The sequence below is a fragment of the Malus domestica genome, chromosome 05, assembly GCF_042453785.1.
Source record: "Malus domestica chromosome 05, GDT2T_hap1".
In the NCBI taxonomy this organism is placed as follows: domain Eukaryota; kingdom Viridiplantae; phylum Streptophyta; class Magnoliopsida; order Rosales; family Rosaceae; genus Malus; species Malus domestica.
Genome location: NC_091665.1, coordinates 13698275 through 13770363, shown reverse-complemented (window position 1 = coordinate 13770363; position 72089 = coordinate 13698275). Strand labels below are relative to the sequence as shown.

The following is a 72089-nucleotide window of genomic DNA, read 5'->3' as shown; positions in this document are numbered from 1 at the left end:
GATTGCCAAATCACTTGAAAACTGACTCAAAACATAAAAACAAAGTTTAAAACACTAAACTAGACTCAAAGAATGCAAAACTAAACTATAAAACACCAAAACAAAGCAAAAGACTCAAAACAGCAAATAAACACTCAAAACTGCCTTAAAAACACTTTCTGGGCAGTTTTGACCACAAACACAAATTTGGACGAAAATAGGTTTAAACTTGACTCACAACACTTAAAAACACAAACTAAATTGATTTCTAACTAATCTAACACTTCAAAATAAATGGGGATTTGGTTTTGACGAAAATTGAAAACAAAAACAAAACTTGTAAATTGAACAGATTCTAAAACGAATTTGATAAAAGTGAATGGATGGAAAGCTAGCTAAGGGGTTCTTCTCCACACATGTCACACTTGCATACAAAACGATTTCCAATTGCTTCTCAATAAACCATGAGTTCCCAACACCCCAAGTTAATTAGATACGCTTAAATTAACTTTCAGATTCCCCTTAAGTCAATGAATTGGATGGAAAAAGCGCATCACAACCAAATTATTCCTCAAAAGTTCCCTACATGAAAGCGCATAATAGAGATACAATTAAAATCATTACGTTCAATGGAAATCATAAGTATTGACGAGGCATTCGTAACTATGAAAGCGCATGATACTTATGCCAAGAATTTACTTAACACGATTGTGATCAACAACCTTTACTACTTGTGAATATAAGTTCATAACGATTAGGTGAAAATCCCTTACATCCTAGCATTAGATTTATGCATAAAAATTAAGCGTGCACTCTCAACCAACACACACAAATCAGTTTAATTCGAATAGATAAGCAAATTGAATCCACAACTTATGAAACGCAATTAGAAGTAATCAAATCATATAGCAAGCATAAACATGGTTTCGAATCCCCCCCTAGCCAAGGGGGGTTTAGTTCCTCATACTCGCAAAGCAAAGATACATAAATTTAGACATTAAAATCCAAAGAAAGAAAACACCTAGATGATCCAACTTGGACAGCAGGTGCATCCACGAGTCTTCCTTCCTCCTTGCTGCGGCACTTGGTCTAAAGTCAGGTTCTAGGGGTTATTTGTATGGATGAATGGGTAGGGACTGGTATGGAAGGGTTTAGGATTGATGGGGGGTGCGGCAAGGGGTTGTTTTTGGCAGAAATTTGGGAGAATGGTGGTGGAAGGCTGCGGCAAAGGTAGGGGATGAATTTCTGGCGTGAATTGTTGTGTATGAGAGGTGGTAATTCGGCTAGGGCTGAGATATGAGTATATATACGCACCTAAAACCCTAGGGTAATCAGATATGGACTTGGATAACCCAAATCCACAAGGAAAAAGGCTTAGGAAATCAGAATCCACAAGGAAATAGGCTAAAGGGTGCGGCAGGTTTGGATAAGGCAGGATAAGGCTTCTAGATAGCCTTGCAAGGCAAGGAAATAGGTTCTAGAAAGGGATAGGTGCGGCATGGATTGAGGGAATAAGGATAGGGCTTCTAGAAACCCAAAACCAAGAGGAAATAGGCCCTAACCCACGACAAGGATAAGGAAATGCTCTCCAACCTTTCTTTGTGTCTTCAAACGCTTAGGAACCTTCTAATTTTGCTGAAACTTAAGGCCATTTAGGTTTAGGAAAGATCAACCCAAAATAGCAACTTCTAGGCTTAACTTTCCTACTTCAAGTAGGAAACCTTGTTTGATTAGGAATCTTCATTCTTCTAGGAATCCATCTTCAACTAGGAATCCCTCGTTGATTAGGAATCCTTCTTCAATTAGGACTCCTTCGTTGATTAGGAATCCTTCTTGGACTAGGAATCCTCAAATCTTCAAATCTTAAATTTCGTCCAAACCTTTTGTTCCAAGCATGTGCTACTCACTTCAAGCTCACTTTTGCTCCAAAAAGCTCCAATTTGCATCATTTTGTATAATATGCCCTTAAAACCTGAAAGCACATGAAAATAGCTTAAAAGACTACTTTAACTAAGAAAACATCACGAAAATGCATAAGAACTAGCTAACTAAGGCGCATAAATATGCTCCTATCATTTCTTCCCTTGTTTTAGTTTTAATGTTTATTTCAGTTTGCTTTTCAATTGCTATGAACATGTGTAACTAAGTTTTTCTTAGTTAGAGGTGAATTCAAAGCCATGGACATATGTTTAATATGAACTGAATCCTTCCAGTTATTGTTTTGTAAAACATGAATGTGATTTACTTATCTATTTGACTGATAACTTATTCTTGTGTATTGATTAAGGATGCATACTTAGTTTACATGCATGAATCTGGTGCTAAATTATAAGGGACTTTCACCTAATCGTGAGGAACTTATAATTTCAACTAGTGGAGATGGTTAGTCACAATCATGTTAAGTAGATTCTTGGCAAGAGTATCATGCAGTTCATAGTTATAATTGCCTTGTCAATGCTTATGATTTCCATGGAACTTAATGATCTTTGAATGTATCTCTATCATGTTGTTCATATAAGGAACTTGAGAAGAATAATTTGGTTGTGATGCGTTGTCCATTCAATTCAATGAATTTAGGGAAATCTGAGAGTTAATTTGTGCATTCACGATTAATTTGGGGCATTGTCGTTCATGGTTTAAAGAAACAATACTGGAAATCGATTTATGTTGCATATGTTTATGTGTGGAGAAGGATCCTCTAACTAGCCTTTCACCCTTGAATTCATCTAAATTTCGTTTTAAGTTACTTTGCTTTGCAATTTGTTTAGTTTTACTTCAATTTTGTCAAAAACAATCCCCTCTTTCTATTTAGTGTTTTTAGGTCAGAATCTGTCCAATTTAGGTTCTTTAGAGTGTTTTGAGTCCATATAGGTTAGAATTAGTCCATAAACATTATTTGAGTCTCAATTTATTCTTAAATTCGTCCAATTTACTCCCTAGAGTCTGTTTTGAATCTAATTGTTAGTATTGTGCTGTTTTGAGTCTTTTAAGTGTGTTTTGAATTAGTTAAGTCACAATCTGTTTTCTTTTATTCTTTTGAGTCAAATCAAGTTCTAATTTCGTCCACATCACTTGCTAGGTCTAGAATTGAGTCAGTTTCATCTAGTTTTGATGATTTGAGTGTTTTAGATTAGTTTAGAGTCTACAGAGTCTAGTCTTGTGTTTTTAAGTCTAGTTTAGTGTTTTAGAGTTTAATTTAGGTATATTTGCAGGCCTAGTTAATCGCCGGTTTAGAACAATCCCTACTTGCTTAATACTACAATTACATATTCAATAGGGTTTAATTTGCATGTTGGATTATTTCACATCAAATTTTGGCGCCGTTGCCGGGGATTAGCAAACTTGCTAATCCCTTGTTTATTTTCATGTCTTTTGTATTTTCTTTTAAGTTTATCCGTGAGTTTGTGTGTGTGTTTGTACATCTTTGCCGTACCTTTGACCTAGTTACTGATTGTGTTTGTTTCTTCATTTCAGGTACTAGTTTATGACTCGTAGTTCTCAACATATTAGTGCAAACATCTTGGAGTTTGACGATGATTTTGAAAGCACTTTGAGAAGAAAGAGGAAGCAACCAGAACCTAATCCACCTAGTTCAAGCTCAGAGGCCGAATCTGAGTTTGAAGAACAAGAAGAAGAAGAAGTCATGGTAGCGGATAATCGTACAATAAAAGAACTTTCAGCCTCAGGGTTGGACAATGCCATACCCCTTTGCATTCAATATCCCGTGGCGGCCCAAGGAAAGACCGATGAGTTCGAATTAAAGTCAAGCTTGTTGCACCATATTCCCAAGTACCATAGGCTGTCCATGGAAAATCTAAACAAGCACTTGAAGGAGTTTGAAGTGGTGTGCTCAAGCATGACACCCATCAATGTCAATGGGAGTATTCTGAAGATAAAAGCCTTTCCATTCTCTCTTATGGATAGGGCTAAAAATTGGCTATACGAATTAGCACCCGGAACGGTCACTTCTTGGGAGAGTATGAAAAGAGCGTTCTTGGAGAAATTCTTCCCAACTTCAAGGGTTATTCTTTTGAGGAAGAAAATTAGTGGTATTCAACAAAACCAAGGCGAATCATTCCCAGCGTATTATAACCGTTTTAAAGGTCTAGTTGCATCTCGCCCTCAACATCAAATGAAGGAGGAGCTGTTACTTCAATATTTCTACGAGGGACTCCTCCCAATTAAAAGACAAATGCTTGATGCCTCAGTGGGCGGTGCTTTGGTGGATAAAACACCGGTGGCTGCCAAGATCCTAATTGCCAACTGAGTGTTGAATGCACAACAATATGAAGGTGTTGGGAAAAGAGACACCCCACGGCAACAAGTGAATGAGGTAAGTGCAATTTCAAAACTTCAATCTCAAATGGCTAATCTTACTGTTCTTTTATCGCAGGTTGTGGAATGATCCAAAATGCAAGGAATTAGACCTAGTGTTTGCGGCGTGTGTTCTATGCAAGGACATCTCAATGACTAATGCCCTTAATGGATTGAGAATGGAGGGTGGGAATCTGCCAATGCCTTGGGTTTTGGGAGCCAAAATCAGCCACTCAACGATCCATACTCCAACACTTACAATCCGGTCTGGAAAGATCACCCAAACTTCAAGTGGAGGGAGCCTCAACAACCCCAACAACAAAGCGAATTTAGGTAGCAACCTCCGGGCTTTTATCAAATGCCATTCGCACCAAATCAATTCCAAACACAATCTGCCTAAAACACTTCAGGTACTTCTTTGGATAATGACACACTTATTAAGTTACTCACCAATTTGTCTTAGGGGCAAGAAAATCAAACCAAAGCAATGCAAAACCAAGACAAAAGGGTGGATCAATCCGAATGGAGGATTTGAAATCGCCAAAGCAATCACATTGAGGAGTGGCAAGGAAGTAGGGGCAGGTGCACAACCATCCAAATCAAGTAAAAAAGAGGATGAAAAATTGTTGATTGAGGAAGAGGAACAACCGAAACCCACGGTAAGGGTGGAGCAACCGTTGCCTCAACCATCTTCCACTACCAAACCATCCAATTCGACCAAGGTAAGTCCTAATTCGAATTTTCAAGTTCTATTCCTCTGAATGCTCCTTTTCCTAGCAGATTCATGCATTTTAAGAATGAAGAGGATGAAAAAGACATTCTGGAGACGTTTAGGAAGGTGCACATCAATATCCCAGTCCTTGATGCTATAAAGCAAATCCCGAAGTACGCTAAGTTCTTGAAGAAGCTTTGTACAACAAGGAAACAGATTTGGGAGAAAGAGGTGGTACACGTAAGTGAGAATGCATCTGCGTTGTTGCAAAGAAAGCTACCACCTAATGTAAAGATCCAGGTAGTTTCACTATCCCTTGTGTTATTGGCAATACGAGGTTTGATCATGCTATGCTGATTTAGGTGCATCAATTAATGTCATGCCATATTCTGTTTATGCATCTATGAATTTAGGAGAGCTTAAAAATGATGGTGTTATTATTCAATTATCCGATCAATCTAATGCATATCCGAAAGGAGTTTTGGAGGATGTTTTGGTGCAGGTAGACCATTTGATTTTTCCTGCAGATTTCTATATGCTTGACATGGAAGACTTGGCACACTCTCCATCATCACCACTCTTATTTGGATGACCTTTCATGAAAACAGCTCAAACCAAGATTGATGTGGCTAAGGGAGCAGTAACTATGGCATTTGGTGGTGACATGATTAATTTTAAAGTTTTTGAATCTTTTGAGAATCATAAGGATGTTCGTTCTTGTTTTGCCATTGATATAATTAAAAATATAGGGCGGGAACGTTTAGCACCTATCAAGAAGGATGCATTTCAAACCACCAACGAAGAGGGAATTGGAGTGGATGACAAGGAGTGCATGGCCACAATCCTCAAAACCCCAAATCTAGCCGAGAGCACCCCACATGCATTTGTTGATTATGCTGCCACTTCCTTGCAATACATTGGTAAGCCACCTATTCCAATTTCAATTCCCATTTCAACTAATAGATTGTTACCATGTATGGTGCAGGTCTTTAATCGAATCCAAGCTGGTGGGAATGATTACATAGACTTTAGGATGCTCAACGCCTCAATATGGAAGGATTACTATCCCCTTCCATTCATAGAGCCAATGTATGAGTATTTTGAGAAGCATGTCGTGGGCCCTATTTAAGCTTAACTGGAGGTATCGTCCGGCTGGAAGACGTTAAAGCAAGCACTTCTTGGGAGGCAACCTATTCTACTTTGCCCTATTTTGCCATGTTTGTCATGTTTGTTAGTTGTGTCATTTGCTTGTTTGCATGTTAGTCTATGTTTAAAACATTAAGGACAATGTTTGGTTTAAGTGTGTGGGCGGGGGGGGGGGGGGGGGTAAACAATTGTTTTTATTGAAAATTTCGTGGGTTTTATCACCTAGCACCACTAGAGTTGTTTTTCACTGTTTTTAAGTGTTTTTAGAGTGTTTTGGAGTCTTTTAGTGTGTCTTTGACAGAAAATACGAAAATTTGAAAAAAAGTAGAAAACGTTTTGAAAAACCCAAAAAAGAATCGTTTTAAAGTTGTTTTTGTGTGTTTGTGTCTTAGGGTACCTTCCAACACAATGATGAGGATTTGGTTTTTAATTGCATGACTGTTAAAGAAAGTTACAAACATGGGTGGAAGTTTGATATGCTATTTAGTTTATGCTTGGTTATAGTTGTCGTTTACAAATTCACATGTAATCACAAAAGAAGAAAAAAAAATCAGTTTTTGTAACATGCTTGAAGGAAGGAACTCAAACTAATGCTACAACCCTGAAAGACTTGAGCCTAAACTTTGTTTGGAGAGTTATTAATTGGTGATTTCTTGTTTTCTAAAGTCGTTGCATGATCTCATTATTCTTTGCTTGGTTGCTATTTAGAATGCATTTCATCACTTTAGTTCCAAATACTAGAACTCATGCCCATTTCATTCAAAGCTTAAAATTGAGTGCATAACATATAACAAGATGAAGTTGTTTAGTAGTTACCACCAGAGCCAAAAAGCCTGATGCGAAATAGATAAGCACACAAATTAAACCCTCTTTTGTCAAATTGTAGTAGAGATGTAAGTAGGGATCGTTCTAGACCGGGGATTAGGAGGGATTGCTAAACACTTGGAAACTGACTTAAAAACTCAAAAACAAAGTTTAAACCACTAAACTAGACTCAAAGAATGCAAAACTAAAGGTTAAAACACTTAAACAAACCTAAGACTCAAAACAGCAACCTAATGACTCAAAACTGCCTAAAAACCACTTTCTGGGCAGTTTTGAGAACCTAACAAGAACTTGGACGAATTTGAGTGAAAACTTGAATCAAAACACTTAAAAACACAAATCAAAACACTTTCTAACTAATCTAAGATTTCAAAACAAAGGGGGATTGGTTTTGGACGAAAATTGAAAACAAAACAGAAACTTAAAACTAAACAGATTGTAAAACGTTTTGAATAAAAGGATGGATAAAAGGCTAGTTAGGAGGTTCTTCTCCACACATGTCACACTTGCAAACAAAACGATTATCAGTTGTTCTTCCAATGAATTATGAATACTGATAGGAGCATATTTATGCGCCTTAGTTAGCTAGTTTTTATGCATTTTCGTTATGTTCTCTTCGTTAAAGTAGTCTTTTAAGCTACTTTCATGTGTTTTCAGGTTTAAAGGACATATTACATGAAATGATGCAATTTGGAGCTTTTTGGAGCAAAATTGAGCCGGAATGTTGTGTATGCTAATGGAGCACGAGGAATGGACAAGTTTGAAGGTCAAAGGAGCTTAAGAAATGAAGAAATAAAAGTGAAGAACAAAGAAGTCGGAATTGGCAACCAAAGTTTCTAAAGTTGGAAGTTCCTATTCTTGGAGGTTTCCATTTTCGTGAGTTTCTATTCTTGGCTTTGGGCTTTGAGATGACCTAAACCCTAATTCCTTGTGGATCCTAAGCCTCTGCCGCACCCTAAGCCCTTTTTCATTTAATTTCTGCCAAGTTAAAGCCTTTGCCGCACCGAAACCCTAGCCCATGGTCTAATCTGATTTCTTTAGGGTTTGATAGGAGCATATTTATGCGCCTTAGTTAGCTAGTTCTTATGCATTTTCGCTATGTTTTCTTCGTTAAAGTAGTCTTTTGAGCTACTTTCATGTGTTTTCAGGCTTAAAGGGCATATGACATAAAAGGATGCAAATTGGAGCCTTTTGGAGCAAAATGGAGCTTAGATTGGAAAGTACATGCTTGGAGCACAAGGAATGGACGAGTTTGAAGGGCAAAGGAGCTTAAGAAATGAAGAAATGAATGTGAAGAACAAAGAATTCAGAATTAGAAACCAAAGTTTCTAAAGTTGGAAGTTTCTATTCTTGGAGGTTTCCATTTTCGAGAGTTTCTATTCTTGGTTTTGGCTTTCTAGAAGCCCTATCTACAAACCCAAACCCTAGCCCACTAATTTGCCGCACCTAGGCCTTTAAAATTTCTGATTTCCTTGCCTTGCAAGGCATTCTAGAAGCCTAAACCCTAGCCCACTAAACCAGCCGAACCCTAGGCCTTTTCCCTTGCAAATTCTGATTGTTTTAACCTATTTTCTGGTGGATTTGGGTTTCTAGAAACCCTAATCTGATTGCTAGGGTTTTTAAGTGCCTATATATACTCTCTTAAACCTCTTGGCCGAACATACCACCCCCCATATCATCCATTCACTCCAGAAAACCATTCTAAACCCTTGCCGCAACCACCAATCCCATCCTCCCTAGTTCTAAGTCCTTGCCGTGCCTCCCTAGTCCTTTTAACCCTTCTACCCTCTTCCATAACCTTCCATCCACCACAGCCGTGCCTTCCCACCACCATCACCACCTTGTGCAGCCACCAAAGGAGGAGAAAGAAGGAGTGCCGTGCAGTCCAAAGGAGGAAGACACCTTGCACATGCAATCTGCCATTAGTGGAGTGTTTGGAGTTCTTTCTTTCTTTGTTTCTGTTTTCATGTTTAATTTACATTGTTGTTCAATTATGTTAGACATGTGGAACTAATTTCTTTTTAGTTAGAGGTGAATTTGAAGCCATGGACATATGTTTTATATGATTTGATTTCAGAAATTGTGAATGTGATTTACTTATCTATTTGATTGATAACTTGTTTATGTATGTGGGTTGAGGGTCGACACTTAATTTGCATGCTTAAACTTGATGCTAGGGTATAAGGGAATTTCACCTAATCGTTATTAACTTATATTCATAAGTAGTGAAAGTCGCTAGTCACGATTGTGTTAAGTAAATCCTAGGCAAGAGTAACATGCGTATCCCATAGTTATGAATGCCTCGTCAATGCTTATGATTTCCATTGAACTTAATGATCTTTGATATGTGTCTCTATCATGCGTATTCCATAGTTAGGGTCCTTGATAAGAATAATTTGGTTGTAATGCGTATTCCATTCAATTCAATGAATCTAGGGAAATCTGAGAATTAATTGGTGCAATCTAGTTAATTTGGGGCATTGTCATTCATGGTTTGTTGAAAGAGTAATTGGAGATTGAGTTGTATGCATATGTTCATGTGTGGATAAGGAACCCTCTAACTAGCTTCTCACCATTCTATTTAATCACAATCTGTTTTGCTTTACATTTGTTTTTAAAGTTTGAGTTTTAAAGTTTTAATTTCGTCAAAATCATTCCCCCATCTATTTTAAAGTGTTAGATTAGTTAGAAATCCATTTAGTTGTGTTTTTAAGTGTTTTGAGTCAAGTCATAGTCCAAATTCGTCCAAACTAGTGTTAGGTACTCAAAACTGCCCAGAAAGTGGTTTTAAGGCAGTTTTGAGCCTTTTAGTTGCTGTTTTGAGTTTTTAGTTTGTTTAGGTGTTTCAAACCCTAGTTTTGCATTAATTGAGTCTAGTTTAGTGTTCTACATTATATTTTTATGTTCTTGAGTCAGTTTTACATTGATTAGCATCCCTAGTTAATCCCCGGTTAGAACGATCCCTATTTGCTCATATACTACAATTGTCATCCATAGGGTTTAATTTGTGTGTCAAGTTAATTTTCGCATCAGGGTTTTAGGTGCCTATATATATGTGTTTTACTCCTTGCCGCAGGGATCATCTCTAGACACAATTCAGAAATTATTCCAACCTTATTTCCCCACCTTGCCGCAGCCACCATCACCCATATACCACCTTGCCGCAACCATTCTACCCTTCCAGCCACCATTCTACACCTCCATACACCATCCATACCCCTTGCCGCACCACCATACCATCCTAACTCCCTTCTAAAACCAAAATCACATCCAAAAACACCCTAAACCCTCTCTGCCGCAGCAAGGAGAAGAAGAAAGAGGAGCTTGAAGTCAGAAATTCAAAGTGGAATTGTTGGGCGTTTTAGGTGTAATCTTTCATATGTCTTCGATGTTTCAATTCAATAAATTTTGTGTTGTGAGTATGAGAAACTAAACCCCCTTAGTTGGGGGGTAATTCGAAACCATGTACATGGTTGCAATATGATTTGATTACATTCAGTTGTTATTTCATAAGTTGTGGATTTAATTCGTTCATCTATTTGATTGATAATTTATTTGTGTATGTTGATTGAGAGTGCACGCTTAGTTTTCATGCATGAATATGATGCTAGATTATGAGGGAGTTTCACCTAATAGTTACAATCTTATAATCACAAGTAGTGAAGGTCGCTTGAAAACGATCGCGTTGAATGAATTCTTAGCATAAGTTTCATGCAATTCATAGTAACAAATGCTTCGTCAATGCTTATGTTTTTCATAGAACGTAATGATTCTTGCTTGTATCTCTATTATGCAATTCATGTAGGGAACTTGTAGGGAATGTTTTGGGTTGTCGTATGCAATCATCCAACTTAATAACTTGTGGAAAAACTGAGGGTTAACTAGTGCAATTCACGGTTAATTTGGGGCGTTGAGTATTCATAATTCATTGAAAGAACAACTGAAAATCGTTTTGTTTGCAAGTGTGACATGTGTGGAGAAGAACCTCCTAACTAGCCTTTTATCCATCCTTTTCATCCAAAAACGTTTTACAATCTGTTTAGTTTTAATTTTCTGTTTTGTTTTCAATTTTCGTCCAAAACAAATCCCCCTTTATTCTGAAGTCTTAGATTAGTTAGAAAGTGTTTTGATTTGTGTTTCTAAGTGTTTTGATTCAAGTTTTCACCCAATTTCGTCCAAGTTCTTGTTAGGTTCTCAAAACTGCCCAGAAAGTGGTTTTTAGGCAGTTTTGAGTCATTAGGTTGCTGTTTTGAGTTTTAGGTTTGTTTAAGTGTTTTAACCTTTAGTTTTGCATTCTTTGAGTCTAGTTTAGTGTTTTAAACCTTGTTTTAGAGTTTTAAGTCAGTTTCCACGTGTTTAGCAATCCCTCCTAATCCCTGGTCTAGAACGATCCCTACTTACATCTTTACTACAATTTGACAAAAAGAGGGTTTAATTTGTGTGCTTATCTATTTCGCATCAAATTTTTGGCGCCGTTGCCGGGGATTAGCAATTTTGCTAATCCCTTGGATTGTTTTTGTTTCTTTTATTTCACTTTGTTTCTGACTTTGTTTAAGTTTCTGACCTAATTTTGTTTCTTGTTTCTTAGGTACTAATGTATGACTAGAAGCTCTCAACCGATTCGTGCAAACATCTTGGATTTTGACGACGATTTTGAGAGGAAGTTAAGAAGAGCTAGAAACCAGCAAGAACACCATCCACCCAATTCCGAATCTGACCTTGAAGAAAACGTACAAGAAGAGGAGGAGGAAGCCACGGCAGGGATATTTGAAGAAGTCCAAGGCATGGCCATGGACAATCGTACACTCAAGGAGCTTTCCGCCTTGGGTTTGGACAATGCCGCACCCTTGTGCATCCAATACCCCATGGCTGCCCAAGGTAAGACAGACGAGTTTGAATTAAAGTCAAGTTTGCTTCATCATATTCCTAAATACCATGGCTTGTCCATGGAAGATCCTAACAAACATTTGAAAGAATTTGAAGTAGTTTGCTCTAGTATGACTCCCATCAATGTTGACGGAAGTATCTTGAAGATGAAGGCTTTTCCATTCTCTTTGATGGATAAAGCCAAGGATTGGTTATACGAGTTAGCTCCCGGCACTGTCACTTCTTGGGAGAGTATGAAGAGAGCGTTCTTGGAGAAGTTCTTTCCAACTTCTCGCATCATCCTCCTACGCAAAAAGATAAGCGGAATTCAGCAAGAAGAAGGTGAGTCTTTTCCTACATATTATGAACGATTTAAATCACTTGTTGCTTCTTGTCCACAGCATCAGATGAAGGAGGAGTTGCTTTTGCAATACTTCTACGAGGGTCTCCTACCTCTAGAACGTCAAATGCTTGATGCTTCGGCGGGGGGAGCATTGGTGGACAAAACACCCGTGGCTGCCAAGGTCTTGATTGCTAATAGAGCGTTGAACGCTCAACAGTACGAGGGTGTAGGCCAAAGAGGACCCCCACGGCACCAAGTACATGAGGTAAGTTCAACTTCCGATCTTCATTCATAATTGGCTAATCTTACTTCTATTGTTTCACAGATGGCCGAGGGAATGAAGATGCAAGGACCTGTGGTATGTGGCGTATGTTCTATCCAAGGACATGTCTCCGAAAAATGTCCTCAACTCATCGAGAATGGCGGATGGGAGAGTGCGAATGCCATTGGGTTTCAAAGCCAAAATCAGTCAAGACACGATCCATACTCCAACACATATAATCCGGGGTGGCGAGACCACCCAAATTTCAAGTGGAGGGATCCCCAACAACCTCAAAACCAAGGAGGCTTTAGGCAACAACCCCCGGGATTCTTTCCCAAAACCTACGGCCCACCCCAAAATCAAGCCCAATCCGGCCCAAGTGCCTCAGGTACGTCTCTTGACAATGATGCACTTCTTAAGATACTAACTAAGTTGTCTAATGGGCAGGAAGATCAAGCTAAGGCTATGCAAAACCAAGATAAAAGGGTGGATCAACTTGAGAAACAAATTGGGCAGATTGCCGAGTTTGTAGGTAAGTTTCGAGATCCCGGACAACTTCCTAGTTCCACCATTCCAAATCCGAAGGGAGGTTTCGAAAGTGCAAAAGCAATCACCCTAAGAAGTGGTAAGGAAGTTGGGGCAGGTCCTACATAAAAAACAGGTCATAACGAGGATGAAATTTTGCAAATGGAAGAGGAGGAATCAAGGTTGCCCACGGCAAAGGTGGTTCCACCTTTGCCGCAAGTCCCTAAGGCCCCAAATCTGCCCAATTTGTCCCACAAAGGTAAGAATGTGTCAAATTCGGTTCATACTAATGTTTTCCCTTCAATTGTGCCTTTTCCTAGTAGGTTCATGCAAACGAAGAAAGAAGAGGCAGAAAAGGATATCCTTCAAACCTTTCGGAAAGTTCAAGTTAACATACCTTTGTTAGATGCAATCAAGCAAGTTCCAAGGTATGCTAAGTTCTTGAAAGAGTTGTGTACCACTAGGAAGAGGATGTCGACTAAGGAAGTGGTAAAGGTAGGTGAGAATGTGTCCGCCATCTTGCAACGCAAACTACCTCCCAAATGCAAAGATCCAGGTAGCTTTAGCATTCCTTGTGTCATTGGGAACACTAGATTTGAATCTGCCATGCTTGATTTAGGTGCTTCTATAAATGTTATGCCATATTCCATTTATGCATCTATGAACTTAGGAGCGTTGAAAAATGATGGGGTAATAATACAATTGGCCGATAGATCTAACGCATATCCAAAGGGAGTTTTGGAAGATGTTCTTGTGCAGGTTAATCATTTAGTTTTCCCGGCGGATTTCTATGTCCTTGAAATGGATGAATTGGACCATGCTCCTTCGCTGCCCATTCTACTTGGAAGGCCATTCACGAAGACGGCCCGGACAAAGATTGACGTGTATAGTGGAACTTTGTCCATGGAATTCGATGGGGAAGTTGTTAATTTTAATCTTTCTGATTCCATTAAATACCCTAGTGAGGACCATTCATGTTTCTCTATTGATATAATTGACTCTTTGGCGCAGGGATATCTCGACGATTTGAATGACGATGCGCTTGAAAAAGTCATTACACGAGGCATGGAAATTACAACCAAGGGGGCAGATTCTAGTTGTAACCCACGGCATACATGGACTAGGCCATGCCGTGCACCCTAATGAGGAAATAATTGAAGTTGTGGCTGCCCTTGAGTCCTCACCTAAGCTTGATGGTAAGTATACTACCCGTGAGTCCATTCCCATTTCGACTAACAAATTGCTTCCATCCATAATTCAGGTACCTATCCTTGAACTCAAGCCTTTGCCAAGCCATTTGAAGTACATTTTCTTGGGAGAAAATGAAACACTACCTGCCATTATTTCCTCCTCCCTCACAGCACAAGAGGAGGAGAAATTGCTTCGAGTTTTGAAGGAGTTCAAATCTGCCCTAGGTTGGACATTGGCCGATATTAAAGGTATAAGCCCTACAACTTGTATGCATCACATATTTCTTGAGGAGGGGGCCAAACCAACTAGAGATGCTCAACGCCGTCTTAACCCTCCGATGATGGAAGTAGTGAAAAAGGAGATCATAAAGCTTCTAGATTGTGGGGTTATCTATCCAATCTCGGATAGTAAGTGGGTTTCGCCCGTTCAATGCGTGCCAAAGAAATCCGGAGTGATGGTGGTAGCTAATGCCGAGAATGAGCTTGTCCCTCAACGTATTCAAACCGGTTGGAGGGTGTGCATTGACTATAGGAAGCTAAACACCACCACGAGGAAGGACCACTTCCCATTGCCGTTCATTGACCAAATGCTTGAGAGGTTAGCGGGTTATGCTTTTTATTGTTTTCTTGATGGTTATTCTGGTTATAATCAAATTGTCATTTCACCCGAGGACCAAGAAAAAACCATTTTTACATGCCCGTTTGGTACCTTTTGATAGGAGCATATTTATGCGCCTTAGTTAGCTAGTTCTTATGCATCTTTGTTATGTTTTCTTCGTTAAAGTAGTCTTTTAAGCTACTTTCATGTGTTTTCAGGTTTAAAGGACATATTACATGAAATGATGCAAGTTGGAGCTTTTGGAGCAAAATGTGAGCTTGAATTGAAAAGGACATGCTTGGAACACAAGGATGGGATGGAATTGAAGAGTTGAAGATTTGAGGTTTCCTACTTGAAGTAGGAAAGCTAAGCCTAAAAGTTTCCATTTTGGGTTGATCTTTCCTAAATCGGAATTGGCAACCAAAGTTTCTAAAGTTGGAAGTTTCTATTCTTGGAGGTTTCCATTTTCGTGAGTTTCTATTCTCGGTTTTGGGCTTTTGGATGACCCATCCTTAACTCTTGGACCTATGCCGTACCTAAACCCTAACCCTAGCCCATTGTTTCAGCCGCACCTAGGCCTTGTTCACATGCAAAAATCTGATTGGAAATCCCTAAGCCTATGCCGCACCTTTCCATCCAAAAAGCCCTATTTTACAAACCTTAACCCTAGCCCATTGTTCTAATCTGAATTGCTAGGGTTTTTAAGTGCCTATATATATATATTTCTACACCCTAGCCGAAGATCTTCTTCCCTCTCCATAAAAATCAGAAAACCATATCCCTTCCCCCACCTTGCCGCAGCCACCATTCATTCCAGCCACATCCATACACCTTGCCGCAACTCTCCTTCATTCCAGCCACCATTATACACCTCCATACACCACCCACACACCTTGCCGCACCCCCATACCATCCTAATTCCCTTCCTACATCAGAAAACCATCCAAACAGCCTCTAAACCAACTCTGCCGCAACAAGGAGAAGAAGAAAGAGGAGCTTTCTGTGCAGATTTCAAAGTGGACTTCTTTGGCATTTTAGGTGTAATCTTTCTTATGTCTTTGATGTTTCAATTCAATAAACTTTGTGTTGTGAGTATGAGGAACTAAACCCCCTTAGTTGGGGGGTGATTCGAAACCATGTACATGCTTGCATTTTGATTCGATTACATTCAGTTGTTATTTCATGAGTTATGGATTCAATTCGTTCATCTATTTGATTGATAACTTATTTGTGTATGTTGATTGAGAGTGCACGCTTAACTTTCATGCATGAATATGATGCTAGATTATGAGGGAGTTTCACCTAATAGTTACAATCTTATAATCACAAGTAGTGAAGATCGCTTGAAAACGATCGCGTTGAATGAACTCTTAGCATAAGTTTCATGCAATTCATAGTAACAAATGCTTCGTCAATGCTTATGTTTTTCATAGAACGTAATGATTCTTGCTTGTATCTCTATTATGCAATTCATGTAGGGAACTTGTAGGGAATGTTTTGAGTTGTCGTATGCAATCATCCAACTTGATAAATTCTGGAAAAACTGAGGGTTAATTAGTGCAATTCACGGTTAACTTGGGGCGTTGAGTATTCATAGTTTATTGGAAGAACAACTGAAAATCGTTTTGTTTGCAAGTGTGACATGTGTGGAGAAGAACCTCCTAACTAGCCTTTTATCCATCTATTTCACCAAATCGTTTTTACAATCTGTTTAGTTTCAAGTTTCTGTTTTGTGTTAAATTTTCGTCCAAAACAAATCCCCCTTTAATTTGAAGTCTTAGATTAGTTAGAAAGTGTTTTGATTTGTGTTTCTAAGTATTTTGATTCAAGTTTTCATCAAATTTCGTCCAAATTAGTGTAGGTGCTCAAAACTGCCCAGAAAGTGGTTTTTAGGCAGTTTTGAGCCTTCTAGTTGCTGTTTTGAGTTTTAGGTTTGTTTAAGTGTTTTAACCTTTACTTTTGCATTCTTTGAGTCTAGTTTAGTGTTTTAAACTTTGTTTTTGAGTTTTTAAGTCAGTTTCCAAGTGTTTAGCAATCCCTCCTAATCCCCGGTTTAGAACGATCCCTACTTACATCTTTGCTACAATTTGACAAAAAGAGGGTTTAATTTGTGTGCTTATCTATTTCGCATCAAATTTTTGGCGCCGTTGCCGGGGATTAGCAATTTTGCTAATCCCTTGGATTGTTTTCGTTTCTTTTATTTCACTTTGTTTCTGACTTAATTTAAGTTTCTGACCTAATTTTTGTTTCTTGTTTCTTAGGTACTAATGTATGACTAGAAGCTCTCAACCGATTCGTACAAACATCTTGGATTTTGACGACGATTTTGAGAGGAAGTTAAGGAGAGCTAGGAACCAGCAAGAGCATCATCCAACCAGTTCCGAATCTGACCTTGAAGAAAACGTACAACAAGAGGAGGAGGAAGCCACGGCAGGGATATTTGAAGAAGTCCAAGGCATGGCCATGGACAATCGTACACTCAAGGAGCTTTCCGCCTCGGGTTTGGATAATGCCGCGCCCTTGTGCATTCAATACCCCATGGCTGCCCAAGGTAAGACAGATGAGTTTGAATTAAAGTCAAGTTTACTTCATCATATTCCTAAATACCATGGCTTGTCCATGGAAGATCCTAACAAACATTTGAAAGAATTTGAAGTAGTTTGCTCTAGTATGACTCCCGTCAATGTTGACGGAAATATCTTGAAGATGAAGGCTTTTCCATTCTCTTTGATGGATAAAGCCAAGGATTGGTTATATGAGTTAGCTCCCGGAACTGTCACATCGTGGGAAAGTATGAAGAGAGCGTTCTTGGAGAAGTTCTTTCCAACTTCTCGCATCATCCTCCTCCGCAAAAAGATAAGCGGAATTCAGCAAGAAGAAGGTGAGTCTTTTCCTACATATTATGAACGGTTTAAATCACTTGTTGCTTCTTGTCCACAGCATCAGATGAAGGAGGAGTTACTGTTGCAATACTTCTACGAGGGTCTCCTACCTCTAGAACGTCAAATGCTTGATGCTTCGGCGGGGGGAGCATTGGTGGACAAGACACCCATGGCTGCCAAGGTCTTGATTGCTAATAGAGCGTTGAACGCTCAACAGTACGAAGGTGTAGGCCAAAGAGGACCCCCACGGCACCAAGTACATGAGGTAAGTTCGACTTCCGATCTTCATTCACAATTGGCTAATCTTACTTCTCTTGTGTCTCAGATGGCCGAGGGCATGAAGATGCAAGGAACAACTGTATGTGGCGTATGTTCCATCCAAGGACATGTCTCTGAAAAATGTCCACAGTTGATTGAGAATGGCGGATGGGAGAGTGCGAATGCCATTGGGTTTCAAGGCCAAAATCAGTCAAGGCATGATCCATACTCCAACACGTATAATCCGGGGTGGCGAGACCATCCAAACTTCAAGTGGAGGGATCCCCAGCAACCTCAGAACCAAGGAGGCTTTAGGCAACAACCCCCGGGGTTCTTTCCCAAAACCTACGGCCCACCCCAAAATCAAGCCCAATCCGGCCCAAGTGCCTCAGGTACGTCTCTTGACAATGATGCACTTCTTAAGATACTAACTAAGTTGTCTAATGGGCAGGAAGATCAAGCTAAAGCTATGCAAAACCAAGACAGAAGGGTGGATCAACTTGAGAAACAAATTGGGCAGATTGCCGAGTTTGTAGGTAAGTTTCGAGATCCCGGACAACTCCCTAGTTCCACCATTCCAAATCCAAAGGGAGGCTTTGAAACCGCAAATGCAATCATGCTAAGGAGTGGAAAAGAAGTTGGGGCAGGTCCTACACCACCAAAATCAGGTCCCAAAGAAGATGAAACGTTGAAATCTGGAGAGGAAAACCCAAAGCAACCCATGGCAAAGGTGGAGCAACCTTTGCCGCAAGCAACCATTGATCCTAAGTCCTCCAATCCGTCCACCTTAGGTAAGAAAGGTCCAAGTTCAGTTAATTCTAACATTATTCCACCCAATGTGCCCTTTCCTAGCAGATTTTTGCAATCCAAGAATGAAGAGGAGGAAAAAGATGTTCTAGAGACATTTAGGAAAGTTCAAGTTAACATACCTCTTTTGGATGCAATCAAGCAAATCCCGAAGTATGCCAAGTTCTTGAAGAAGCTTTGTACAACGAGGAAGCGGATTAGGGAGAAGGAGGTGGTACATGTAAGCGAGAATGTCTCTGCAATGTTGCAAAGGAAGCTACCACCTAAATGCAAAGATCCAGGTAGTTTCACCATTCCTTGTGTCATTGGTAATACTAGGTTCAAATCTGCCATGTTAGACTTAGGTGCATCCATAAATGTTATGCCATATTCAATTTATGCATCGATGAACCTAGGCAAGTTAAAAAATGATGGTGTAATCATACAATTGGCCGATAGATCTAATGCATATCCAAAGGGAGTTGTGGAAGATGTTTTGGTGCAGGTTAATCATTTGATCTTTCCGGCGGATTTCTATGTTCTTGAGATGGATGAATCAGATCATGCTCCTTCATTGCCCATTCTCCTTGGACGGCCTTTCATGAAAACGGCTCAAACCAAGATTGATGTAGCCAAAGGAGAAGTAACTATGGCATTTGGTGGTGATATGATTTGTTTTAAAATTTTTGAATCCATTGAGACTCCTAACGTTGTTCGTTCTTGTTGTGTTATGGATACAATAGAAAAGATAGAGACGGACTATTCAGCCCCTAACACAAAGGTTGCATCGAGAGCCATGCAAGACGAGGGAATTGGAGTAGAGCATAAGGACCCCACGGCCACTGCCCTTAAGATACCCAATGTGGCCGAGAACACCATGAGAAAAAAAGTTCATGTTGCTGCCATTTCATCACAACACCAAGGTAAGGCACCTAGTCCAAATCCAATTCCCATTAAAGTTGATAGGTGGTTTCCTTCCTTGGTGCAGGTACCCAAGCAAATCTCCGATGGTGGGCGCATGAACATGAACCTTAGGCAACACAACGCACCCATCAACAAACATCACTATCCATTTCCGTTCAAGGATGCAATGAACAAGAACTTTGTGGGGCAGGTTGTGGAGGAGATCCCACTCCATGCCGTGGGCTCCAATGGGGCATGATTGTGTTTTTCGTCCGGCTGTACGACGTTAAAGAAAGCGCTACTTGGGAGGCAACCCATGCAATTCAACAAAGGAAGACCAAGGAATTACTTCAATTCCAGATTTGCGTTCCTAAACCCTTCTCTTTGTTGTTTATTTTGAATCTGCCTATTTAGTTGTTTTACTTGCTGTTTTATGTTTCTTTTTGTTTAGTGTGGTTTTATGCTTGAAACATTGAGGACAATGTTTGATTTAAGTGTGGGGGGGTAACTAAGTGTTTTAGATGCAAATTCGTGGGATTTTATCACCCTTAACTTGGAGACTTGTTCCTTGCTGTTTTTAAGTGTTTTTGAGCAGTTTTGGTGTGTTTTAGTGTGTTTTGAAGTAAAAATCCGAAAATTACATAAAAATTTGAAAAAGTTGTTTTAAAAACCCAAAAAGAGTTGTTTTTGTGTGTTTGTTTGTGTCTTAGGGTACCTTCCAACACAATGATGAGGATTCGGTTTGTAATTACGTGGCTGTTAAAGAGAGTGATTAACATGGATGAAAGTTTGATTTACTCTTTGTTATGCTTAGTTGTGGTTATAACTTATGAATTCACATGCAATCATAAAAGAAAAAAAAAAATTAGTTTTTGTAACATGCTTGAAGGAAGAAACTCAAACTAACGCTACAACCTTGTAAGACTTGAGCCTAAACGTTTATTTGGAGAGTTAAAATCTGTGCATTCTTTGTTTTCTAAAGTCGTTGCATGATCTCATTATTCTTTGCTTGGTTGCTACTTAGAAGGCGTTTCATCATTTAGTTCCAAATGCTAGAACTCATGCCCATTTCATTCAAAGCATGTTATTGATTTGCATAACACATATTCAAGAGGAAGTTGTGTAGTGACCACCACCTTAGCCAAAAAGCCGTGTGCCCTATGTCATTGTGATTTGTAGGTTTTAACCCCATTGAGCCTTGTTAGCCTTCGTTATTTGTTAACCCATGTTTTCCTCACCTAGCCTAGTTTAGGACCATCCAAACCCTTGTTCTTAAAGCATAGTAAAGCATGATTCAAATTGAATTCCTTTTGATTTATGTTGGCAGAAAACTAGTGTGGGGGAAGTATTTCTTTTGTGATTTTGTGTGCCATAGGCACGTGTGGAAAGAAAAGAAAAAAAAAAGAAAAGAAAAAATTCGTGGAAAAAGAAGAAAATGAAGAAAAAAATATGAAAAGTGTGAAAAAGAGTTCCAAAGTATTGTTTGTTGAAGTAAGGGTCCAAAACATTGAATTCGGCCCTAAGGAGTTGTTTAAGTCTTCCCCTTGTGTTTTAAAGTTAATTTCTGCAATCTAAGTGAATTCTAAGTCTCAATTTCATTACTTTGTTTACTATCGCTTGAAGAACGTTTGTTTTCCCTATCCTTTCCTTGTTAACCAACACCCCAAGCCCCATTACAACCCTTAACTTCTATCTTGAGTGTTATGTGTTTCAATTTGTGGAGTTTGAATTTGGTATGAGCATATGGTGTCACTGGTTCTCGCATCTAAGTAGTAGCATTCCATTCATGAGATCATATCTAAACAGGCTTCTTAACTCTAGAAATTGCGTTCTTTGTGATACATATATGTGAGCATTCGTTTTCATATCTACATCAATCTTCTCACATATAACTAGTGTAGGGTGTGGAGTTAGAAAATCTGAGTGAAAATAGAGTGTATATCTTGTAAGGAATTGAGGGAATTCTCTAAGGCATGTTACTACATTCAAAGCATTGTTTTAATTGATTACTTGTGAACTAGTAAGTGGTGGCTTTAATTAAGTAAGTGCTTGTGTAAAGATGACTCAAATCTGTGGGGATAGCAATCTTTAACATGTCATGTGCATTGGAAATCCCTGAGGCAAACGTTGGAAGGTTTAGGTTTTGTTTTGGTTAGTTTGTTTCGTTTTGTTTTCTTTCTTTTGTTTGTTTTGCTCGAGGACTAGCAAAAGCTAAGTGTGGGGGAATTTGATAGGAGCATATTTATGCGCCTTAGTTAGCTAGTTCTTATGCATCTTTGTTATGTTTTCTTCGTTAAAGTAGTCTTTTAAGCTACTTTCATGTGTTTTCAGGTTTAAAGGACATATTACATGAAATGATGCAAGTTGGAGCTTTTGGAGCAAAATGTGAGCTTGAATTGAAAAGGACATGCTTGGAACACAAGGATGGGATGGAATTGAAGAGTTGAAGATTTGAGGTTTCCTACTTGAAGTAGGAAAGCTAAGCCTAAAAGTTTCCATTTTGGGTTGATCTTTCCTAAATCGGAATTGGCAACCAAAGTTTCTAAAGTTGGAAGTTTCTATTCTTGGAGGTTTCCATTTTCGTGAGTTTCTATTCTCGGTTTTGGGCTTTTGGATGACCCATCCTTAACTCTTGGACCTATGCCGTACCTAAACCCTAACCCTAGCCCATTGTTTCAGCCGCACCTAGGCCTTGTTCACATGCAAAAATCTGATTGGAAATCCCTAAGCCTATGCCGCACCTTTCCATCCAAAAAGCCCTATTTTACAAACCTTAACCCTAGCCCATTGTTCTAATCTGAATTGCTAGGGTTTTTAAGTGCCTATATATATATATTTCTACACCCTAGCCGAAGATCTTCTTCCCTCTCCATAAAAATCAGAAAACCATATCCCTTCCCCCACCTTGCCGCAGCCACCATTCATTCCAGCCACATCCATACACCTTGCCGCAACTCTCCTTCATTCCAGCCACCATTATACACCTCCATACACCACCCACACACCTTGCCGCACCCCCATACCATCCTAATTCCCTTCCTACATCAGAAAACCATCCAAACAGCCTCTAAACCAACTCTGCCGCAACAAGGAGAAGAAGAAAGAGGAGCTTTCTGTGCAGATTTCAAAGTGGACTTCTTTGGCATTTTAGGTGTAATCTTTCTTATGTCTTTGATGTTTCAATTCAATAAACTTTGTGTTGTGAGTATGAGGAACTAAACCCCCTTAGTTGGGGGGTGATTCGAAACCATGTACATGCTTGCATTTTGATTCGATTACATTCAGTTGTTATTTCATGAGTTATGGATTCAATTCGTTCATCTATTTGATTGATAACTTATTTGTGTATGTTGATTGAGAGTGCACGCTTAACTTTCATGCATGAATATGATGCTAGATTATGAGGGAGTTTCACCTAATAGTTACAATCTTATAATCACAAGTAGTGAAGATCGCTTGAAAACGATCGCGTTGAATGAACTCTTAGCATAAGTTTCATGCAATTCATAGTAACAAATGCTTCGTCAATGCTTATGTTTTTCATAGAACGTAATGATTCTTGCTTGTATCTCTATTATGCAATTCATGTAGGGAACTTGTAGGGAATGTTTTGAGTTGTCGTATGCAATCATCCAACTTGATAAATTCTGGAAAAACTGAGGGTTAATTAGTGCAATTCACGGTTAACTTGGGGCGTTGAGTATTCATAGTTTATTGGAAGAACAACTGAAAATCGTTTTGTTTGCAAGTGTGACATGTGTGGAGAAGAACCTCCTAACTAGCCTTTTATCCATCTATTTCACCAAATCGTTTTTACAATCTGTTTAGTTTCAAGTTTCTGTTTTGTGTTAAATTTTCGTCCAAAACAAATCCCCCTTTAATTTGAAGTCTTAGATTAGTTAGAAAGTGTTTTGATTTGTGTTTCTAAGTATTTTGATTCAAGTTTTCATCAAATTTCGTCCAAATTAGTGTAGGTGCTCAAAACTGCCCAGAAAGTGGTTTTTAGGCAGTTTTGAGCCTTCTAGTTGCTGTTTTGAGTTTTAGGTTTGTTTAAGTGTTTTAACCTTTACTTTTGCATTCTTTGAGTCTAGTTTAGTGTTTTAAACTTTGTTTTTGAGTTTTTAAGTCAGTTTCCAAGTGTTTAGCAATCCCTCCTAATCCCCGGTTTAGAACGATCCCTACTTACATCTTTGCTACAATTTGACAAAAAGAGGGTTTAATTTGTGTGCTTATCTATTTCGCATCACCTTTGCATATCGTCGCATGCCTTTTGGTTTATGTAATGCACCTGCTACATTTCAAAGATGCATGATGAGCATATTTTCTGATTACGTAGAAAAGATAATTGAAGTGTTTATGGATGATAGCTGCTTGATAGCTGCTTGCATAATCTAAGTTTGATCTTAAAACGTTGCGTTGAAACTAACCTTGTTCTTAATTGGGAAAAGTGTCATTTTATGGTTAAACAAGGCATCGTTTTAGGTCATATAATCTCTGAAAAGGGTATTGAGGTTGATAAGTCGAAAATAGATCTTGTACGTCACTTACCCTCTCCGACTTCGGTTAGAGAGGTTCGTTCGTTTCTTGGCCATGCAGGATTTTATCGTAGGTTTATCAAAGATTTCTCGAAGATAGCACAACCTCTTTGCCGAGTCCTACAGAAAGAAGTGGCGTTTGAATTCACCAAGGAGTGCACAGCATCATTCAACCAACTCAAGGAGTTGTTGACCACGGCACCCATCATTGTTCCACCGGATTGGAGTCTACCTTTCGAGCTCATGTGTGACGCGTCCGACTATGCGTTAGGAGCTGTTTTAGGACAAAGAAAGGACAAGAGGCCGCATGTCATTTACTACGCCTCACGGACGTTGAACGATGCACAATTGAACTACTCCACTACGGAAAAAGAACTCCTTGCCGTTGTCTTTGCTTTAGATAAATTTCGATCATATTTAATTGGAACTAAAGTAATTGTTTTCACTGATCATGCAGCTCTGAAGTACTTGCTCACCAAAAAGGAGGCCAAGCCACGGCTAATTCGATGGATATTCCTACTTCAAGAGTTCGAAATAGAGATTCGGGACAAGAAGGGAAGTGAAAACGTGGTGGCTGACCACCTAAGCCGAATGGTGCATAATGAGGAGTCTTTGCCGATTTTGGAGACATTCCCCGATGAACAATTGCTGTCCATTAAGGTTAGTGCACCTTGGTATGCCGATATTGTTAATTATTTGGTGTCAAAACGTATTCCAAGTGAGTTCACTAGGCACCAACGTGATAAACTTAGGCATGATGCACGGTTTTATGTGTGGGATGATCCGTACTTATGGAAATTTTGCCCCGATCAGATTATACGTCGTTGTGTGCACGATTCTGAATGTTATTCAATTTTGAGTTTTTGTCACACATATGCATGTGGAGGGCACTTTGGCACACAACGCACAGCCCTTAAGGTGTTACAATGTGGATTTTATTGGCCTAGTATTTTCAAAGATGCTAAAACTTTTTGCTTAACATGTGATAAATGCCAACGAATGGGTGGTATTAGTGCTAGGGACCAAATGCCGCAGGTTTCTATCCTAAATGTTGAAATTTTTTATGTTTGGGGTATTGATTTTATGGGTCATTTTCCTTCTTCGTATGGTTTTACATATATTTTGCTTGCGGTTGATTATGTGTCGAAGTGGGTGGAAGCAAAGGCCACCCGAACTAATGATTCTAAAGTGGTTGCAGATTTTATTAGAACTAACATTTTTGCAAGGTTCGGAATGCCACGAGTGATCATTAGTGACGGAGGGTCACACTTTTGCAATCGGACCATTGAAGCGTTATTGAGGAAATACAGTGTCACCCATAAGGTTTCTACACCTTACCATCCTCAAACGAATGGCCAAGCCGAGGTTTCCAACCGAGAGATCAAGCAAATACTTGAGAAGACCGTTGGGCCAACACGAAAGGATTCGAGCTCATTCCACCACCAAGATTCCTTTTGGTGTGGAGCAAAGCCCTTGGACTCTCCTAATACTTCTTTTGCTACTTTTCGGATACAACTAGCCATGGAATCCCACATTTGGCTAGCTTCCCCCTCTCTATCCCACACACACTGGGTGATTACTTGCTCTTTGAAAATGACTTTTTTTTCTCCTTTTAGATTCCACCATCTAGTCTTTGGGCACTTCCAAGTCTTTTTCTTTTTTCTCACTCTTTTGATATGTACATCCATCACCAACAAGCGATGTTGATTAGCCAAGCTCTCCCCCGGTATAACTTTGCAATCCTTACAAGTTATACGATCCCCTTTCCTTATTAGAAGAAAATCTATTTGTGTTTTTGACGACCCACTCTTGTAGGTGATCACATGTTCTTATCTCTTCTTAAAGAAGGTGTTGGCTAAGAAGAGGTCATATGCCATTGCAAAATCCAAGATAGCTTCCCCATCCTCATTTCTCTCCCCAAAACCATGGCCACCATGAAAATCTCCATAGTTGCCTTTCTCCCTGCCCACGTGTCCATTTAAATCTCCTCCTATAAATAACTTCTCCGTCTGAGCAATTCCTTGCACCAAGTCTCCAAGGTCTTCCCAAAATTTCTCCTTCGAACTCGTATCCAACCCTACTTGAGGTGCGTATGCACTAATCACATTGATGAGTTCTTGTCCTATTACAATCTTGATTGCCATGATTCTATCTCTTACCCTCTTGACATCTACAACATCTTGTGTCAAGGTCTTGTCCACAATGATGCCAACACCGTTTCTCGTTCTATTTGTGCCCGAATACCAAAGCTTAAACCCTGAGTTTTCTAGATCCTTTGCCTTAAGACCAACCCACTTAGTTTCTTGTAGGCACATAATATTTATCCTTCTCCTCACCATAACTTCCACTACTTCCATAGATTTTCCCGTTAAGGTTCCTATATTCCACGTTCCTAAACGCATTCTACTCTCTTGAACTCTACCCTTCTGTCCTAGCTTCTTCACCATCCCCCGTCTAATAGGATCAAAGTACTTCTTTTGTGTGTCTTGTGTAAAGTTGATAGGAGCATATGTTCCCAAACAACTTTGAGTGGAGTCGTTCGAAAAGAAGTTTCTATGGCCCCCTTGCTCATTTAACACTGCATCCGGGTGCCGATGGAGATACAGCGACCCTTGCTCACTTATCACTGTGCTCGGGCCACACAGCGCGCCACTTACGGGTGACGTCCTAGCTTTAGCGCGATTTCGTTCTGGATTCATTGTCATAAGGATTCGACGTAACTGTGGAGTGCCAGTTGTCGACTACCTGACGGCCTCCCCCTCCTCCTTTATCCGGGCTTGGGACCGGCAATATAAGATAAACTTACATAGGCGGAGTTCTCACAACACAACGATCACGCAATTTATTTACTTTTACTTGAATATTTAGTGATTCAACACAAAACTCGATAACGCCCAATAAAATTAGTCAGTTGCACCATTTCTCTAAAAAAATGTTAAAAAATTGTGCGCGCCAATTTACATTGATACATACATACGTACATACAAACGTTGTGTGTGTATATAATTATATATACACATATCTGATTGAAATGAAGCATAAATCAAAGCTTATTTTCTCATTGTATTGCCAGTAAGGCAGAATCCAATAAGCAAATTGCAGAGCTGACATAAAGAAAAACTTGCGGGTCCTTACAGAGCTACCATTCTCAAATTGTTCAAGCAAAACTGCAACTCTAAAGCTTCAACTGAAAGCTTAACATTAAATTGAAAATTAGCTTTCCAGAAATTGGAGACGACGGAGATGGGAGATGAGGGCTTGGATTTGTCCCTGTCGAATCCGCCTTGCGGAGAAGCCTCCATTGGCGGGGGTGCCGGATCTCTACGGCCTGTTTCTGAGCTCGCGATTCAGTGAGGTGCAGCAGCGGATTGAGAGATGGAGAAATGGAAGAAAGAGGGATTTGAGAAAAATAGAGGTGTGGATTTTTGGTTATTTAATTTTAATGGCAAAATAATGCTTATTGTTGCTCTCGCCTTCAAGCCAAGTGAAGGAATACCCAGCATTAAGTGGATTAAAATAAAATAAAATTAAAAAGCAAAGAAAATAAGAAAGTGGACCGAATGCATGCTTTTGGAAATGTCATTATTCGGCCTGGCCTGGCCCAATAATAAGATGGGTTGGTAGGGACGTTTTGGTCCTTTACCATAATGGGAACGATTTTACATTAAAAGTAAGAACATATCGTAACAGCATCGTTCGACTCAAGAAAAATAAACTAGATAGGTCTTCTTCTTCACTAAAAGTCTCCCTATGAAGCATACTCTAAAGTTGCCTTCTTCACTTTTTTTTCTTTGTTATTTCAATTTATGTTTTGGAAACTTAAAATCATGGAAATGACAATCTTTGCTCCGCCTTAACCAACTTTTGGGTGGACAAAATCCGGTCAAGTAGGGAGATTTTTAGGATCTTAGCGGCTAGCTACCCTCGCTTGCCGTAGTAAAATCTACCCATGTACTCGTCCAGATTAGTAGTTACATATTTTACATGAAAAATGAAACATTATTCGATCATATAAAATTAGTAGTTACATATTTCACATATAGAATACCACTAGAAGATGCATTTTGGAGCATTTTGGAGCAAAATGGAGCTTGGAATGCATGTCACATATTTGGAACCAAGGTTTGGACGAAATTGAAGACTTAAAGAGGCTAAGAATGTGAAGAATTAGTGTACAAAGGATCATGAATTCAGCCACAAAAGGACACACATCCTTGCCGTGCAATCCACATAGCATTCCTTTTGGATTCCCATGCATGCTTAATCATCCTTGTCCCCTAAAATATTTCTGATTTCATGCCCCAATACATTCAATTATCACACTCAATTGCTGCATACCTCTTGTTCCCTTCACCCATCTGATTTCACACAACTTTCACAACCATTCCATGTACCAATTGATGCTTCATCATCCACATTTGGGATCCAATGCCGTGTGCAACACATGTTGCTGCACCTTTGACTAATTTCTGAAACATTTCACCTCCCCTTTTCATTTTCATGCAATGAACACAATCATTCATGCTCCCTAGCTGAAATACCACTCCATTTTCATCCTTGGACCATTGCACACCACAAATTCACCCTTCTTGCTGTGCATTTCCCCTACTGCCTAATCTGATTCTCTAGGGTTTTTGGGGCCTATATATACATGTTTACAACCCTTGGCAAAGGGTTGAACCTCCCATATTCATCATTCATGCAGAAAATTCGTCCATACTCACCTTCGGCAGCAAAACACCCCAAAAACACCATTTTAGTGCCCAGAAAACATAATAGCCACTCCACCTTATTCCACCCTCTTTGCCGAGTTTTCCACCACCCTCCAACCATCAAACACTCCTCCACACTCACCCTAAACCTTTCTATATCATTCCTCATCCATTCTACACCATAAAACTACCCAAAACCTGTCCACAAACCAATCTGCCGCAAGCAAGGGAAAGGAGAATTCTTGGATGCACTTGCTGCCAAGTTGGAGCATTCTAGGTGTTTTCTTTCTTTGGATTTTAATGTCTAATTCATGTAATCTTTGTTTTGCTTTAAGTATGATTGGCTAATTTTGTTTTGGCTAAGGGTGTATTCAAAACCATGATTATATATGTGAAATAAGTTGATTACTTCCAGTTATCGTTGCATAAGTTGTGAATACAATTTGCTTAACCGTTGGATTTAGAACTTATTCTTGCATGTTGATTGAGAGTGCACACTTGATTTGCATGTTTGAATTTGGTGCTAGGATATAAATTTGTTTCACCTAATCGTTATGAATTTATATTCGCAAGTAGTGAAGGTCGCTAGTCACGATTGTGTTAAGTAGATTCCTGGCAAGAGTATCATGCTTTCCATAGTTACAAATGCCTTGTCGATGCTTATGATTTCCAAAGAACGTAATGATTCTAACTTGTGTCTTTATCATGCTGTTCATATAGAGAACTTGTTAGGAATAATTTGTTTGCGATGCATATTCATCTGATTCAATGATTCTAGGAAAATCTGAAGGTTAATTTAAGCGGACCTAATTAACTTGGAGTGTCGAGGTTCATAACTTATTCAATTGATAACTGGAAATCGATTTAGGTTACATATATTTCATGTGTGGAGAAGAACCCCTTTGCCATTCCATCATCCATTGATTCTTCATAACTTTGTATTACAATCTGTTTCTCTTATAATCTGCCATTTAAGTTTATTTTCGTCCAAATCAAATCCCCAATTATTTTGAATTCCTAGATTAATTGGAAAGTGTGTTGGTTTATGTTTTTAAGTGTTTTGGTACAAGTTAAAACCCAAATTCGTCCAATTTGATGCTTTGTGTTCAAAACTGCCCAGAAAGTGGTTTTTAGGCAGTTTTGAGTGTTTGGTTGCTGTTTTGATTCTTTTGGTTCGTTTTAGTGTTTTAGAGTTTAGTTTTGCATTCTTTGAGTCTAGTTTTGTATTTTTAAACTTTGTTTCACAGATTTGAGTCAATTTAGAGTGTTTTAGCAATCCCTCCTAATCCCCGGTTTAAGAACGATCCCTACTTATCCATACTACAATTGTCAACAAGAGGGTTAATTTGTGTGTTAACTTATTTTTCACATCAAATTTTGGCGCCGTTGCCGGGGATTAGCAACTTTGCTAATCTCTTGGATTTTTTTCTTTCGAATTATTGTATTTGTTTAAGTTTCTGTTTAAGTTGCTGATTTGTTTTGTTTTCTTTGTTTTTAGGTACTAGTGCATGACTCGAAGTTCCCGACCTGTTCGTGAGCATATTTTGGACTTTGACGACGACTTCGAGAGAACTTTGAGAAGAAGGAGGAACCAACAGCACAAGGAGGATCCCACGGCACAAGTGGGTGGAGAAGAGCAAGGTATAGCCATGGACAACCGTACGCTCAAGGAGCTTGCCGCCTCGGGTTTGAATAATGCCGCACCATTGTGTATCCAATATCCCATGGCTGCTCAAGGTAAAACCGAAGAGTTCGAGTTAAAGTCAAGTTTGCTCCACCACATTCCAAAGTTCCATGGGCTGTCCATGGAGGATCCGAACAAACATTTGAAAGAATTTGAAGTGGTGTGCTCAAGTATGACTCCGGTTACCGTTGATGGAAGTATTTTAAAGATGAAGGCTTTTCCATTCTCTTTAATGGACAAAGCCAATGATTGGTTATACGAGTTGGCTCCTGGTACAGTTACATCTTGGGAGAGTATGAAGAGGGCGTTTCTGGAGAAGTTTTTCCCAACTTCTCGCATCATTCTTCTTCGTAAAAAAATAAGTGGAATTCAACAAGATGAAGGTGAGTCTTTTCCTACATATTATGAACGATTTAAATCACTTGTTGCTTCTTGTCCACAGCATCAGATGAAGGAGGAGTTGCTTTTGCAATACTTCTACGAAGGGCTCCTACCATTAGAACGTCAAATGCTCGATGCTTCGGCGGGTGGAGCATTGGTGGACAAAACGCCCATGGCTGCAAAAATCTTGATTGTTAATCGAGCATTGAACGCTCAACAATACATGGGTGTAGGCCAAAGAGGACCCCCCGGCAACAAGTGCATGAGGTAAGTTCCACTTCCAATATTCAATCTCAGTTAGCTAATCTTACTTCTCTTGTTTCACAGATGGCCGAGGGAATGAAGATTCAAGGACCCATGGTGTGTGGCGTATGTTCTATCCAAGGACATGCATCCGAAAAGTGTCCTCAACTCATTGAGAATGGTGGATGGGAGAGCGCTAATGCCATTAGGTTTCAAAGCCAAAATCAGCCAAGACATGATCCATATTCCAACATGTATAATCCGGGGTGGAGAGACCATCCAAACTTTAAATGGAGAGAGCCACAACAAGCCCAACCACAAGGAGGCTTTAGGCAACAACCATCGGGCTTCTACAACAAACCATATGCACCCCCTCAAGTCCAACCACAATCTGCCCCAAATACTTCAGGTAATGCTTTGGATAATGATACACTTGTTAAGTTACTAACCACTTTGACTAATGGGCAGGAAAATCAAAACAAAAGAGTGGACCAACTAGAGAAACAAATGGGGCAGATTGCCGAGGTTGTTGGGCAGATTAGAGACCAAGGAAGGCTTCCTGGTTCTACCATTCCAAACCCGAAGGGAGGCTTTGAAAGTTCAAAGGCCATACCCTTGAGAAGTGGAAAAGAGATTGGGGCAGATTCTTCATAAAAAACAGTTCACAAAGAGGATGAAAAACTTCAATTTGAGGAGGAGGAAGCATGCCCACCCACGGCAAAGGTGGACACACCTATGCCGCAAGCCCCCATGGCTCCAAATCTGTCCAATTCATCCAATAAAGGTAAGAATGTGTCAAATCCAGTTTCTACTAATGTTGTGCCTTCGAATGCTCATTTTCCTAGCAGGTTTGTGCAAACAAAGAAGGAAGAAGCTGAAAAGGACATCCTTGAGACACTTAGGAAAGTTCAAGTCAACATACCCTTGTTGGATGCCATTAAGCAAGTCCCGAGATACGCTAAGTTTTTAAATGAGCTATGCACCACTAGGAAGAGGATTTCAACTAAGGAAGTGGTAAAGGTAGGTGAGAATGTCTCCACCATCTTGCAACGCAAACTACCCCCCAAATGCAAAGATCCGGGTAGCTTTACAATTCTGTGCGTCATTGGTAACACCCCTTTCAAATCTGCCATGCTAGATTTAGGAGCCTCTATAAATGTTATGCCATACTCCATTTATGTATCCATGAACTTAGGTGAGTTGAAACATGATGGTGTAATCATACAATTGGCTGATAGATCTAACGCTTATCTAAAGGGAGTGTTGGAAGACGTTTTGGTGCAGGTTGATCATTTAGTCTTCCCAGCAGATTTTTATGTGCTCGAAATGGATGAATCAGATCATGCTCCTTCATTGCCCATCCTCCTTGGAAGGCCATTCATGAAGACGGCCCAGACGAAGATTGACGTGTATAGTGGAACGTTGTCCATGGAATTTGATGGGGAAGTTGTTAATTTTAATCTTTCTGATTCCATTAAGTACCCTAGTGAGGACCATTCATGTTTCTCTATTGATATAATTGACTCTTTGGCGCAGGGATATCTTGAAGATTTGAATGACGATGCGCTTGAAAAAGTCATTACACGAGGAATGGAACTCACAACCAAGGGGGCAGATTCTAGTGTAACCCACGGCATACATGGACTAGGCCATGTCGTGCCTCCTAGTGATGAAACTTTTGAGTTGGTTGCTGCCCTTGAGTCACTACCTAAGCATGGTGGTAAGTCTCCTAACTTTAATTTCATTCCAATTTCGACTAACAAGTTGCTTCCATCCATCGTTCAGGCACCCATACTTGATCTCAAACCCCTACCAAGCCATTTGAAGTACATCTTTTTGGGGGAAAACGAGACACTACCTGCCATCATCTCCTCATCCCTCACGGCACAAGAGGAGGAGAAGCTAGTGCGTGTGTTGAAGGAATTCAAATCTACCCTAGGATGGACATTGGCCGATATTAAAGGTATAAGCCCTACGACTTGTATGCATCACATATTTCTTGAGGAGGGGGCCAAACCAACTAGAGAGGCTCAACGCCGTCTTAACCCTCCGATGATGGAAGTTATGAAAAAGGAGATAATCAAACTTCTAGATTGTGGGGTGATTTATCCCATCTCCGATAACCGTTGGGTTTCACCTATCTAATGTGTACCCAAGAAATCTGGAGTGACGGTTGTGGAGAATGCGGAGAATGAGCTTGTGCCCACCCGAATTCAAACCGGTTGGCGAGTGTGCATTGATTATAGGAAGCTAAACTCAACCACAATGAAAGATCACTTCCCATTGCCATTCCTAGATCAAATGCTCGAAAGGTTAGCCGGTCATTCCTTTTATTGCTTCCTTGATGGATACTCCGGTTATAATCAAATTGTTATTGCCCCGGATGATCAAGAAAAGACCACTTTTACTTGTCCCTTTGGAACGTTTGCATATCGACGCATGCCATTCGGTTTGTGCAATGCTCCTGCCACGTTTCAAAGGTGTATGGTTAGCATCTTTTCTGATTATGTTGAGAGAATTATTGAGATATTCATGGATGATTTTAGTGTGTTTGGTAATTCATTTGATAATTGCTTGGATAATCTCACTTTAATCTTGAAACGTTGTGTTGAAATAAACCTTGTGTTAAATTGGGAGAAATGCCATTTTATGGTTTAACAAGGTATTGTTTTGGGTCATATTATCTCTGAACGTGGAATTGAAGTTGATAAGTCTAAAATAGATCTTGTACGCTACTTACCCTCTCCCACTTCTATGAGACAGGTTCGTTCTTTCCTTGGTCATGCAGGATTCTATAGACGGTTTATCAAGGATTTTTCCAAGATTGCACAACCCCTATGCCGTCTCCTACAAAAGGATGTGTCATTTGAGTTCAACGAGGCATGTGAGAAGGCATTCAAGCATCTCAAGGACCTCCTCACCACGGCACCCATCATAACTCCCCCGGATTGGTCCATTCCCTTTGAATTGATGTGTGATGCATCGGATTATGCACTTGGCGCTGTTTTGGGTCAAAGAAAAAATAAACAACCACATGTTATTTATTATGCTTCACGCACTTTGAATGATGCTCAGTTGAATTATTCTACAACCGAAAAAGAACTTTTGGCGGTTGTATTTACTTTAGATAAATTTAGATCATATCTAATTGGTACTAAAGTTATTGTTTTCACTGACCATGCAGCCTTGAAGTACTTGTTCACCAAGAAAGAAGCTAAACCTAGACTCATTTGTTGGATGCTTCTACTTCAAGAGTTTGACATCGAAATCAAGGACAAGAAGGGGAGTGATAATGTTGTTGCCGACCACCTAAGCAGGTTGGTGCGTGAAGAAGAGGATCTTCCCATCTCCGAAACATTTCCGGATGAACAACTCTTGTCCATTCAGGTAAGTGCTCCTTGGTACGCAGATTTGGTGAATTATTTGGTGACTAAACAAGTTCCTAGCACCCTAAACAAATTCCAACGTGATAAACTTAAAAAGGATGCTAGATTTTATGTTTGGGATAACCCATACTTGTGGAAATATTGTTCAGATCAGGTTATAAGAAGATGTGTGCATGAATCAGATTTTCACTCAATTTTAAGTTTTTGTCACACATATGCATGTGGGGGTCACTTTGGCACCCAAAGGACAGCTTTTAAGGTTCTTGAATGTGGTTTTTATTGGCCTACTTTGTTTAAAGATGCTAGAACCTTTTGTTTAACATGTGATCGATGCCAAAGGACAGGTAATATTGGCAAAAAAGATCAAATGCCGCAGGTACCCATCTTTGTTGTTGAAATCTTTGATGTTTGGGGTATCGATTTTATGGGTCCTTTTCCTTCATCTTTTGGTTTCACTTACATATTACTTGTCGTTGATTATGTTTCCAAGTGGGTGGAAGCGAAAGCCACTCGAACTAACGATTCTAAAGTTGTGGCAGATTTTGTGAAAACTAATATCTTTTCTAGGTTTGGGATGCCTAGGGTGCTAATCAGTGATGGCGGGTCTCATTTTTGCAACCGTACCATTGAGGCATTACTCAAGAAGTACCATGTGACGCATAAGGTCTCCACACCTTACCACTCCCAAACTAATGGCCAAGCCGAAGTGTCGAATCGTGAGATCAAACAGATTTTGGAGAAGACCGTTGGGCCAAATAGAAAAGATTGGAGCTTATGGTTGGATGATGCATTATGGGCGTATCGAACGGCTTACAAAACCCCCATTAGTATGTCTCATTTTCTACTTGTGTATGGCAAGCCTTGCCATCTTCCCGTGGAATTAGAACATAAAGCTCATTGGGCCATCAAGACCTTCAATTTGAATGTGGACCAAGCTGGAATTCATCGAAAGCTTCAATTGAGTGAACTTGATGAGATAAGGCATGAAGCTTATGAGAATGCTAGAATTTACAAAGAGAAGACCACGGCATTCCATGATAAGATGCTTCGAGGCAAGACTTTCGAAATTGGGCAGAAAGTGTTGTTGTTCAATTCCCGTTTTCGTCTATTCCCTGGTAAGTTACGTTCCAAGTGGGTTGGCCCGTTTGTTGTTACTAATCTTTTTGTGCATGGTGCAGTCCAAATTAAGAGCTTGAGAACCGGGCAAGAATTCAAGGTGAATGGACATCGCTTGAAGCCGTACTACGAGCACTTTGTGGAGCATGTTATGGAGGAGATCCCACTGCATGCCATGGGTTCCCATGAAGGTTGATCAATGTGGCATCGTCCGGCTGGAAGACGTTAAAGCAAGCGCTTCAAGGGAGGCAACCCATTTATTTTGCTTGATTGTTAATATTTTTGCTTGTTTAATTATTTTTGGGGTATGACTTTCTATTTTGAAACATTAACAAATATGCAAAGGATTTTAACATTAAACTTCATGGAAATGAACAGGAAACTGGGAAATAAAGAAACACAGCATAAGACAAGAGGGAGCCTTCACAATGGCTGCTTGGGAGAAGTCTCAATAGTCGGCGGAATCTCAGCAGTCGGTGGAGCCACAGATGCAGGAGGTACCGGAGGTTGATCATTTGGAGCTTCACTACGCGGTACAGCCTCAGAAGATGACGGTAAATGCTGTTGGAACAAACCTACAAACCTCCGATGATCAAGTAAAATCTGACCATCAGATTCATGCAGCTGGTCAATTTTCCTCTTCATGTTTGTGGCATAATTGTGTGCAAGCTTGTGCAATTGTTTATTTCCATGCTTGAGTCCTCTAATCTCCTCTTTGAGACTCAGTATTTCAGCCGCCAACGATTCAACGTGACGGGTTCGAGCAAATAGGCTTTGGGCCATGTTGGACACAGAACCCGCACACTGCACACTAAGAGCCAGAGACTCCTTAACCGCCAACTCATCAAACCGTCTAGCGAGCAGTCTGTTATCTCTGGGGGTGACAAGGTTCTGGGCCACCACCGCAGCGGTCATGTCATTTTTCATCACCGAATCCCCAACTGTAAGAGGACCAGTAGGGGATATGAAGGACGGACGCCATATGTTGTCTGGAGAAGGAGGGGCTGCTCCTTCACCATGGTTCAAGTCAAAACGACAATCGGAAGGGCCAGACATATTTAAGAGGTTTTGGAGAAAGAAGAGATGGGCTAAATTCAGAGGTTAGAAGTGCAAAGGGGAGTTTTACAAGCGGAATTTCAATGCACTTTGAAATGAGCTACGCACCTCTATAAAAATCAACATGTGATGGGATTTCAAGAGATTGAAGAGGCGCCAGAGTTCTCAAAAGTTGGGCTTGCTCACAAACCACCAATTCCAGATATCGAAGAGTGTCAACTTTCTCAGCCTCGTCAGCACCTGTCACACACAAACTCAGCTTTGCGAAAATCACGGGCAGTCTGTCGAAGCGCCGATTCCAACCATGTGTCTCTCTCAGCCTCGTCAGCACTTGTCACATGCAATCTCTGCCCTCAACGAAGCTCAGAACTCGAAGCGTAAATTCCGGATATTAAAAAGGCATCTGCTTTATCGAGACGTGTCAGCATCTGTCAAATTGCACATCTGCGTTGCGTAAATCACGCACAATCTGTCGAAAATTTCTGGAGAAGCGGAATGCACGTGAAAACTACTGTTAAATTATCCCAGGCTTGCCGACACGAGTAATGGAACAATGCCTTCCCAGCCATTAAGAAAATTCTATAAATGTTGAACTTCAAAGTGAAGCAGTCTCACCCAATTTTCAGCCTCACTTAACCTTTCATCCTCTCTGAAATGGCTTTCCAACAAACCCTCTCGAGTCACTCTGTATTTCTCATCCCCTGGGATACCCTTGCAAACAACCCATCCAGAGCACAAGTATTTCATATCATAAAGGTTGAGAGCACGAGTATCTCATATCATGCTTTCTCCCTGTCCTTTCTCCAGCCAACACTTGCTCTCGAGTACTCATCATCTTGTGTTTCCTCTTCGTCTCTCACGTATAAGGGAAGTGAAGATGATACCTCGAAGCATGTGGAGACAACGTGCTGATTCATCCTCAACTAGGGACAAGGAGAAAGAAAGCAAGAGGTGGGCACTTGGAAAGATTGAAGAAAGAAACAGACCAACACCTTTACCTCGTGCCTGCCCGTCGTGCAGAAGAAACAAGCAGAGAAGAATGCAGCTTGCACAATCAACCCAGCAGAAGGAGTCTGAGATGAAGAACTAGAGAAGCTGCCACATCTGCTTGGAGAACAAATAAGGAATTGCAACATCGCCAAAGAGCAAAGCTTCGCTGTACAATTCCAATCCAGTTCAAGATCAAAGCTGTGGAAAGTCAACAAGATCAACTATCTCCAAAACCAGATTTGCGTTCTTAAACTCTACTCTGTCTGGTTTTTACTTTGCCATATTTGTCATGTTTATTTGTCGTTTGTTATTTGCTTGTTTTTGGTGTGAGTATATGCTTGAAACATTGAGGACAATGTTCGATTTAAGTGTGGGGGAATTGGTAACTATTGTTTTGCATGAAAATTTGTAGAAAATGATCACCCATTACTTCTAGTGTTGTTCCTTACTGTTTAAGTGTTTTTAAGCTGTTTTGGAGTGTTTCAGTATGTTTTGACATAAAAATCTAAAAATAATTTGTAGAAAATGATCACCCATTACTTCTAGTGTTGTTCCTTGCTGTTTAAGTGTTTTTAAGCTGTTTTGGAGTGTTTCAGTATGTTTTGACATAAAAATCTAAAAATCTCATAAAAATTTGAAAAATTGTTTTGAAAAACCGAAAAAGAGTTGTTTTTGTTTGTTTATTTTGTGTCTTAGGGTACCTTCCAACACAATGATGAGGATTTGGTTTTTAATTACATGACTGTTAAAGAGAATTATAAACATGGATGAAAGTTTGATATGCTCTTTGGTTTATACTTGGTTGTAGTTATAATTTATGAATTCACATGCAATCATAAAGGAAAAATTAGTTTTTGTAACATGCTTGAAAAAAGGAACTCAAACAAACGCTACAACCTTGTGAGACTTGAGCCTAAACGTTATTTGGAGAGTTGATAATCTGTGCATTATTGTTTTCTAAAGTCGTTGCATGATCTCATTTTTTTTGCTTGGTTACTACTTAGAAGGCGTTTCATCATTTAGTTCCAAATGCTAGAACTCATGCCCATTTCATTCAAAGCATGATATTGATTTGCATAACACATATTCAAGATAAAGTTGTGTAGTTACCACCACCAAAGCCAAATTGCCTTGTATCCTACTTCATCATTTGTTTAAGTTAACCCCATTGAGCCTTGTTAGCCTACGTTCTTTGTTAACCCACGTTATCCTCACCTAGCCTAGATTAGGACCATCCATACCCTTGTTCTTAAAGCATAGTAAAGCATGATTCAAATTGAATTCCTTGTAATTATGTATGGCAGAAAATAAGTGTGGGGGAAGTGTTTCTCATGTAAGTAGTGTGCCATAGGCACGGGTGGAAAGAAAAAAAAAAAAAAAAAAAGAGAGAAAAAAAAAAAAAGAGTTGAATTTGACCCTAAGAGTTGTTTAAATCTTTCCCTTACGTCTAAAAGTTGATTTCTGCAATCTAAGTGAATTCTAAGTTCAAGTTCATTATTTTATTTGCTATTGCTTTAAGAACGTTTGTTTTCCCTTACCTTCATTTGTTAGCCAACACCCCAAGCCCCGTTACAACCCTTGACTTCAATCTTGAGTGTTATGTGTTTCAATTTGTGGAGTTTGAATTTGGTATGAGCATATGGTGTCACTGGTTCTCGCATCTAAGTAGTAGCATTCCATTCATGAGATCATAACTTAACATGCTTATTAACTCCAGAAATTGCGTTCTTTGTTATACATATATGTGAGCGTTCGTTTCCATATCTACATCAATCTTCTCACATATAACTAGTATAGGGTGTGTAGTTAGAAAATCTAAGTGAAAATTGAGTGCATATCTTGTAAGGAATTGAGTGATTTCTCTAAGGCATGTTACTACATCAAAAACATTGTTTTAATTGATTAACGTGAACAAGTAAGTAGTGACTATGATTAAGTATGTGCTTAAGTGTAGAGATGACTCAAATCTGTGGGGATGATAATCTTTAACATGTCATGTGCATTGGAAATCCCTGAGGCAAATGTTGGAAGGTTTAGGTTGTGTTGTATTCGTTTCGTTTCGTTTTATTTCTTTGTTTGCTCGAGGACTAGCAAAAGCCAAGTGTGGGGGAATTTGATAGGAGCATATTTATGCGACTTAGTTAGCTTGTTCTTGTGCATTTATGTCGTGTTTCCTTAGTTATTTTAATGTTTAAAGTCATTTTCATGTGTTTTCAGATTTTAAGGACAAAGTAGGCAAGAAGATGCATTTTGGAGCATTTTGGAGCAAAATGGAGCTTGGAATGCATGTCACATATTTGGAACCAAGGTTTGGACGAAATTGAAGACTTAAAGAGGCTAAGAATGTGAAGAATTAGTGTACAAAGGATCATGAATTCAGCCACAAAAGGACACACATCCTTGCCGTGCAATCCACATAGCATTCCCTTTGGATTCCCATGCATGCTTAATCATCCTTGTCCCCTAAAATATTTCTGATTTCATGCCCCAATACACTCAATTATCACACTCAATTGCTGCATACCTCTTGTTCCCTTCACCCATCTGATTTCACACAACTTTCACAACCATTCCATGCACCAATTGATGCTCCATCATCCACATTTAGGATCCAATGCCGTGTGCAACACATGTTGCTGCACCTTTGACTAATTTATGAAACATTTCACCTCCCCTTTTCATTTCCATGCAATGAACACAATCATTCATGCTCTCTAGCTGAAATACCACTCCATTTTACCCTCCATACTTTGCATCATTGCTCCATTTTCATCCTTGGACCATTGCACACCACAAATTCACCCTCCTTGCTGTGCATTTCCCCCACTGCCTAATCTGATTCTCTAGGGTTTTTGGGGCCTATATATACATGTTTACAACCCTTGGCAAAGGGTTGAACCTCCCATATTCATCATTCATGCAGAAAATTCGTCCATACTCACCTTAGGCAGCAAAACACCCCAAAAACACCATTTTAGTGCCCAGAAAACAGAACAGCCACTCCACCTTATTCCACCCTCTTTGCCGAGTTTTCCACCACCCTCCAACCATCAAACACTCCTCCACACTCACCCTAAACCTTTCTATATCATTCCTCATCCATTCTACACCATAAAACTACCCAAAACCTGTCCACAAACCAATCTGCCGCAAGCAAGGGAAAGGAGAATTCTTGGATGCACTTGCTGCCAAGTTGGAGCATTCTAGGTGTTTTCTTTCTTTGGATTTTAATGTCTAATTCATGTAATCTTTGTTTTGCTTTAAGTATGATTGGCTAATTTTGTTTTGGCTAAGGGTGTATTCAAAACCATGATTATATATGTGAAATAAGTTGATTACTTCCAGTTATCGTTGCATAAGTTGTGAATACAATTTGCTTAACCGTTGGATTTAGAACTTATTCTTGCATGTTGATTGAGAGTGCACGCTTGATTTGCATGTTTGAATTTGGTGCTAGGATATAAATTTGTTTCACCTAATCGTTATGAATTTATATTCGCAAGTAGTGAAGGTCGCTAGTCACGATCGTGTTAAGTAGATTCCTGGCAAGAGTATCATGTTTTCCATAGTTACAAATGCTTTGTCGATGCTTATGATTTCCAAAGAACGTAATGATTCTAACTTGTGTCTTTATCATGCTGTTCATATAGAGAACTTGTTAGGAATAATTTGTTTGCGATGCATATTCATCCGATTCAATGATTCTAGGGAAATCTGAAGGTTAATTTAAGCGGACCTAATTAACTTGGAGTGTCGAGGTTCATAACTTATTCAATTGATAACTGGAAATCGATTTAGGTTGCATATATTTCATGTGTGGAGAAGAATCCCTTAGCCATTCCATCATCCATTGATTCTTCATAACTTTGTATTACAATCTGTTTCTCTTACAATCTGCCATTTAAGTTTATTTTCGTCCAAATCAAATCCCCAATTATTTTGAATTCCTAGATTAATTGGAAAGTGTGTTGGTTTATGTTTTTAAGTGTTTTGGTACAAGTTAAAACCCAAATTCGTCCAATTTGATGCTTTGTGTTCAAAACTGCCCAGAAAGTGGTTTTTAGGCAGTTTTGAGTGTTTGGTTGCTGTTTTGATTCTTTTGGTTCGTTTTAGTGTTTTAGAGTTTAGTTTTGCATTGTTTGAGTCTAGTTTCGTATTTTTAAACTTTGTTTCACATATTTGAGTCAGTTTAGAGTGTTTTAGCAATCCCTCCTAATCCCCGGTTTAAGAACAATCCCTACTTATCCATACTACAATTGTCAACAAGAGGGTTAATTTGTGTGTTAACTTATTTTTCACATCAACACGAAGTGTAACTTTAGCCATAGCTTTCTTGTATTACAAGTCACCTGTTATTTATCAATTTATGGTTTAATTTTACAGGCTATCTAGATGAAAGATCTCATGTTTTGCTTCTCTAGTTCTCCTTTAGGTTGAATGCGAAGTATTATTTTACGGAGATTTTACCCAAACTACAAGTCTTCCTTGCCGATAGATTCTTGCAAGTGAACCAAATAGTTTGAGAGCAAGTAGCTGATGGTTCCGCCTTGATCTTGTTCGCAGAAACTATGGATCTATTTGCTTTTGCAGATTTCGACTTAGGGAGCTTGTCAAGGAGGTCATAAAACAAGATTACGATGAGGAATGCGTTAGGGGACAGGTCAGCTTATGCCCCCATAGTTACGAAAGTGAGGAAGGGGCTTGAATTGTTGAGAGAGTATGGAGAGATTCAATACATAACCAGATGACAGAAAGGTGAGATCATGTCTGCGTTTGGGCACACGCAGGTACCAAAGTTTCACAATGCTGTTGGGAGGCTTGTCACCCTAGTTAAATTATCAGGTTGAGGACCTTTAGATTGTGAGATGTTCTTGTTTTCAGTATGAACGAGTTCGATGCTATGTCTCAACATGAAGAAGTGTTTTTTTATTTTTTTGTGAATTTCTGGAAATTCATGCATACAAAGCCATACATACAATTGGCTCGGTGGGAAAAAGTGAGCACGAGACAAGCTGTAAACTTGAGCCTAACAGAACACCTAAATTAAACGAATCATAAGGGTTTTTCCTCGTTACCGGAAAAAAAAACATGGATACAAGAGAACTACATACAATTGGCTTAGTTAGTTGTGAACTTGGAAACCAACCATAGAGGGAGAGACTATAACCTTACTCCTCTTGGAACTTGCAAGTTTCAACTCTCAACGTGTAACAATTAAGCATTCTTTAAACAGAAGAAAGATGCCTATATGGCAATCCAAATGAATAAGAGACTTCTTACTCCGATATCTTCAAATATGTTCGGCACGACATTCCGAAAATCCATGAGATCACAAAGTTATGGACGGAAAGATTTCATCAAATCTAGCAATCAAATAGGAGGTTGAAGACAAAATGTTGTCATTAAATCGGAACTATTTGAAGTCAATTTCTTGCCTAAATATTGAGACACGAGGTAAAATGCTATATAATCTTGCATTAATTCTTATATACATCAATCCAGTTGTTTGTATTCAAGTTACAATCTAAAGAACGAACAAATACGATGAAAGCAAAAAAAAAAAAAAAAAAAATAGAAAGTTACACAAATTCGAAATTTCCTCAAAACATCAAAAAACAGAAACTGGTTATACGAGGGTCGTCGATTTTCAGTTGTTGGAATGTTTGATGATCCTCTGCAGAACCACAGTCCTTGCTCTTCGAATGTCACGGCTGCAGATATCAGCTTCAGTTCCCAAATCCTCTACATTCTTCATAAATACTCCCAACTTCTTCTTAATCTCCTCTATCGCAACTTTCACAGCTTCTTCGTCAATGGCAAAGCTTGCATTGTGCAAGAGGGACTCGATATCAATTTCCAATCGATCAATGAGAACCCGAATGTTGTCCAAGTCCTTAATGGCAACATAAGTTCCTACTTGCATTGAACTAATCACTTCCTTTTGACCCCTCAAAGCATTTTCATAGTTTTTCCACAAAGAGTCAATCCAATTCCCCATTGAGCCTACTGGGATAGAACTAGCTGCAGCTAGAGCTGCTGCAACCGGCGGAGCAGCCATGGCTGCCGCCACAACAGAACAAATCAACACAGCAGCAAATGTAGCAACAAATATCATACCCGTGACCTTCCTCCAAGCATTAATACATTTGAGCTTCTTATCGAGCTTGTTCTTTCGCATTTGCAACTTCTCGAGCATTAGTATTTGCTGCTTATAAATAGATTGAAATATCTGAAAGAACTCTTCAGTAAAGGGATCACCTATCGCCTTGAAATTCTTCAACTCCTCCAAAGTCCTTGTGTATTGACCGCCTCCCATTTCGGTTTCTTCCTCGAATCGCTGAAGCGCTACGAGAATAAGCAACTGGCTATCGCGAGCTCGCTTCAAGCACTTCTCCAACGCAGTACAGAAATCCAAAGTCTGCAAGCTGTTCTCAAAATACTCATCAACGAGCTCGAACAACTCCTGATTTTTCCATATGTCTTTCTTGCACTCCAAGATAACTTTCACAACTTCCTGATTCATCTCCAACAGGCATCCTGTCACCTCCTTCAGCGAATCCAACGAGAGGGCTCGGACTTCGACTCCTGCCGCGATTGTGCTGATGACATGATTGGTTCGGGTTTGGAGATTCGTGTCGAAGGACTGCAAATCTGCATCGAGCTTGCAAGCTGCCTCGTAAGAACTCAATTGATCAGTTGTGTACTGCAAATTTGTATGAAGATTGGTTGCAGAGGATGATGTTTCAGCGCTCTTCTTGCTCATATGGCTTCCCATGGCTTCAATCTAGATCTAAACAACCAAAAACCATGAAAATCTTCCCCAAATCAATTTCCAGCCCCAGATTTCTGCCAAAATAATAAGGAATTGCAGATCCTAAACCGAACCCACTTGGCCAAATCCAATGAATTTAAACCCTTTATACAAAAAAATCAACCTTGAAAGACTTCACCTCCACAAATCAGAGTGTAAAAGCATTAAAAGCAGCAAACCTTGTGAGCTTTTTCCAACCGACCACAATAAACAAGAGCAACCGAGAACAAATAAAGCAAATCGATAAAATAGATGATGGGTTTTGATCAAATAAAGGGAAAATAATGGTGTATGAGAGATGAATGAGGAAGTTTAAAGAGAAAGAGGAGATTTTAATGGGAAAGAAAATATGGGGTTTGGGTTTTTGAGATTTAAGATTTTGGGAATAACTTGCACGCATGAGGGAGAAACGAGTGAAATAGGCATGGAAAATGCGGGAAGCAATGTCCCTTCTCTCTCTCTCTGTTTCTCTCTCTAAGAAACACTATTAGGCTGCATTTATCTTTAACTTTCTCTCTCCAAAAACCAATATCTGTGAGGGTGTTTTGTGTTTGTGGCTGAGTTTACAGTTTTAACGCGCAAAGCAACGGTTACCGCCTGACCCTGAATATGTTGAAGGGCTGGGGGTGGCGGAAGAAGCTTCAGACCAAAGGCTTTGGCTTTTTGGTCTACTTTTCTTATGGCAAGCCAAAACAGTGCAGAACAAGTCAAGCGCTACAAATTTGAGGAGAAGAACGACGGTCTCTTCCTCTTGGACCAAGGAACAAGGTAAAGATTTTGAGCTGGGTTTGTAGTGTTTACAGAATTACTGAAATACCCTCATACTGAAAATAAACTTTTTAGTCACTTAAAACCAAGTGTTTTAAAATTTTTAAAAAGTTTATAACATGTATTTAATTAGAATTTGATTTTAAAAAATTTGAAAAAGTTGAGGAATTAGAGGGAATTTAAGAGATTTCGTAGTTATTTTGAGCATCCACAAATCTCACTTTTTCTCATGAGATTTTTAGGGAATTGAATCAAAATTTTATATGAATCTCTACAAATCAATTAAACTCCATAAAAATCCATAGGTTTATAAATTCATTAAAATCTCTCAACTTCCCAATTGAATAAGTTGGGATTTCGAATCTCACTGTCAATAGTTTCTTTTGTCCTAAAAGAAATTTATAATAACACTTTGGTTTACATATTTCAAATTAATGTCATGCTTATCTACTTTTCCTTTTTGTTATTTCACTTTATGTGTGACAACCCGTTTCAAATTTTATTATTTTATAAATCTTAAAATGTGAAATTTATGAGAATACCCTAGAGGCGAGGGTATTGATTTTCGTTGATCGTTAGTTCATGACGCTTATGAACTATTACCTTACCGTATTCCAAAAGTACGTGGGTAAGGATTGTTATTTATTATCTTATTCATTTCTTATTATTATATTTTTTTTATGTCAAGGGTTGTGGGAGAAAATAGAAGAAGAAAGAGAAAGGGGAATGGCTGCCTGATGGCAGCAAAAGAGATGGAGAGGAAGGAGATGGGCACTGCCCAATCAGAAATGAGGAGAGAGGGAGAGTGACGAATGGAAGAGAATAACCAGGAGGGAAAGGAGAAAAGAAGAAAATGAGGGAACACAAACGGGTCTTCCTTGACCCGTGCAACTCGTTTCCTCAAACCGGTGACTCCTCGTCTTTTCTCGTCCAATTTTTCGACGAATTGGACCTATAAACTGCTCCCAATCATCACCTTGGCCCTTTCTCTTCTTGTTCCACCAAAAATTAGAGGGAATTTGATAGTATTTTAGTACAAAAACAGTAATGGGTGTCGTGGGAGACCTTGCCCAAAATCCATCAATTGTGAAACCATCTCCTTCAATTACCACCATTAGAACACTCCTCTAGAACCCAAGAACAAAGCCCAGGCAATGGTCGAGGCGTCAAAGTGAGTATGGAGGTCGAATTGAAGCACACCATTTTCTAGGGTTCCAGCAGGTTTGAACAAAATTGGAGCTTTTCCCGGCCAAATCAAACTTGGTCTCAGGTATAAAGTTTACTCTACTCATTGAGATCTTAATTCCTGTAAATTTTGGTAATTTTTGGAAATAGTTGGATTTTCCGGTGAGTCAAGCCGGCCGACCGCCACCCGCTGCAACGCGTGCAGCGGCGCATGGCCAGGGGGTTGTCGATGTTATTATTAGGCTAATTAGGTGCTTTGAGTTCAGTTTTGGTTATTGTATGACGTAGGTTGATTGTTAGAATCTAAATTCTCTACGTTACGTTAATATGTCATTATATGAATCGATGATCCGACCGTTGGATCGTCACCAAACTATAATATGTTATAGTACGTAATATTTGAGAACCATAGAAACTTACGGATCGGGAATCCGACTTATGGATCTTCCCAAATTGGATTTGTAAGTTCATAAAATAAAATGTTGACCGCCACTTGATTTTGGCAATTGGCGGAGATCCGACTGTTGGATCACAATGAAACTTTAGGATGTTGTTCTAGAAGTATAATGTGAATCTTTGGAAGTAACGGATTAGAAATCCGTGATGCAGATCTTTCAAATTGAATTACGTAGGGATGCGTTTTATGTAAATTATGTATTTTATTGATCAGAACTCTGAGATGTGATTTGATAATTGGTCATAGGCGATGATGGTTTGTAATGTCCCGATATGCATGCTTGGAAGTTGTGGTACGGACCTCAGGTGGGTGGGTCTTTTCCATTCTATCATGTATTATATATATGTATATATATGATTGACAATTCCATAAATGTTTATAAACTGATTATTGCTTATGATTATTGTGAATGCTTTGAAATACTATTGTGAATTACGAATGGCTTGATCCTTGTTCAGGGTACATAGGTAGTCTAACGAGACGTTAGATGCAACCATACAATAATTGAGACAATAGCCTTGTTTAGGGAATTAAGCAGTGTAAGAGACATTGGTGGAAAATATGAGATTTAACTTATGAGTTGGTGGTTAAATGTTGGTCAAGAATCTGAAGAAAGGAAGCGTAAGTAATGATAATTAATTAAACTAATGTCTAGTTGGGCTTGTCATCGATAATTATTCCCGAAAATAAATAATTCGGGAGTAGGGCGTTATAGTTTATGCCTTTTTATGCCACATTATATATATGTATATGTATAATTGGAAATGCTATAAAGTGGTTGAATATCAGATTTCATCGTGGTTTATCTATATGTATACTACCTGCACATAATTATTGTGAATGCTTAAAGTACAAAGGTGAACACATGACACCCAGGTAAGTTCAAGTGAGTTTATGGTATTAGTTAAAATGATGGAGTTATGGAATGACTATATAATGTTTTAAGCAACTCCGACACTGTTGTACGGGTTACCCATGAATCGTACATGTTATGTTAAGATGCATTGAGAGCTCATAAACTTGCACCCCGGTGTTAGTGCTCCCACCCATGGTCAGGACACAGTCCTTCACGTGATGTTCACCTCCCGCACCTTACGCTCACCTTGGATCCAAGGTAGGTGCACAATCCTGTCGTACAGACCACTATAGGTGGTTCCGACTCGTAGATGACCCGCGATTATTCGCATAGTCTTCACGTGATCATAGCACTTGAGCATATTTATTTACACCTAGTCCTGTCGTACATACCACTTTAAGTGGTTTCGACTCGTGTGCAGGTATACTTATTGAGCTATGGATAAGTCGTACAGATCATTTGAGGTGACTCCGACTTATGAGTTAGCATATATGATGAGATATGTGACGAGCTAGCATATATGATGAAATATGTGCATATATGATGAGATATGTGATGAGCTAGCATATACGATGAAATATGTGATGAGCTAGCATATAGGATGAGATATGTGATGAGCTAGCATATGTGATGAGATATGGAGAAGTCGTAGAGGTGACTCCGACTTATGAGCTAGCCTTGATTGATGAGATATGGATAAGTCGTATAGGTCACATGAGGTGACTCCGACTAGCATGTTGATGAGCTATTAATTCAGCCTTACAGGCCACTATAGGTGGATTCGGCTAATATGCCATTTCATATTGATTTATTTCACCTGAGTACTTATTCTTATTGAGATATTTGACACGGTATAATTGTGAGACTATTATTTTGGTTATGGTATTGATTTATAGTCACGCCTGTTACTTTCCAGGAAATTATACAGGTATTATGGTGAAGGACTATTACTTTTGGTAGTTGGAATTTGTTTGAAAAGTTTTGTTTCACTCACTCACATTTTCTATTTTTGTACCCCTCTAGGTTCTAGCAGCAGAGTTCCGTATCGACGAGGATTCGTGGCACTTTTCGGTACAGATGTTTTCTTGTGATGGTATAATCATTGCCTCACCTTACTGCACTATACCTATACTCTGTATCACGCGTGAAATGAGTCCAGATCCGCTCACCGCGCACTCGCGTACTTAGGGATTTTTAGGTTTTAATTTATTCACATTTTATACATTATCACACTTTATGACTTCGTCACCTTCCAGGTGTCGGCCAACACTCTCGATTCGGAGTTCTAGTGGACATTCCGAGTCGAGGTGTGTCATTATGGGTTAAAGGTTCGGATAAACATCAAATACTAGATATGAATGAATGAAGAACTAAAAGCAAAAACCGATAATGTTTTTGGAACAAAATTGTTATCCTTTCTCAAAATTTCTAAATTGTATTTCACAAGAATGCCTTGTAAGAATTTCCCTTTTTTTTCCATCTAGTAAAGGGGAGTAAGTAAGATTTGAACTTATGTGATGTAGAACAAATGGCTTAATAGAACAAAGAAGAAATAAACCGTCAGAAGACAAAAGCTAAAGTTTTATATCGTCAAAGTTGATAATATTTTTTAGGAAATTTGCTTTCAATGAGTATAACTTTAATCCACAAAAGAAATGTTAATGAAGAGAATGATGATATTAACACTCTATACATTCATGCATGTGATCTAATATCTTAGTAGATATGGTGTTGAATTCTTACTCATGTGTTCTGGCCCCCTCCCCTAAATTATTGTAATAGTTTTCAATTCTCCCTCCCCTCCCCTAATAATAGTACAGTAATGTAAAAAAGCCACTATACATTCAAAATACTCACCACTATACATTCAAAATACTCATCATGCATCCACTTATAGCTAGAAAGGAAAAGTACTCATCATGATGAAGGAAAAGTGCAAGTGGGGTAAGTGGTCCTCCACCACAGTGATGGAGAAGAATGTTACCTTTGCACCACGTTGTAGATATCGAAACTCTGTCGACTCCATAATCTGTCATCTAATCTAACACATCTATTGTTTGACAAAAAAAAAAAAAAAAAAGAGAGAGACGAAGGGAAAGTATATGTTTGTTTGATGTTGTTCAAATTTTGTAATTTGGTAATGCAAGCAACGAATTAGACAATAGAGAGAGAGAAACCCCTCCGTATTAATTTGTAAGTGGCAGTTTCGTAACATTATTAAAGTGGAGGGGCATTTTACTTATATGAGTAGAAACACAAAATGTCAAGAGCAAAGCTGTTCCCGTTTGCACCGTGTGCACCTCCGACCCACCCGCTTTTAGGAGATGGCATGTCATGGTGTTGACACGTGTTCCCAACCTACTGGTTGCCGCCAATGAGAGATTTCAAAACCTTTTCACACTACGCCACATCATGTGGTTCGTAACGCTCTCCCGCTTTTTTTTTTTTTCGTTTTTATTATTTTTTGTTTTGGGATTTTGGTTTTCATATTTTCTGTTGCTTTTCTTAGCAAAAAATATTAAACTCTTATTTTCTTCTCATCCCTAATTTACATTACAGACCACACTACTTCCATTTAGGGTCGATCTTGAGAATTTAGGAGCCCTAAGCGAGCCTTCGAAGTGGGGTCTTAAAATTTTTTGAGTCTCGGTTCTTCATACATTGATATATATTCCCTAAATACATAAAAAAAATTATTTCACATCAAGTATCATTAAAATTAATAATAATAAAAAAAGATATATAAGCATTACTTAAAAATTACACGTCTCACGTTTTTAGACGCAAACGTACTAAATATTTGCAATCAAGAGTCTAAGATTAAGAGTGAAGAACAATGAAACTTGATAATCAAGAGAGTAAAGAACAATAAAACTTCATGGACGAGTATAATAAATTCAACAACGCCAATTATTAAATCAACACCACAGTAACAAATCAATTATTAAAACCACACTAACAATTCAATTATTAAAACTAGCCTTTCTGCACCTGTTTTACGTGTGCAAAAGGCTTTTTTTACATCATGGTGCGCTACGCGTGGCATTTAGAGTTTTTTTTTCTTCCTTTCACATCTATGCATACGTAAGGACATCTTTACTACAAAAACAATTCATACTTGTTCTTCATGCCTTACGAGTGCGAAGGTCCTTTTTTAGATCACATGTGGCTACGTACAAAGTTTCTTGCTCAAAGTCCCTCTATCTTTTACTTTAGATTAATCCATAATGTGTAATTTATCTATTGATTTCTTCCTTTGTTAGGCTTTTATTTATTAAGGGTGCTGTGTGGCCCTAAAATCTTTTAAATATCCGATGTTTATTTGTAATCTAGCTCTAACTCCCTCTATTTTTACTTTAGATTAATCCATAATGTGTAATTTCTCTGTTGATTTCTTCTTTTATTTTTTACTGGTAGCAAATTTTCACATTTATCTTCCTGTCATATTATATTCTACACATAAAAGCATGATTAAGATTATTAAAAAAAAATTTGGTAGAATGCCAATCACATGTCTCTTGTGCCTATTAAAACAAACAATGATACAAACCAAATCAAATAGTTTGTAAAGAAAGGAAAAACCACCCCAATTGAATACATTGAACAACAAAATTACATGAAAAAGCTAGCATATAAAAAATAACACACATCAACCAACGAAGAAAGGCTCACATTGTTTACAAAAAAAAAATCCTCGAGATGCTTTGGTGCATTTCGTACCCTTTTTTGCTGCTTCAAATCCTTGGTGAATTAATGGTTACTCATGAAACTACAAATTCTTTTTTGTTGCTTCACATTGTTTGCAATCAAACTACAAATTCTTTTTCAAATATAATTACATACGTTAGTCTATTCAAGAATTGCTTCGTGCTTCATTAACATTTTCTTTTTAAACCAAGTTTTTTTTTTAATCATGGGTGCTACGCGCCTCGTAAGATGTTTTACATGTGTTTAAAAATAGAAAATATAATATTTTAACAAACAACTGATTATATGATGATTTGATACAGTCATTGTAACTTTACATATAGCTCTTATAAATTCAAAGAGTTGTACATGGCATCATTAATGAATCTATTATTGTGTAATAAAAAGGAAAAACGAATCTGAAGAGTTAGACTTAAAGAATTGTACATGATCCATTGAATCGGTTACAGAGTTACTCTAATGAGAACTTATTGTCTCTACTTTCCTCTTTGAAGCACTATACAATAAGTCAAATGATACAGCAATTGTAGCAGCTCTTTCTTGATCAAAACACTCATATGTCATGCACCTATTTTTAAAACACTCAAGCGTCAGTGTCTTAATAATTTCGACCCACAATCCAAAATAGAAAGAACCTTATCTGATGAAAATGCCAATTTTTTCTAAAAATAGAGTCCAAAAATTTATAACATCAACCTCATGTTGGGACTTGGCTAAAATTATATTTTTAAGCATCCAAAAAGTAAACTAACCATATTTAGTTCTTCGTACCTTTGTATGAAGATCACACGGGAAAACATTAGTGTTCCTGCATGCTATGTTGGAATTTGGGGGCTTAGGTTAGAGCCAAATTTGAGTTCGACATAAAAGTGAGGATAACCATCTATTAGTACCACACACACTATTATCGAAGCCTTTGTTAAAACCTCTTACCAGTTAATCTCCCTGGTGACTAAAGATATCTACACTATCTACTTGTGTGTGAGGCCCCGCTGGTGTGTTTCCACACCACATTTTCTGCAAAAGAGACACAATGTGCAAGAGATACAAAAAAAAGTAAAAATAGCACCTTCATATTGACCGTTTACACTAGCAGCAAAATCTCAAAATATTTGAGAAATATCATATGAAACGCACAAAGTTACTTAGGTGAAATCCGCTACGTGGAGGATCAAAATAGCAACAACATTAAACTGGAGAATTCCCCTTCTCGAAGTACAAAAGGTGTGACCTGCTTGTCGATTTCCCAACCGCCAAGATGTGCCATTTTATACGGAATATCATCGTTGCTGCTGTAGACATTTTCCATAAACAAAGACAAATAAAATTGATTAATTAGCACACAAAAAAACTCCACAGTGGAGAACATGAAATAGCTATACAAAATTACTGAACACTAATAGACCAAATTTCAAATTCGAGAACACATAATGACGAAGAAAAAGTTAGGGAGAAGGTGAATATCTTTATCTGTGGCTCTGTTTCCATTCAAATCTGTATCCTTCTACACATTCAAAGAAACAAAGAAAATGAAAATACTGACTTGACAGAGAATTTGATGAATCGACAAACATGAATGTGTAATTTACCAGATTGCATCATTTATACATGAAGCCCTTGTCATGTTATGCCTTGTCAGGATCCCATGTTTTCTTATCATAAACTGATTAGGTATGAAGTTAATCCACTAAGAACCGCAACACCTTACCATATCAAAACCCAACCAATCCAACAATTAGTCAAGTAAAAATAATTAATCCAAAATAAATGAACAAAGTGAGATAATTAAACTCCAAATAGATCACACTGAATTAGGGGAACCGATAGAATTGAACAAATTAAATAAGACAAATGTGCAGATAAGACATTTGGTTCCTTCTTGTTTTTAACAAATAGAAAACATGAACCCAATTTTTAAAAGTTTATAACAAGTAGAAAAGGTTCAAACTTTAATTACCAAAAAACAACAACAACAACCAAGCATTTTCCCATTAAGTGGGGTCGGCTATATGAATCCTAGAACGCCATTGTGCTCGGTTCTGTATCATGTCCTCCTTTAAATCCAAGTACTCTATGTCCTTTCTTAGGGTCTCTTCCAAAGTTTTCCTAGGTCTTCCTCTACCCCTTCGGCCTTGAATCTCTGTCCCGTAGTCACATCTTCGAACCGGAGCATCAGTAGGCCTTCTTTGCACATGTCCAAATCACCGTAACCGATTTTCTCTCATATTTCCTTCAATTTCGGCTACTCCTACTTTACCTCGGATGTCCTCATTCCTAATCTTATCCTTTCTCGTGTGCTCACACATCCAACAAAGCATCCTCATCTCCGCTACACCCATTTTATGTACGTGTTGATGCTTCACCGCCCAACATTTTGTGCCATACAGCATCGCCGACCTTATTGCCGTTCTATAAAATTTTCCCTTGAGCTTCAGTGGCATACGACAGTCACATAACACGCCGGATGCACTCTTCCACTTCATCTATATAGCTTGTATTCTATGGTTGACGTCTTCATCTAATTCTCCGTTCTTTTGCAAGATAGATCCTAGGTAGCGAAAGCGGTCGCTCTTTGGTATTTCCTAATCTCCGATCCTCACCCCTAACTCATTTTGGCCTCCATTTGCACTGAACTTGCTCTCCATATATTCTGTCTTTGATCGGCTTAGGCGAAGATCTTTAGATTCCAGCACTTCTCTCCAAAGGTTAAGCTTCGCATTTACCCATTCCTGAGTTTCATCTATCAACACTATATCGTCTGCGAAAAGCATACACCAAGGAATATGATCTTGAATATGTTCTGTTAACTTATCCATTACCAATGCAAAAAGGTAAGGACTTAAGGATGAGCCTTGATGTAACCCTACAATTATGGGGAAACTTTCGGTTTGTCCTTCATGAGTTCTTACAACAGTCTTTGCTCCATCATACATATCCTTTATAGCTTGGATATATGCTACTCGTACTTCTTTCTTCTCTAAAATCCTTTAAAGAATGTCTATTGGGACCCTATCATACGCTTTTTCCAATTCTATAAAGACCATGTGTAAATCCTTTTTCCCATCTCTATATCTTTCCATCAATCTTCGTAAGAGATAGATTGCCTCCATGATTGAGCGCCCTGGCATGAACCCGAATTGGTTATCCAAAACCCGTGTCTCTTGCCTCAATCTACGCTCAATAACTCTCTCCCAGAGCTTCATTGTATGACTCATTAGCTTAATACCCCTATAGTTCATGCAATTTTGTACGTCGCCCTTATTCTTGTAGATAGGTACCAAAGTGCTTTTTCGCCACTCATTTGGCATCTTCTTCATTTTCAAAATCCTATTGAAAAGGTCAGTGAGCCATGTTATACCCGTCTCTCCCAAGACCTTCCACACTTCGATCCGTATATCATCTGGGCCCACACTTCATCTTTTTCAAAGCTACAACCATTTATTCCTTCCTGATTCGACGATAAAATGAGTAGTTTCTACACTCTTCTGAGTTACTTAACTCCCCCAAAGAAGTACTCTTTTCATGTCCTTCATTGAAAAGATTATGAAAATAACCTCTCCATTTGTCTTTGACCGTGTTCTTTGTAGCAAGAACCTTTCCATCCTCATCCTTGATGCACCTCACTTGGTTTAGGTCCCTTGTCTTCTTTTCCCTTGCTTTAGCTAGTTTATAGATATCCAACTCTCCTTCTTTGGTATCTAGTCGCTTATACATATCGTCATAAGCCGCTAGTTTAGTTTCTCTCACAACTTTCTTCGCCTCTTGCTTCGCTCTTTTATACCTTTCATCATTTTCATCGGTCCTATCCTTGTATAAGGCTTCACAACATTCCTTCTTAGCCTTCACCTTTATTTGTACCTCCTCATTCCACCACCAAGATTCCTTTTGGTGTGGAGCAAAGCCCTTGGACTCTCCTAATACCTCTCCTAATACCTCTTTTGCTACTTTTCAGATACAACTAGCCATGGAATCCCACATTTGGCTAGCTTCCCCCTCTCTATCCCACATGCATTGGGTGATTACTTTCTCTTTGAAAATGGCTTGTTTTTCTCCTTTTAGATTCCACCATCTAGTCCTAAGGCACTTCCAAGTCTTGTTCTTTTTTCTCTCTCTTTTTATATGTACATCCATCACCAACAAGCGATGTTGATTAGCCAAGCTCTTTCCCGGTATAACTTTGCAATCCTTACAAGTTATACGGTCCCCTTTCCTCATTAGAAGAAAATCTATTAGTGTTTTTGACGACCCACTCTTGTAGGTGATCACATGTTCTTCTCTCTTCTTAAAGAAGGTGTTGGCTAAGAAGAGATCATATGCCATTGCAAAATCCAAGATAGCTTCCCCATCCTCGTTTCTCTCCCCAAAACCATGGCCACCATGAAAAGGGATGAAACTATGTTACCCAAAACAGAAGAGGATGACTTAAAACTATTTCGATTCCCTCTTCTTCTGTTGTTTCTCTTCCTTCTTCCATATTTTCCCTGTGAAACAAACTTGAAAACTGATTACACAAATAAAAAAGTTCAAACTTGTATTCATGGATAGGACGAAAAAAAAATAAACAAAGTTACCCAAAAAAATGGAACTATTTGTTGCCCCTCTTCTGTATTTTTCTTGTGAAACCACCAACTCATATATTGAAAATGCATCATTCACTGGGGGTTCACCAATCACTCCTATATATTTGATCAAATCCGGAGTTAATGATAAAAAGGGAAATTAAAAATAAATCAAACATCAAAGTAACATACCTGAGAGTGAAGACGATTTAGTTTTTGCGGGAAAGGAATAAAACCAATTGCAACTGCTAATTGCAGTTTCAAATTTGAACGCCAATTTTTTTTTCAACGTGTTAAAACTATAACCGCTTGTTGCAGTTCTATTAGAATAGGAATGTGATTTTGTAAATCCTAGTAGATATGAGAATGTATCTTATTTTCCTATTAGGAGTAGATTACCTATTAAATGTTGTAATCCTAAAGGGTAAGGAATGAACATTTCCTACTACTATAAATAAAGGCACAAAGGGGTGGAATAACATACCCCCCACAATTACACATATCTCTCTTCTTCTCTCTATGTGCCTCACCCCTTCTCTCTCTATGGCCTCCATAATCGTTCAATAAATTATGCCTACAACGCGTTATCAGCACGCTCTTGACACTGCGCTAAAGAGAGTTTGTTTTTCAATCAGGGGAGTATTACTTTTTAATCATTCTTTTTTTTTGATTAATTTATTATTTTGAATTGATCTACATGCTATTGATTCAATTTAATTTTTCTATGTTGAGGAGATGCAATTCTGGCTTTGTGCGAATGATCTTCTACAAATTCAAAGACTTTTATTGTTTTCTGCCAATCAGGTACGCTTAAAATAAAGTAAGATAATTGAAACGACCTTGAAGCATGAAAACATTCCCCATTATGCATGAACCCCCTATATTTATATTTTCCTTACGATATATATATTGTATATATTCATATATTTGCCAATGTATATATATATATATATATTTGTTTCATGCATTATGCAATTATATTTGCTATGTGGAATATGTGAGTCAAAGTATATTCATAAATTAGAAGCAATTAGGGTTTTAAACCTTAGGTTCGAAAAAAAAATTGGGTAATTTTTAGCACCACCATGGCGACAGACCTTGTGACACCGATTTGGACCTTTGCGCAGCCTTCTGGGGCTTATTGCCTTCCCTTACCATTCAACCAAGCCTCGGCCTGGGATGGTTATCTCAAGGGCCTGAAAGCCCTAGTCCATAACCCAACCCATAACTCGTATGCCTGAAGCCATGCTGGGCTTGTCACTGTCACGGGCTTGAAGCCCTAGCCCGTCTGCATCAGTTTTATGGTTAGTTGGACTAGTTCTCTGCCATGTCCTACTTGTTGCTAGGCCCTTACCTCGCCCCGACCTGTATGCCACAACCTTTTTGGTTGTTGGGCTTATGCCACAACCCAATAACTCGGCCCCAATTAAGCCAACACTTGTTACTGGGCTTCAAAATCCTCAGCTCGTGGCTTGAAACCACCCCGTGGGCTGCTATTACAGCCACATCCGATCACTTTGCTCATGGCACCCAGCCCAATTTTTGGGCTATGGTATTTTCGACCTAGCGCTATTATTTTAGCATTCTAAATAATTTTAACCCATCTATTAATATTATTTTGCTTCTACAATCGACCATGTATGACCCGATTTATTAAATTAATTAAAAGTGACCTGCAATCCATTAATCTAATAATGAATCCATAATTATTGACTTGAAGATCACTTTTGGACATTAATGATTCAATAATTTATTTTTATACTTTGAACCGTTGACATACTTTCGTAATCCCGAAGCACTCCTAAAGAAACTCAAATCCACTACACTTAGTTGTATATTGCATTTTGTGTTTTTGCAGGAACCTCTCTTTTATGAACTAAACGTTCATAAACTAAATTGAATCTGTAGTTTCAAATTTAATGCATTTGAAATCTGAAGATTTCATAAAATAATACACCCATGAAAACCCGACGTTTTTCATGAAAACCATGTCTTAGAACTCGAATGTTCTAACTTTGATGCTTAGGGATAATTCATTCCCATAGCACCAATCACAATCATGTTCCCTCCAATTCAGTGGATTATCGAACCGTCACAAGTTTGATTTTCCTAATTTGGACATTTCTTATAGAAACTACTTTATGTGGGTACAAGATGTGAATCTTCAGTTGACTATCAAGAAGCTGAGAAACCATTGAAGTCAACAATGGCAAGGAAGAGCTGAATAAGCCTCCGCCATGATCTTCATTCGAAGACTTATGCTCAAAGCATTACAAATGGAAATACCTCCTGATCGAGGATTCCATGGCTCTTTGGCTTGCTCTTGCGGACTGTCTAATCATGAAAGACATTGCCTGAAGCACACCATGATTACGTCCATGAATGAGTACAATTATGAAGTTTATAAATCCGATCGAATATTGACTAGAGAATACTTTTCTCGTCCTTCCTTGTTTCTAACTCGCCCATGAAGCAGCAGTGTAGATAGCAGATGTTTACCACATTCTCAGTTCTGATTAGTACCACAAACATATGGTAGAATCAAGGTCTGCCAAGGTGTGGCATCATGCCCGAAGTATGATCCTTGGCACCTAAGACCTAAAACTTCAAGAATAAGGGATAATATTCCCAAACCTCAACCCTTGCAGAATCTACTTCTGTATCGATAGAATAAATCATTGGTTATGCACCTGTTTGTGCCTCTACCAATGTTGTTGAGAAGTACCATTCTAGTAGTCAATATGTGAGACTAATTTTACTCCATCGAACACCGTTGGAAGAGCAGAATTTTGACATGGATAGCCTTGTTGGCCAAATCCCCTTAGTAAACCATTTACTTTGTGAATGTTTTTCTATGTTCTTGGATTCAAGTTTGGTGTATGTTATACTTATGGATAATCTTATTGATATTGTCCTCGAATATGAGTTAATTGAATCATGTTTCTTAATAGTTGTCTGGATGAATGCGTACTCCGCACACTAACTTTACACCTAAATCATATCTCTAACAACGACTTCAGGTCTATCCAACCTGATTAAGAGCATTGGCACGCTCCTCGTTGTATGAATGGTACTGAATCACCATTTAAGGGGCCTTAAATTATCCTTGACGTTGAGTTTTTAAGGATATTCAAGATAACAATGATCATAAATGAAACCACTGAAGAAAATAGAGTGAAATATCTTTGCACCACCCCAAAAATGAGTCTGAAGCTTTAATTTGGGGCTAATGGGCTATCCCTCAACTAGGGCACACGCCATATGTGGCCAGCCTGGAGCTGGGTGATTGAGCGGTTTACTTGCTTTGGCATGACCTTTTGGGACACTTAGGTCGAACAATGATGCTACAATGCATCTCTTTACCTGAAGTAAGGACCTTGTGTTGACACGCACACTTTGCCAACCATGCTCATTAGGGAAATTGATTTTATATATCATTCCTCGTAAAGATATGTCACGACTCTCTTTTCACAGTGGATTCAAGGGAATATATGTGGACTAATCCAACCAAAATGCGGACCATATAAATACTTATGATTTTGGTTGATGAATTGACAAACTGGTCACATGTTTGTTCATAAACATTGCTACTAAACCTCATGGCCGATTAAGGGTTCACCACCCTACTTATCCCATATGGTCCGGGAGACTGGATAATGCCAGAGAGTTTATATCGACAATTTTCGATAAAGTATTGCAAGTCATTTTGGGTTTATAATTGAACATCGAATTCCCATGATGCACCCCAAATAGCCTCGCCTAGTGATCATAAATCGCAATTTAAATGATCGCCCGAATTTTGGTAAGGATACCAAGTTTTCAGTTTCTGCTTAAGGTTATGCAATCCTTGTACGTAGTTATGTTGGTCCGCCTTGAGGCCCATTGCCACCCAACATATATGACGTTACAGTTGGCTACCGGGTACGAACCTGACGATTTTCGTATTTACACATTTGGGTGTGCATTCCATGTGCCAAGTTGCGCCGCCGCAACATACCACCATGGGTCCTCAAAAAAGGATTTGTATCTTTTGTCGATCATGATTCTCCTTCATATTAGCTATCTTCGAGCCCTTGCACGTGATCTTTTTACCGCTCATTTATGGGTTGTCACTTTAATGAGACAGTCTTCCCACTGTTAGGGGGAGATACGAACGTCAACGTTCCTGGAGATTGGCGCAAATTTACATGGACGGTGCCCACTATGTCTCATCTGGATCCCCATACCGCATAAGTGTGATAAGCAGGTGCGATGACTTCTAGATTTCAGAATGTTGCTCCAGACGCATTCCTCTGATCTAGCTAAAGTGACGAGATCATATACCAGTTGCAAACATGCCTGCAAGGATAGATGTACTTAACGGACGTTGAGTCAACATCCCTGGAGGGTGTGCCGCCCTTGTTGGACGGTTTGGACGCCCTTGTTGGACGATCTGGTACACCGGTTCGTAGGATTCACTTCCCTGGAAAAAGAAGACACGGCACAACAATGAATCTAAACTTGATCGCTGTCTCAAATCATTTCCATCTCATGAGATTAATCTGGATTACTCCCGAGACTTGAAGTTCTTGGTCCAATATACTAGTTTGGATGAGAAAATGGAATTGAAATGAGATTACCATCGATGATGTTTTCACTTATATGGTAGCTACCGACATAAATAAAAAGCGACGATATCGAATCGTGTTCCGTTGATTAAGTGACAACGTAGAACTGATTGGATAACTAAAGTTACAATCCAGGTCAAATTCTTTACCAAAGTGTGTATTGGACCTGTTGTTTCTACATTGCCCAAGGTAACCCTGTTGTGTTACAAGTGGGAAATGAAGCATTATGAGATGAATGAAATAGTGAAATATGATTCACGCCTTACGATGCAAGGTTTCTCTCAAGCGTCCTATGATTAATAGCAGCATTATGAAATGTGGTTAGTGTTTTCTCCATGGGGATATAGATACGGAGATTTACATGTAAGTTCTCGAAGAATTACACGGACTGTTTCAAATAGTTCCAAAACCATAGAACACCCTCTTAACTCGTTTTGAGGCGTTCACTTATGGATTGAAAAATCCGACGGATGTGGTATACCCGTCTAAGTGATTATTTGATCAGTCAAGGATGAATTATGCCCTTAAGTGTTAAACTATGAAGTCTTATTCCAAATTGCTAGAGTTACAGTTTATGTCGTTGACACGAATCTCACTAAGACTTCGGAAGAGATTGAGAAAACTGCCTCGCACCTGAAGATGGAATTTGAGATGAAGGATCTTGGGAAAACTCGTTTATGCCTTGACTTGAAGTTGAAGCATTATTCTGACGATATTTTGGTCTACTAGTCGAACTACATCCCGAATGTTTTACACTTGAGTACACCTATGATCGTCCATACATTATATGCAAATGAGACCCTTGAAGAGGTTATGGAATCCAAAATTCCATATCTAAGTTCAACTTTGTGCTTCGTTGTACTTAGATCATTGTATTTCGACAGGACATCTTCTTCGTTGTTGATCTTGGTAAAGATGTAGCACCGCGTCACATGCAACCACTGAATTGGTATTAAAGACATACCCTAAAGGTACTACATGGGCAAATCCCAACGCATCTTAGCGGATCCAACCCCCCTGATCCTCGAAATGATGATTGCCTTGTTTATTATGCTGACACAGGTTACTTATCAAACCCGCACAAGGCAAAATCCCCAAATGGTTATGTCTTTACCATTAGGGATATTGCAATATCTTGGAGGTTCACGATATGACCTTAGTTGTGAAATCTTCGAATCATTCCAAGACTCACCTTACTTAACTATGCCACAAGTGAAACATGGTTAGGAGTTCTTGTTGAGCATATTCGAAGTACTTGTTGTGTTTTCATCCATTGTTGAGTCCCAACGACGATCCATGAAGATTATGCCGCATGTATCAACCTGACTAAGCCATGATACATCATCAAAGTCAAAACCAAGACATATTGCGTCTACATCAGCAAAGCATCAGGAGATTGAAGTCATGCAAGTTGATCCCGACAACCTTGCCGACCTCTACACGACGTCACTGTCGAAGTTAACCTTCTAGAAGCTTGTCCGAGGAATTGGTATGCCTAACTATCATATGCAATGCTTGTAGTTTTCATTTGGAAGTTATGTTAAACTCAGGGGAGTATCCAGAAGTATACTCATTTGATCTTAATGTACTCTTTTTCCCTACGATTAGGAGCATTTTTCCCACTGCAATTTTGCTACCTAGCTAGGTTTTAACGAGGCACCCATCTTGGGCTGATTATACCCTTGTGAGCTTTTCTACTTGCGTCCAAAAGACGTATAGTTTTGACTTAATGCAACTTCTCACGTTTCTCCTTAGACTATGGGTTTTCCCTACCTTGGGTTTTACCATAGTAAGGTTTTGTGAGTTTTATTTTTTTATGCATTCTTTCATTGATATGAGACTCGCATTCGCTCATTGTGCTGACGACTTCAACAACTGTACTTACTTCATCATTGAAGACTTGATGCGCCATTTACTTGAGTATTTACACACTTAAGGGGGAGTGTTGTAGTCCTATTAGAATAAGAATGTGATTGAGTAAATCTTAGTAGATATGAGAATGTATCTTATATTCCTATTAGGAGTACATTACCTATTAAATGTTGTAATCCTAAAGGGTAAGGAATTAACCTTTCCTACTACTATAAATAAAGGCACAATGGGATGGAATAACATACACCCACAATTACACATTTCTCTCTTTTTCTCTCTATGTCCTGCACCCCTTCTCTCTCTATGGCCTTCATAATCATTCAGTAAATTATGCATACAATACCGCTCAGTTTAAGAGAATAATTATCTCTTATTTTTTAAAATAGGAAGATAATTATCCAACTTTTTCTCTACCCCTCTTCCCACGTTGGTTTTTTATTTTCTTAATATCTCTCCTAAAATGGAGGAGGTGTTTGATCAGCATGTTCCCTTTTTCTCTCTTTATTATCTTTTATTAACAAATTTTAATTTTTCTGACAAAATTGCCCTTGCGCTTTTATATGTATCAAATTCTATCAGTTGTTTTTTGTTTTAGGGGTGTTTAAAATTTTTTTGGTGAAGCCTTGAGACACCAAAGTCGTCTTCTGGCTTTCTAATATTACAGATAATCCATTGCATAATAAATTATTGAAAAGCAAAATAAACTCAAAGTTTTGATTACCTTAAAGTACAATCTTCAAGATCATATGATAGTTGATTTAGACATGCGATAGACATTGAGAGGTGGGGAAATTGAAAGTAAAAAAGATTGGAAAGGGACTTAAGTTTTATAACTTTATATGCATTTGGACAGATAGATTGTGAGTAAATTGCAAAAAAAACAGAAAAATCTAGTGACTAAAAAAACAGCTCCAAGTTTTGAACTCAACACCCCAAAGAAAAAAAGAAGCTGAACATTTTCATAGCACCAACAAATGAATTATGATATTTCTAACTTTTTCTACATTTATATGTTAATTATAGAATATATAAAAAAATTGGGGGACCCTTGGGCACCTACATGGACTACCCTTAGGGCTACCCCTGCTTCCATTACAAGATAAAATCCCTAACTTAATTTATGATGTTGTTTCTCTTTCTGGTTCCACTAGATCCTCTATTAAAGGATAAGTCTCTGTTTGTTCGAAGAAAATTTGTATATATTGAAAATATTTATAACTTGGTGGTATTATTCCACATGTTAGAATATAGGTAGAAAAAATAGTTGATATGTCTCGGCGTATTAATAAATAGTAACACCAAAAAATTAATTACTTGTGAATTTAGGTTTTAATTTACCTGTCTTTGTGTTATCAGTTACAAATGTTAATGCTGCATTAGTGTATTTTTGTACTACTTTAGATGGTTTATTGAATTTTCATTATAAGATAGCATGTTAATCTTAAACTTCAACACCTTTTTAAATCGAACTACAATATTTGATAAGAATCTTATTTGTCTCAAATTACACATATACTAAAACCCAGTTTTTTGGCACTGTTCATTAACAGTGAAATGGCGGAAATACCCTCGGTCTCTTCTTGCTGTCCCATTTTGTTGCCTTATTTGTACATAAAATTACAAAAATGCCCTTCGTTCGATCTCAACTGTCTATTTTGTGTCCTAATTTTTTTTATTAATAGTGAAATGACGAAATTGCACTCCCTTTCCTTTTTATTCTTCGTTGTTTTTTGTTCTGGCTACAGTAAAAGGACGGATTTGTCCAATCCACCTGTCGATCATCATTGATTGCTCGTTTTGGACCACATTTTTTTTTCAACTTTTGCTTCCGTTTTTTATAGGGAACTTTAACAAAAAGCTCCTGGTACTATTCACTTTATTCTTTATTTTGTCTTTATCGTTAAAACTCAAAGTTTTCAAGCACTTTTCATTAGTTTTCCTTTTTTTATATCATTCTATCATTCTTTGTTGCTCTTGACCTTAAATTTTTTTTGGTCTCAAATATCTACTTGGGTTGCTTATAAATTTGTGTTTTGTTGTTGACCAAGGTCGCCTTTCGTCGTTATCAAATTTCGGTTTGCTCAGAAAATACCTAAGCAGTGTAAGTTTGTTTAATTTTTAGTTTGGTTGGAGCAAAGGGCAGGGCGGGTCATAAAATTTTTGAGGCTCGAGCTATGCTAAAAAATATGCCTTAACTTCATATAATAAAAATTATTTGTTTTTGCAAGTGGCCTTCTTTCATAGTGGTGGAGATGAGTGTTGTCTTTGCACCATGGTGTAGGTTCGAACATCTAGCCTAACAAATCTATCGTTTAGCAAAAAAAAGTATATATATATAATATTTGTTTTCACACGTAAGACTCGATGAAATTAACTTAGAAAAACACTTCAAACTCAATAATTTAGAGACACGAAAAAACTAATTTATTTTGTATCGAGAGAAATGAACCAACAAACCTCGGGCTTATAAGTAGATAGTTGATGAATTTTGTTTCCTTCCTATTTGAATTTTTAAAGTACTTTTATAAAATCGTGAGGTGTTTTTTCCTATTTATTACTAATCTTGGTAGTATGAGATTAAAAAATAATCATATTTTCGAGTTTTAATTGATACGTATAAGCAATGAATGAACAATAAATTAAAACCTTGGTGACACGTCATATGATTTGCAAATTTGGTCTACACATTTGTGACATCCTGTCCCGAGATATATTTTATTTTATTCTCATTAGTAGTGCAATTATTAAAATACCCTTGTGATGCCACTAGGCCTTCCACATGGATCTTAATTTTCCCTTCACCTTTTTACTATTATATTACTATTTTCGAATAATAATCATTTTTACAAACACGTGGCCGCTAAAGGAACTCAATTCGGAATTATAACGAACAAGTTATGTTTGAAACTGTGTAAAAATACCTAAGGCAAATCCAAAACTTGGAAATTTCCCTTGTGCAGCATGAATTTTATTGAGTGTCTGAGTAGTCTTTGTGCAGTGGGAATACATGTTTCTGGTGGAAATTGAAGTGAATTGCAAGTGGGAGTTAAATAATAGTTTTAATGGATTTCTTTTTAATGTTGATGTTTGCTGATACGAGCATTTATGCAATGTGAATGCTTGCATGTGTGTATTCAATTAACTTTGTAGAGGCAAGTGGCATAAAACAATACTTTTAATGGTTTTAAAATGAGTAATGCTATTCATATCATGTTTTTATACCACATTTTCATACCACCTTAGGTGGGATTTGATGTGGACAACCACATCATTTGAATTAATCAAAATTTTTAATTTAGTTCATTATTTAATAAACTAATAATTAAGAAAAACTAGTTAATTAAATGATGATTGTAATAAATGAGGAGTCTTTATCCTTCATTTTCTTGGGTTTTGCAAATTTTTCAAATGATATGATTGTCCACATCAGATGTCACCTAAGGTGATATAAAAATATGGTATAAAAACATGGTATGAATAACATTATTCTTTTAAAATCCCATTCCACCCATCAAATCCACCAGACTCATCATTTCACCCAATTAGCTCCTCTCCCCTCTCTCACGTCACATCTCTCACTCTATCCCTTTTCACTTCATTCACTCACTCATATCTCTCTATACACACTCATGTCTCCCGCACCTCTCAAACTCTTTCTCTCCCTCTCCCATAGCTATCTCATCCCTCTTTCCCTCTCGAGGAACATCACCACCACCACCACTCCAAAGCTCCACCAACACCTCCAAAATTCTTCAAAAAAATTTCTAGGACCCTCTGCAACTTCTTGGTGGTGCCACATTCGGACGAAAACACGGTTCCTGTTTTGGCGTTCGACGAATTCTGGCAAATTCAAATTTCTCCAACCACAGTAAGCTTAAGATTTCCACCCTCAAGCTATGCCTTGAGTCTTCCAGTGTGTTTTATTAGCATAGATGTACGTTTCTATGTGTTTAAAGGATGAATATCTGACCCACCATGTTTTCCAGCAAGTTGTAGGATTTTCCGTGCCAAGCCCGGCCAAACCTTGTTGATTTGGTCGAGTTTGAAGGTGTAGAATGACTATCCATAACCCCTAGGCAAGAAGGTTGAACTTGCATGCTCGAATCCACTTCAAAACCGACGAAAACGAAAAACTCCAACTTGGGCTGTAACTTTTAGGGCATTTTTCGATGAGCTTTGGCCATCTTTTGGCCTAAATATGGGTATAATCTTATTCCTCTCGTCCTAAATTATAGGTTAAATTTGGTTGTGTAAGGGCCCTAGCGGGGCATTTGAATTTCTTCCCAAATTTCGGACGAAAATTCTGTTCTTGAGCAAACTAAAGGAAATTAGGTTTATTACATTAATTATTATTAGTTTAGTGATTAGTGTAGTAATTTCCTGTATAGGAGAGGACCACCCTGAGGAGTGCCGTGGGCAGAATAGTTGGACAGTTACGACCTACAAGTATCTATGAGTGGGTTTTTTTTTGTTTTTACGTATATATATATATGTATATGTGATTTTTTTTCCCAACAATTGCTTTTATATACTATGATGTGACATGTCATTTTTAGCTTTACAAATGGTCTTTTTGTGCAATTTATGGTTTTAATATTATTTGTGAGCATAAACTTTTGGTATGACATCCTTGGATTCTATCTACTCATTATTATATGTTTGCACGGTGTCTCTTAGTTATTTGTACTGTCCTAGGCCAAGGACCAGCTTCATGTGTAGTTTACATACACCGTTTACTTTCGCTTTGGATCCAAAGTTAGGCGCCAGCCTATCCTTTTGTGTGATGTTTTGGACTTGTTTGTAATGCGACTACTGCAACTCACGTGATGTAGTACTAGAATGTAAAACCTAAACCCAACCTGTTCCATTGTTTGAATATCTCTGCAATGGACTTGTGTGCCTACCTAAATTAATGAGAATTGATTTCTTATAATAATGAATTGAGATTTGATGTTGAGATACCTTGTTTTTGTGCTTACATCCTTTAGCTCACTTATGCTGCAGGATACCTATTACATACTATTATTATGATATTTTTGGGAAACCATATACTTGTTTTATAGCGAGGGGTTACACTTTTCGAAAAGGTTTTACAAAGCTTTATTTTCAAGCCCACTCACCCTTGTTTTTCGCCCCTCCAGGATTTGAGTGGTAGAAGTTTCGTGACGACGATGATTGTTGGTAAAAGCTATTATGTAGGAGACTTCTCTTTTCGGTATAAATGTCCTTACTCTTTTTTTACTGCAATTTGTTTATACTCTGACATCACTTGTGTGATAATGGGTTCAATCCTGCTCACATGCGCACTCTAAATTAGTCACTTTTAGGTTTTAATTTATTCACATTTTCCACATCACTACACTTTATGGCTTTGTCACCTTCCTAATGTCAGTCGGCACATCGCGATTCAGGTGTTTAGGTGGACAATCTGGGTCGGGGTGCGTGAATTTGGTATCAGAGCATAGGTTAGGCAGTATCACAATCATCACACATGTGATGTAAGCATTATCGGTTCTTGAATTCTACCGTCATAATTATGCCACCTTTTCGAACACAAAATGTGCCAACTTTTCATGACTTTTAGGCAACTTGGAACGACTATCGTTGACAATTTTCTATGAATTATCGACCTTTTAGAAGGACACTTTGGCGACTGCCATTAGACTTTTAAGTGAAAAACTTCTTTGCCAAGGAAACACTCGAATTGAAGACATTTTGTTGACTCTGAAGCAGGGTAGATGTATCGATAATTGTGTATCACCGGAAATTTATCGCTCAATTCTAACTACAATCCAACCATCATTATCAACCCTTCTTTGTTAGGAAACCACAAGCGCTTTCATCCTTGATTGTCTTTATTTAATGCGCCACCTCCTAGAATTCCCTTGAGGTTTTTCTTCACCTTGAAGTTTCGAAAATGTCTCGAATGACTATGTTAGTGTCAGAAGTGGTTGCACTTAACGAAAGAACATTCACATTTTGTCCCCAACAACATCAATCTTTCAAACATAGCAGTTATGATTTTGGATCTTCAAGAGGAAGATCGAATTTTGATAAATCCCATTTTTAGGTAAAGCTAACCACAATTCCCATTCCCGAGCTTAAGGTAGTTTCACAAACACTAGTTTCCATAATTACATACCAAAAGCAGTAGTCAGTGTAACCAAAAGCGATAAAATCACCTCACATGAGCATCCTTCCTAGAAAATCTTACTTACTCTTTTGACCATGCCTTAGGTAGTAGCCAGCCTAGGTGACGCTAATTGCCGCCAGAAAGAGACTGTCCTGAATCCGGGAGTTGTGAACCAGTATCCAGGCTGTATGATATCTTTATATTGAAAATACACTGTGATATATGGTTATCATACCTCATTGTCAGGACACTAGTTTACAATTTCATGGAGGCATACATTACTAAAATACCATAGGAACTTTAGGTTGCAGCACCACCGACATGCACATTTATCAAGACAATAAAGGCCAATGAAACCACAATCGTAGAAACTTAGGAGCAAGCCATGCAAGAGAATAGCAAACCCATAATTGTGTAAACGACATTAACTACCAGTCAGTCATATTACCCTTGTTTATTCAAATACTTCAATCACATGGTACCTCAGTTGGGTTCCAATGCCATAACGTAAATCTCTTATGTCCTACGTGAGTGCAGTGGTTGCACTATTTCCATTACCAACCCAATAGTGCGAATTAATCTTATTTCATTGGATATCATGGATTTCCACATAATTCAATAGATGGATCTACTACATTATTATTTTTTGGTGGAACATCGACCGAAAATGGTCACTTTTTCGACGACCTGTCATCCTTATGGCCACCTCATATGCAAACTTCATAGTCTGAAGCACAAGTTAATCCCTACCGTAAAGGTGAAACATTTTTTTTAGAAAAGTTGTGAAGGCTTATTAGCACGTGTTGTAGAGGAAGACGATAATCTAGTACAGTTGGAATTGTGAACCTGGTCAAACTAAATTCCTGATGGCATTCCTGAATATCTACTTGTGATACCACTAGATTGAGATGTGTAAGGCACCATTGATCTACATTCAAGTATAACACCTATTTTCCTTGAACCTCCACCATAGAGACCTCTGCTTCCATTCATGAAGAGCAAAGACTGAATCTTAAGATTGTACATTATTTACTAGCAATTCAATTGGGTGACGATTAAAAACCGTTAATCCTATCTCAAATCGATAATCTCTCCGACTAACTCTATAGAACCCGACTTTCTTCGCGATTGATGTGGTAGAAACTAACACACAAATTAAACCCTATAAATTATGCAATCGTAGTATGAGGAAGTAGGGATCGTTCTATTCTAGGGATTAGAATGGATGCTAAACAACACAAATTAAATTTATAAAATTGAAAACTAAGTTAAACTAACAACAAAACAAGATTGGGGGGATTTTGGATAATTTAATTAAAATAAAAGTAAATGGCAGCAAGTAAATTAAGTTGTGAATGAAATATGGATGAAAGGATAGCTAAAGGATTCTTCTCCACACATGAATCATACGCATACAACTCGATTTCCAGTTATTCTTCCTATAAACCATAAATGACAATGCCCCAAATTAACTGTGAACAACATTAATTAACTCTCAGATTTTCCTAAGTTCATTGAATTGGACTCAGCGACGCAACCAAATTATTCTTCTCAAGTTCCCTAACTATGAAAAGCATGATAGAGATACATCTGAAAGATCATTAAGTTCTGTGACAATCATAAGCATTGACAAAATATTCGTAAATATGAAAAGCATGATACTCCTGCCAAGAATTTGCTTAACCCAATCATGACTAGTGACTTTTACTACTTGCAAATATAAGTTCATAACGATTAGGTGAAATTCCCTTATATTCTAGCATCAAATCCCTGCATGCAAACTAAGTGTGCACCCTTAATAAACATACCATAATAAGTTCTTTATAAAGCAAATAAGTAAATTGCATTCATATTTTATGGAACAATAACTGGATGTAATCAATTTATATAAAACATATGATCATGGCTTCGAATTCACCTCTAGCTAAAAATAAACATAGTTACACATGTTCATCATAACTGAAAAGCAAATAAACATTGAAACTTAAAACAAAGAGAGAAAGAACTCTGTAAACTCTAGCAACTTCAATGGATGAATGGTAGGCGCGGCACACTCTAAACCATGCAGGAATTTCATATATATAAGGAGGGAATGGCTGAATCCAATGAGGAAAAGGTTTGGCATTTTGAATTATTTTAGAACTCTAAAAATCAGGTAGAGAATGTTAAAATGTGATTAGGATTCCTCCTTGCAGCAAGAGATAAGATAAGATAAGGTTGGATAAGATAGGATAAGATATGATATGATAAGATAAAATAGGATAAGATAGAATAAGATAATGTTCCTTTCCAACTAGGATTCCTATTTCTTGTGTAATTCCTTGCCTTCCAAGCCTCAACTTTAATTTCTCTAGATTTTAGCACATGTCTAACACCATTTAAACACAAAACGTCCAGCCCATATGCTATCTGCGCATGTTATCTAATCCAAGTCCAAAACTGCTCCAAATTGCTCCATTTGGCTATTTATTGTCATCTTTACCAACTGGACCTACAATAATACGAAAATAACTTAAATTACCAAAATAAATGGAAATTAACTAAGTAAATGCAAAGAAATAAGATAACAAAGTCAAATAAATATGCTCCTATCAGAGATTGATCTGAAGTTTGGTTGTGACCAGCTAAAGATCAGAAATGATGATATTCCTAAGACTGCGTTTAGGACTTGACATGATCATTATGAGTTCCTTGTGATGTCATGCGAGTTGACAAATGCTCCAATATTGTTCATGAACCTGACGGACCGTGCATTCCACCCATATCCCGAGAGATTCGTGATAACCTTATCGAGAACTTCCTTGTTACACAAATAGTGAAGTTAAACTTTCTAAGCACCGATGATTTGATTTAAGCATTTTCAAAGAGAATCAGCTTTACACTAAATTCCCCAATGCTAGTTTTGTTTAGATCATGTGCCTTTTTGGTAGTCGTGATATCAACATATTACATTCTCATCAATCCCCAAAATTGTTGCAGTTGTAGAAAATTGAAAACCCCTACAAGGTTTTGCAAAATACTAGGTATCCTTAGTCTTGTCAATTACCATTGACGGTATGTGCTAACGTTCTCCACCATATCCTTATTCCTTACAAAGTTGACCAGGAAATAAGTTAGTTTCCTTTTAGATGTGAATGTGAATAAGTTTCTGACAATTGAGGTGTTGTCTTTTTTCAACTATTGTTTTTACACTTCTCAACGACACCAATAATTTCAAAATCTGCAGTGATACTTCATTGAATGATTTGGTTGTGTGCTAATGCAGCATGGTAGGGTAACCGCTTATACCTTTTGACAACTAAAGCCACATGAAGTTGACTATCTTACCTACGACTTAGAGTTGACAATTGCTTTCTTTACACTAAAAACTTGATGTCGGTTTCTCTATGGAGAAACATGCCAAAATCTTCATCGACTCCCTTAAACCCCTCAAATGCATCT

General features: G+C 38.4%; 1 protein-coding gene across 1 annotated transcript; it reads right to left on the bottom strand.

Annotated features, from left to right (window-relative positions):
- Window positions 1–43147: 43147 nt before the first annotated feature.
- On the bottom strand, window positions 43148–45198 carry LOC103429610 (UPF0496 protein At4g34320-like). Its single transcript, XM_008367751.4, has one exon. The coding sequence runs from the start codon at window positions 44465–44467 to the stop codon at window positions 43340–43342; it is 1128 nt and encodes a 375-aa protein (XP_008365973.1). The 5' UTR covers window positions 44468–45198; the 3' UTR covers window positions 43148–43339.
- Window positions 45199–72089: the final 26891 nt, after the last annotated feature.

Coding starts and splice junctions, on each gene's coding strand:
- LOC103429610 (XM_008367751.4), bottom strand. CDS start 44,467: ATGGGAAGCCATATGAGCAAGAAGAGCGCTGAAACATCATCCTCTGCA.